Below are 70822 nucleotides of genomic sequence, written 5' to 3' on the forward strand. Positions count from 1 at the left end.
GAACTGAGTTTGAAAACATTGATTTCAAAATGTTTTGCAAAAATAATGGAACCTTTAACAATTTCTCATCATCAAGAACATCTCAACAAAATGGGGTAGTTGAAATAAAGAGTTGCACCTTATAATAAATAGTTAGAACTCTACTTTGCAAAAAATTCTTTACCAAAACACTTATAGGAAGAAGTAGTAATATTGCTTGTTATATTCAAAACAAAATATTGTTAAGACCAACATTGAATAAGACTCTTTATGAATTATTGAGAGGAAGAAGACCCAACATTTCATATTCCAAAGTGAATGTTATGTCTTAAACATTAAGGATCAACTTGAAAAGTTCAACTCCAAAGTGGATAAAGGCATCCTCCTTGGATATTCAAATATTTCACGGGCCTATAGAGTTTATAACTCTAGAACCTTTGTGGTTGAAGAATCAATCCATGTAAAATTTAACGATGTTTTAACGATTGATAGGAAACTATTAGATCTAAAAGAGGAATTTGCAAATTTGGAGTTTAGCCCTGGGTAGATGAAGGAGACAAACACAAATGAACAAACAGTAGCCAAATTCAAATAATAGATGAATCAGCCAGATGAATCCTTCAAATCTCATAGAGATTGAAAATTCGTAAACTATCATCATCAAGATCAAATCCTTAGATATGAGGTTGAAGGCATCAGAACAAGGTCTGCATTAAGAGATAATGTGTCTTATGTATTAGTCTCAAGCATTGATCGAAAACGATAAAAGGAACACTAACAAACAATGATTGGATTCTAACTATGGAAGAATAACTCCATCAATTTGAAAGAAATGATGTTTGGATGCGTGTTCCAAAGCCTAGACATTAGAGTATTATAGGAACTAGATGGCTCTTTAGAAATAAATTGGATGAGTAAGGTAAAGTGGTAAGAAATAAAGCTAAATTAGTAGCTCAAGGCTACAATTAGCAAAAAAAAATATGGATTTCACTAAAACTTTTTCACCTACTACTAAACTTAAAGCTATAAGAATTGTGTTAGCTTTTGTTGCTCATAAAGATATTAAAATTTTTAAAATGGATGTAAAGAGCAATTTTTTGAATGAAATCATTGAAAGGGAAGTTTATGTGAGACAACCTTATGGCTGTGAAAATCCAAATTTTAAAAAATGCTTTTTAAATTGAAAAGGGATCTTTATAGTCTCAAACAAGCTCCTAGAGCTTGGTTTGAAAGTTTGAGTAATTTTCTTTTGAACAATGGCTATATGAGAGGTAAAGTTGACACAACACTTTTTAGAAGAAAGTCTAGCTCATATTTCATTGTGGTACAAATTTATATTGATGATATTATATTTTATGCTACTAATAAATATCTGTGTGAATTTTTCTAAGCTTATGTAGAAAGAGTTTGAAATAAGTATGATAGGTAAGTTAAAATTCTTTTTAGGACTACAACTCCAACAAACAAACGAAGGAATAATCATTCATCAATAAAAATATACAAAAGAACTTCTCTTGAAGTTCAATATGAATAACTATAAACCATTGTCTACACCCATGCTTTCAAATGTAGGTCTATCAAAAGACGAATGATGTACACTAGTAGATTAGATGATCTATAGAGGTATGATTGGCTCACTCTTACACCTATCTATTAATAGACCTAACATCATGTATAATGTTTGCCTTTGTGCTCATTTTCAATTTGATCATAGAGAGTCTTATCTTAAGATTGTAAAATGAATATTTAGATATCTTGTAAGTACTACTAACCTAAGTTTGTTTTATGACAAAAACAATAGTTTTAGGTTAGTAGGATTCTATGATGCAAACTATGCTAGTGATATGATTGAAAGAAAAAACACAAGTGAAAGATGTCATTTCTTTGGATCTTGTCTCATTTCATGCGCAAGCAAAAAATAAAACCCCATAGCTCTCTCTGCTACAAAAGCAAAATACATCTATGCTTCTAACTATTATTCACAATTATTATGGGTGAAGTATCAATTAGAAAATTATTCTAGTCTTGAGCATAATATAAATGTATGCTATGACAAGACTAGTGCTATTAATTTGTCTAAAGATCCCGTGCAACACTTTAGACTAAGCATATAGAGATAAAATATCATTTCATTTATGATTATATACAAAAAGAAATTTTTGATATAAAATTTATTGATAGTCATCATCAATGAGTTGATATCTTTTCCAAAGCTCTAGTTGAAGAATGCTACAAATTCATTAGAGAGCATCTTAACATGAAATGTATATAAACTAAGCATCGTCTTACTTATATTTTTCTTCATCTAACATGTATCACCTTATGCTTATATGGACATACTTGTTTTGTCTGACTCATTCGTTTGATGTATATTATTTTATTAATATATGTTCCTTAATGTATTGTCTTTCTATGAAAAGTTAAATTTGGAATTTAATGATCATAAATGCTTTTAAATAATTATGAAATGAGGATCAAGAAAAGAAATGCGTGGAATAATGGGACAGTCATAGGCCCATCACATTAGCCTACCTAATTTTTGAAGAAGCAAAACTACCTAAAGATAGCTTTCCTTTTGGGTAAGAGCATTGTGTTGTCTCATTATACATATGTTTAGATAGGAATTATTGAACAATTCCACTCACCCCATGCACTCTTGCAACATAATTGTTCTCTTTTTGATTCATTTTTTGTGCAGATATAGCTAATCCAGAATTTAGCTAACAATATCCTAATTCACCTCATTTTTTGTGCAGGTATTGAGCTAGAGAATTGAGGATAGAAGACCTATAGGATTTGGAATTCAAGGAGCTAAGGAGCAGGGAAGAGTAACTGCGCCGGGCGCAAGACTACCTGCACCGGGCGCAAGACTACCTGCACCGGGCTTGAGAAGAACAAAGAGCCACACTCTTTGATATTCAGAAATGCGTCGGGCACAAGAAGACGCCCCGGGCGTGCTCGAGACAGAGAGTAACCAAACTCTCTAGAAGGCCCTGCACCGGGCGTGGTAACCCTAATCTGACTCCCCTAGCTTGTATTTGAGCAAGTCTTCGAGGCAGGGGTGAATGGCGCTAGGCGTGAAACACGTATGCTGGGCGCAGGGAGAGTAGATAACTCTCAGGAGTCACTCGCGCCGGGTGCAAAATAGAATTGCGCCGGGCTTACGACACATAAAAAGCTCTCTGGAGCTTGTTGTGCTGGGCATAAAACAGAATTGCACCGGGTGCAAGGAAACCTTTTTTAAAAATTGGCCCAAAACGGGCTGTTCCAAGATCAGAGCGGGCCGTTCTTAAGTTCGAAATGGGCCGTTTTGGAGTTGGAACAGTCCGTTCCAAAAGTCCAAAACGGCCGTTCTGGTATTGGAACGAGCCGTTTCGAGGCTTTCACAGTAGGCACGCCGGGCGTAGTTCATCGCGCCCGGCTTAAGTTCAACCAGAAAATTTCAAATGACATTTGTGCCAGGCGTGATTCTTCGCGCCTGGCATGACTGCACCCAAGGGTGGCCTTTTTGTTAAGGTATTTTAGCCCTAAACCCCAATGTGGGTCAGTTCAAACCCCAAAATCACAGAACAAAAAGAAAAGGGGCGAAAAGACAAGACCGAAAAACAAAAAGGAAACCGAAAAGGGAAAAAAAATGAAACGAACTTACTTGAGTGGAATAGAGATTGAGGAGGAAAAAGAGAATGAAGCCTAGGCGTGCCCTTGAGATGGAAAACCGTGGACGGAGGGTGGGGTTAGGAGAAGAGCAGAGAGTGAATGGAAATGTGAGGGGTTAGGAGCTGTGGGATTGAGAGAGAGGAAAAGAGGTGGGTAGAATGAATGGGAAGATGAAGAGTGTGTGAGAAGGAGTTAGAGAGTTCCGGAAGTGGTAGTTGAAAGAGTGAAAGGGAAGAGGAGGTTGAGAAGTTGAGAGAGAGTGGGCAGTTGCGAAAGTAGGAAGTTGAAGTGAGAATGTGGGAGAGGAAGTTGAGAGGTTAAGGCATCTGAAGGGACGCGCCGGGCGTGAAATTACCCACGCCGGGCGCCATATCAGTAGAAGCCCAAAGGTTACCCTAATCTGGTGTGGCGCCGGGCACTGCCGTTCTGCACCGTGCGCAATTAGGGTTACAACATTCAAACATTCAATGCGCCAGGCTTGGGCAGATACGCGCCCAGCGTTTTTAAGGCTCAGACCTTCCAGTAGTTAATGCGCCCGGTGCCCCAATAAATGCGCCGGGCTTGGTCGTTCCAGGGGCTCTAATGAAGGCTGGGCCGGGCGCAACAGAAATTGCGCCCGGTGTGGGTCTTGGCAGAGGCCAATTAGCTCTAGGTGCGCTGGGCGTGGTTATGTCGCGCCTGGCGTGGTTAACTCTGTGAATCTTTCACCTAGATTTTCCACTCCTCACACTCTTAACATATTCTAATCTATATTAACCCACTCAAGCAAGATTCACACAATTAATACCTAACACAAAACACATATAAAATGATACAACATAAATATCACATAACATAAACAATCACAAAACAAGTCCCATAAACAAGTATAGCATACAATTATAACACAATCATAATAAAAGCTAAACACAAGTAAATGAAAAGCACATAAAAACACAGTTCAGATTTGTGGGTTGCCTCCCAGGAAGCGCTTGTTTACTGTCCCGAACCTGACGGTGACCAACTTGAAGTGCTCTGATTCTCCTTCTCCTCCTGTTGCTCATGTTCCCCTTTGCCCCGTGTGCAACCTCATGATTGCTCAACAACGGCTCAGAAGGATTGGTCAATCTAATTTGAACAGTACCTTGCATACAAGAGAAAGCTGAAGACTAGAGTACACAGGTTAGCTCCAACAATTCATTGCTAACATAAAAATAACAAAAACAATAAAGGATTAAATCACAAATAGCTATAAATACTAAATTGCCTTGCTAATCCCTGGCAACAGCGCCAAAAACTTGTTGAGATTTCCGTTGAAATACTTTTGTTATAAATGTAAATCAGGTTAATTCTATCAACGGTCTCAAACACGACAAGTATACCGGCAGTTCAAGTAGTAAAAATATCGTATCCACAGGGATTAAAAGATAAAATAAACATTTATTGACTATTCATGACTAAAGAATAATTCCAAATTGTAGTTTGTCATGTATGTGAATTGAAGAGCATGACTACTGGAATGAAAGCTATAAAAACTATTTGTTTGTGAGTGGAAAAGGTGAGAAATGGTATTGTGGTATTGTGAGGTTGTGGGGTCAGATTTCACCAAATGTCAGACTAATGAATCCTTAATCTCTTGTTACATACATAGCTTAGTCAACCCATAAGTTTACTCAAACCTAATCCCTTAGAGAAAGAGCCTAGGTGCGGATAATGAATATCAATCCCTTGAGTATTCAATACCTACACCTGCATTACAGATTATGGTTAAGACTACTAATAGGTCAAGCTCTATCCCTAGATACAATCTCCACAAGGCATATGTTTCGGACTAGTTTCAATGGTATTTCCCAATACTCAATGGAACCTTAAATCATGAAAAAGGGTGATCAATCCAAAGCAAGCATTAAGCATAGAAACATACACAACAAAGAATGAAACAACATGTATATATATCATTAAAATGTAAGGATTACATTAGAATTCGTTGGTTACATCTAACCCCACAAAAATGGGTAGAACCACTCAACAATGAGGGTAAAGCAAAAATAGAGATGGAAGAGAGAAATGAAGAAATCGAAGGAAAGATCCACACACGAACGTTCCAAAGCTCTGAGAATCCCTTCTACAGCTCCAAGGAGGCACCCCTGGGTGAATGAGGGAGAAACCCTCGAAAATGGCTTCAAATACGAGCTTGGGGAGATCAGATTAGGGTTTCGCGCCCGACGCGAAAATCTTAGCGCCCGGCGCAGGGCCTTCCAGAGAAGTTGAACACTATCTGCCTCAGGACACGCCCGACGCAATTTCCTTTTGTGCCCGGCGCAATGTCTTCCAGAGAGTTTGAGCAACTCTCGGCCTCGATCACGCCCGGCGCGTGTAGTCTCGCGCCCGGCGCAAGTGTCACTTGTAGAGGTAAGATACTATGTTTTGCTCAAGCCCGGTGCGGGTCATCTTGCGCCCAGCGCAGCCACTCTGCTCTGTTTCTTAGCTCCTTAGATTTCCAATCCTAAGGGTCTTCAATCCTCAATTATCTAGCTCAATACCTACACAAAAATGAGGTGTATTAAGGTATTGTTAGCTAAATTTGGGTTAGTTATATCTGCACACAAAATGAACAAAAAAGAGAACAATTATATTATAATGGTTCAGAGGCTGAGTGAAATTGTTCAATAAGTCTCATCTAAAAAGAAGTAAAATTGAGACTGAACATTAGGTTTGGGTAAACTTATGGGTTGACTAAGCAATGAATGTAACGAGAGATTAAAGATTTATCAGTGTGTAGTTCGGTGATATCTGACCCCACAATGTTACAAAACCATAATACCATTTCTACCCTTTCCACACACAAAACAAATAGTTTATAGTTTAACATTCCAATAGTCATAACCCTTAATTCAAATTTGCATGACAAACTATGAAAATGGAATTATTCTTTAGTCGCGACTAGTCAATAAATGCTTATTTTACCTACTAGTCCCTGTGGATTGTTGAGATTTCCGTTGAAATACTATTGTTATAATTGTAAATCAGTTTAATTCTATCAACGGTCTCAAAAACGGCAAGTATACCGGCCGTTCAAGTAGTAAAATTATCGTATCCATAGGGATTAGAAGGAAACATAAGCATTTATTGACTATTCGTGACTAAAGAATAATTCCAATTTGTAGTTTGTTATAAGAATGTGAATTGAGGAGCATAACTACTAGAATGTTAAAACTATAAAAATAATTGATTTAGAATGGAAAAGGTAAGAAATGGTATAATGGTATTGTGTGAGATTGTGGGGGTTAGATTTCACCAAACGTTAGACAATGAATCCTTAATCTTTTGTTACAAACATTGCTTAGTCAACCCATAAGTTTACTCAAACCTAATCCCTTAGAGCAAGAGCCTAGGTGCGAATATTGAATATCAATCCCTTGAGTACCTAATACCTACACCCGCATTACGGGCTAGGGTTTAAGACTACTAATGGGTCAAGCTCTATCCCTAGATACAATCCCCACTAGGCATATGTTTCAGAACTAGTTTCAATGGTATTTCCCAATACTCAATGGAACCTTAAAGCATGCAAAAGGGTGATCAATCCAAAGCAAGCATTAAGCATAGAAATGTACACAACAAAGAATGAAACAACATGTATATATATCATTAAAATGTAAGGATTACATTAGAATTCATTGGTTACATCTAACCCCACAAAAATGGGTAGAACCACTCAACAATGAGGGTAAAGCAAAAATAGAGATGGAAGAGAGAAATGAAGAAATTGAAGGAAAGATCCACACACGAACGTTCCAAAGCTCTGAGAATCCCTTCTACAGCTCCAAGGAGGCGCCCCTACGTGAATGAGGGAGAAACTCTCGAAAATGGCTTCAAATACGAGCTTGGGGAGATTAGATTAGGGTTTCGCGCCCGGCCCGTAAGTCTTAGCGCCCGGCACAGGGCCTTCCAGAGAAGTTGAGCACTATCTGCCTCAGGACACGCCCGACGCAATTTCCTTTTGTGCTCGGCGCAATGTCTTCTAGATAGTTTGAGCTACTCTCTGCCTCGATCACGCCCAGCGCGTGTAGTCTTGCGCTCGGTGCAAGTGTCACTTGCAGAGGTAAGACACTTTGTTCTGCTCAAGCCCGGTGATATCAGTGTGTAGTTCGGTGATATCTGACCCCACAATGTTACAAAACCATAATACCATTTCTACCCTTTCCACACACAAAACAAATAGTTTATAGTTTAACATTCCAATAGTCATAACCCTTAATTCAAATTTGCATGACAAACTATGAAAATGGAATTATTCTTTAGTCGCGACTAGTCAATAAATGCTTATTTTACCTACTAGTCCCTGTGGATTGTTGAGATTTCCGTTGAAATAATTTTGTTATAATTGTAAACTAGTTTAATTCTATCAACGGTCTCAAACACGGCAATATACCGGTCGTTCAAGTAGTAAAATTATCGTATCCACAAGGATTAGAAGGTAATATAAGCATTTATTGACTATTCATGACTAAAGAATAATTCCAATTTGTAGTTTGTTATAAGAATGTGAATTGAGGAGCATATCTACTAGAATGTTAAAACTATAAAAATAATTGATTTAGAATGGAAAAGGCAAGAAATGGTATAATGGTATTGTGTGAGATTGTGGGGGTTAGATTTCACCAAACGTTAGACAATGAATCCTTAATCTCTTGTTACAAACATTGCTTAGTCAACCCATAAGTTTACTCAAACCTAATCCCTTAGAGCAAGAGCCTAGGTGCGGATATTGAATATCAATCCCTTGAGTACCCAATACCTACACCCGCATTACGGGCTAGGGTTTAAGACTACTAATGGGTCAAGCTCTATCCCTAGATACAATCCCCACTAGGCATATGTTTCAGAACTAGTTTCAATGGTATTTCCCAATACTCAATGGAACCTTAAATCATGCAAAAGGGTGATCAATCCAAAGCAAGCATTAAGCATAGAAATGTACACAACAAAGAATGAAACAACATGTATATATATCATTAAAATGTAAGGATTACATTAGAATTCATTGGTTACGTCTAACCCCACAAAAATGGGTAGAACCACTCAACAATGAGGGTAAAGCAAAAATAGAGATGGAAGAGAGAAATGAAGAAATTGAAGGAAAGATCCACACACGAACGTTCCAAAGCTCTGAGAATCCCTTCTACAGCTCCAAGGAGGCGCCCCTACGTGAATGAGGGAGAAACTCTCGAAAATGGCTTCAAATACGAGCTTGGGGAGATTAGATTAGGGTTTCGCGCCCGGCGCGTAAGTCTTAGCGCCCGGCACAGGGCCTTCCAGAGAAGTTGAGCACTATCTGCCTCAGGACACGCCCGACGCAATTTCCTTTTGTGCTCGGCGCAATGTCTTCTAGATAGTTTGAGCTACTCTCTGCCTCGATCACGCCCAGCGCGTGTAGTCTTGCGCTCGGTGCAAGTGTCACTTGCAGAGGTAAGACACTTTGTTCTGCTCAAGCCTGGTGCAGGTCATCTTGCGCCCGGCGCAGCCACTCTGCTATGTTCCTTAGCTCCTTAGATTTCCAATCCTAAGGGTCTTCAATCCTTAATTCTCTAGCTAAATACCTACACAAAAATGAGGTGTATTTAGGTATTGTTAGCTAAATTTGGGTTAGTTATATCTGCACACAAAATGAACCAAAAAGAGAACAATTATATTACAATGGTTCAGAGGCTGAGTGGAATTGTTCAATAAGTCTCATCCAAAAAGAAGTAAAATTGATACTTAACATTAGGTTTGGGTAAACTTATGGGTTGACTAAGCAATGAATGTAACGAGAGATTAAAGATTCATCAGTGTGTAGTTCGGTGATATCTGACCCCACTAAATAAATGCTTATTTTACCTACTAGTCCCTGTGGATTGTTGAGATTTCCGTTGAAATAATTTTGTTATAATTGTAAACTAGTTTAATTCTATCAACGGTCTCAAACACGGCAATATACCGGTCGTTCAAGTAGTAAAATTATCGTATCCACAAGGATTAGAAGGTAATATAAGCATTTATTGACTATTCATGACTAAAGAATAATTCCAATTTGTAGTTTGTTATAAGAATGTGAATTGAGGAGCATATCTACTAGAATGTTAAAACTATAAAAATAATTGATTTAGAATGGAAAAGGCAAGAAATGGTATAATGGTATTGTGTGAGATTGTGGGGGTTAGATTTCACCAAACGTTAGACAATGAATCCTTAATCTCTTGTTACAAACATTGCGTAGTCAACCCATAAGTTTACTCAAACCTAATCCCTTAGAGCAAGAGCCTAGGTGCGGATATTGAATATCAATCCCTTGAGTACCCAATACCTACACCCGCATTACGGGCTAGGGTTTAAGACTACTAATGGGTCAAGCTCTATCCCTAGATACAATCCCCACTAGGCATATGTTTCAGAACTAGTTTCAATGGTATTTCCCAATACTCAATGGAACCTTAAATCATGCCAAGGGTGATCAATCCAAAGCAAGCATTAAGCATAGAAACGTATACAACAAAGAATGAAACAACATATATATATATATATATATATATATATATCATTCAAAAACATAAGGATTACAATAGAGTATGTTGGTTACATCTAACCCCTCAAAAATGGGTAGAACCACTCAAAACAATGAGGGCCAAACAAAAATAAAGATAGAAGAGGAAATGAAGAACCGAAGGAAAGATCCACACACGAACAGTCCCAAGCCCTGGGAATCCCTTCCGTAGCTCCTGGAGGTGCCCCTGCGTGAATGAGGGGAAAAGCCCCCGAAAATGCCTTCAAGTATGAGCTTGGGGAGTCAGATTAGGGTTTACGCGCCCGGGGCATAAATCTTTGCGCCCGGCGCAGGGCCTTCCAGGGAAGTTCAGCACTTCCTGCCTCAGTACACGCCCGACGCAATTCCTTTTGCGCCCGGTGCAATGTCTTCCAGAGAAACTCTCTGTCTCGATCACGGCAGGGTGGATAATGTTGCGCCCGGTGCAGCCACTCTGCTCTGCTCCTTAAATCCTTAGATTTCCAACCCTAAGAGTCTTCAATCCTCGATTCTCTAGCTCAATACCTGCACAAAAATGAGGTGTATTAAGGTATTGTTACCTAAATTTGGGTTAATTATATCTGCACACAAAATGAACCAAAAAGAGAACAATTATATTGCAATGGTTCAGAGGATGAATGGAATTGTTCAATAAGTCTCATCCAAAAAGAAGTATAATTGAGACTTAACAACTCCCCCAAACTTAGAACCTTGCTTGTCCTCAAGCAACAGGTAATTAATCTAGCAGATAACAAGCAATGCATGTGTGTCAAGTTCTACATCCTAGTTCACTTGTATTTTCTTTTTGCAAGCATGAACCTAAGATGGATCTTTAGTCACAATTATTGCAATAGAACATGACAAGGTGCAAACAAAGGTTTCAAAAGAGATCAAAGAGCTGAGAAAAGTTAATGACTATCTGTGTATGCATCCTCACTAGGAAAGTGTTTCTCTCTATACACATTAGTGTATCAAGGTGAGTGTTTCTCTCAAATCTACTACGCACGCCACATAATTCAACTTTGCTCTTCATTTCCAAATAAAACCAATGGTAAAACCAATGCAGGCACTCATCACAAGGTCTTTATTGGGGAAATCTGGGTCAAGCAATAGCGAATCTTATGGTTTTTCAAGGATTGAAGGTGCTATAGCTTAAGAGAGCAATTGAGATTTTACAATGATGTCCCTCTCCAAACCCTAATACAACATTTTGGCACATGCCCTTAACTAGATCCAAGCCATTAGCCTTTATGTGATGCATATTTACACTTTTGCATCTTAATGTTTTTGTTTTTGTTTTGTTTTTGCTTTTGTTTTTTCTTTTTTATTTATTTATATATTTTGTAATGGCTGGCCACATACTTTCTTCTTCCCAAAATTCCTCATTCTTCAACTCCCCCAAACTTATTTGATGTCATCAATTTGCTCTCTTAACCAAAGTAAAGGTTATGGCTAATTTTTCTTGGTTTGGGACAAGTGGAAGGTGTGGTGTTTAGGCTTAGGAAGGTATGGGTCAAGTGAAAAGTGGAGATGGCTTTTTGGCTTAGATGGTTAACAAAACAAAGGAAATATGAATGCCTTGATAATATAAGTGCACAACATAAGCAAACCACCAGGGAAACTCAAGCAAAGTCTATCATGCAACTTAAGCGTAGTTCACTCATCAGTATTTAGGCTCAAACCTCACCCGGCTATGCATCCACAAATTATCAAACTCAACTCAGTTCTATGATCAACAATGAAACCGTATGCAACTAGTCATGAACTAAAGATCTAACGTGACTTGAAAATGTCTAAGGTACACGCACCACAAACATCAAGCAAACCACAATCCAGAATCGACCACAAGCAAAGCAAGTATCAACAAGATTAAAACCGTGCTAAAGAAGACTATTCACAAAAAGAATCAACAGAGTAATCACCAAAAAGACTATATATAAAAACAGTTAAAATACTGAAAATAAAAGACAGAAAAAATAAATTGCAATAGACAAAGGTAAACTAAGGTAGGCTCCATCTGCTTCCATCGATGGATTCTGGTCATCATCATCTCCAGGGGCTGCTCCATCATCATCAGCTCCGTCAGCATCAGCAGCTCCACTCCCCCAAACTTAAGAGCCTGGTCCCCAGGCCAACCAGTATATGCTTGAAAGTCCTGGTAGCCAGGAGTGGTCGCGGAGTGTAATCATGAAAGAACATGGTGAGCACACAAGGTATACACAGTGATGACCAAGAAATTATAGCAAAATGGAGAATATCCTTATACCCAAAATTAAGCACAACATGCATGCACACGGAAATGGACTATGATGATGCAACATAAAACACACAAACAAAACATAAAGAAACATGATTGAAAATAGGTAAATATTAGCTGTTAGGAGTGTTGTGCGCTGGGCGCAGAACAGATGCGTCGGGCTTCATATCAGTAAAATCAACGAGGTCCAAAATCTGATATCGTGCCGGGCGTGAGTTAAGCGCGCCCGGCGTGGTGGTTCCAGAGACCAAAAATTGAATACTAGGCCGGGAGTGAAAGAGTTACGCCCGGTGTGTAGCCACTTACCTGGTCAATTTGCCTAAGTTTTCTTTTAAGATAAGGCCTTATTTCAACCTAGACACAGAATTGCCTCTTTCCTCACATTCCAAACAAAATGTACCCTATATTTACCCACTCAAGCATGATTCTAACAATCAACATATAACACAAAATAACCTATACCACAAAACAACATATAACACAAAACAATATATAACACAAAACAATATATAACAGAAAACAATTATGCATAACAAACATTAACACTGAAAGCTACAACAGAATGAGATGACAAACACATAAACGAAGTTCAGATCTCTGGGTTGCCTCCCAGGAAGCGCTTGTTTACTATCCCGAGCCTGACTGTGACCAACTTGAATTGCTCTAGTTCTCCTTCTCCTCCTGTTGCTATTATTCCTCCTTGCCATGTGCTCAACCTCATGATTGCTCAACAATGGCTCAGAAGAATGAGTCACTCGAGTTCGAATAATACCTTGCATACAAGAGAGAGCGGAAGACTAGAGTACACAGGTTAGTGCCAAGAATTCATTGCTAACATAAAAATAAAAATAAAAGTAAAAAACAAGTCACAAATAGCTATAAATACTAAATTGCCTTTCTAATCCCCAGCAACGGCACCAAAGACTTGTTGAGATTTCCGTTGAAATACTTTTGTTATAATTGTAAATCAGTTTAATTATATCAACAGTCTCAAACACGGTAAGTATACCGGCCGTTCAAGTAGTAAAATTATCGTATCCACAGGGATTAGAAGGTAACATAAGCATTTATTGACTATTCATGACTAAAGAATAATTCCAATTTTTAGTTTGTTATAAGAATGTGAATTGAGGAGCATAACTACTGGAATGTTAAAACTATAAAAATAATTGATTTAGAATGGAAAAGGTAAAAAATGGTATAATTGTATTGTGTGAGATTGTGGGGGTTAGATTTCACCAAACGTTAGACAATGAATCCTTAATCTCTTGTTACAAACATTGCTTAGTCAACCCATAAGTTTACTCAAACCTAATCCCTTAGAGCAAGAGCCTAGGTGCGGATATTGAATATCAATTCCTTGAGTACCCAATACCTACACCCGCATTACGGGCTAGGGTTTAAGACTACTAATGGGTTAAGCTCTATCCCTAGATACAATCCCCACTAGGCATATGTTTCAGAACTAGTTTCAATGGTATTTCCCAATATTCAATGGAACCTTAAATCATGCCAAGGGTGATCAATCCAAAGCAAGCATTAAGCTTAGAAACGTACACAACAAAAAATGAAACAACATATATATATATATATATATATATATCATTGAAAAACATAAGGATTACAATAGAGTACGTTGGTTACATCTAACCCCACAAAAATGGGTAGAACCACTCAAAAAAATGAGGGCTAAACAAAAATAGAGATAGAAGAGAAAATGAAGAACCAAAGGAAAGATCCACACACGAACGGCCCCAAGCCCTGGGAATCCCTTCCGCAGCTCCTGGAGGTGCCCTTTCTTGAATGGGGGGAAAAGCCCCCGAAAATGCCTTCAAATACGAGCTTGGGGAGTCAGATTAGGGTTTACGCGCCTGGCGCATAAATATTTGCACCCGGTACAGGGCCTTCCAGGGAAGTTCAGCACTTCCTGCCTCAGTACACACCCGACGCAATTCCTTTTGCGCCCGGCGCAATGTCTTCTAAAGAAACTCTCTGTCTCGATCACGGCCGGGTGGATAATGTTGCGCCCGGCGCAGCCACTCTGCTCTGCTCCTTAAATCCTTAGATTTCCAACCCTAAGAGTCTTCAATCCTCAATTCTCTAGCTCAATACCTGCACAAAAATGAGGTGTATTAAGGTATTGTTAGCTAAATTTGAGCTAGTTATATCTGCACAAAAAATGAACCAAAAAGAGAACAATTATATTGCAGTGATTCAGAGGATGAATGGAATTGTTCAATAAGTCTGATCCAAAAAGAAGTATAATTGAAACTTGTTCTTACCGGAAATCTGCCGTAGAGGTGATTCGTCAGGTAAGATCGGCGAGCCTCCTTCACTGGTACGTTGATGCTCCGAGATGGGGGTGGTACCTGCAAAAGAGACTCCGATGCTAAAGTTAGTATTTGTATGAGTATTAGTCTCGTATAAGTAATGCACGTACCTTGGTGTGAATTAGGGTTGTTTTGGGCCTTGGGCCTGAGATGAGGTGTAATATGATTAGATAATGGACCTCGTCTAGGGAGAGATCTTCGGGGATTAGTTATGATTCATGTAAATACCGAGCTGATGTCACGTGCTGCGCGTCCGAGGTCGGTTTGCGTTGTGGTGCCGAGCTCAAAGCTCGGTTACGCAGTACGGATAGTACACTAGCCCCCCGAGCTCCGAAGACCGTAGGTCGAGGAGTTAAGGCCGAGCTCGCTGGGGGGAGGTGACCTCTTGCGTACGTTTGCTCGTTGTGGTGACATGTGTCGCAACTGTTCATTTCCTGGAAACGTGCAAGTGGCGTGTCATGGGAAATGACGGTTATACAATGATGAATTTGCAATTAATTATGTTGTCAGGCGTGCCCTTAGGTTGACACGTGGCATGGCCATTTTGAATTTTGGGGGAAAACTTTCTTTTCCTCTCATATGCGCCTCTTCGCTTCTCACTTTGCTCACTTTTCGCTTTTCAACTTCTTGCATACGCTGTTCCTCTCGTTTTTCTGCTCGTCTTCTATCTCCATTTTCTCCATTTCTGTCGTCGTTTCCGGTAACCCAGTCACTGTTAGGGTTAATTTCTGAGGGAGAGTACCAGGTACTTCCTTTCTACAGTCTTCTTTTTTCTTTCTTCCCCAACCTTCTTCGAGTCTTCTTGTCTTTTCTATGGCTGGGGGAAGTAGTGCCGGTTCTTCTGCGCCTTCTCGGGGGAAGGCGCGTGGTAAGGCGGTGGCTACCGGGAAAGCCGCCGCCGAAAAGAGGGATCCGCCCCGGGGCCCGGAGCCAGGCATTCCTGGCTATGATTGGGTCAAGTGCGAGGTGGGGGGCGTCCAAAGTGTCTTTCAGACCTTTCTTGAGGTCAATAGGATCGCCAGGTCGTGTAGGGTTTGCGACCCTTCTATCTCCCGAATGATCTGGCTTGAACCCTGTGAGGCTGGTGAGGGTGTGTACATGGGGAAGTCTACCGACTCTCCCCATTTCTATATGTACTATTGTTTCTTTAGGGATTTAGGTGTCTGTCTTCCTTTCACTCAGTTCAAGTGTGATTTTTTGAATCATGTCAACGCGGATCCTTGCCAGTTGCACTCCAATAGTTGGGGTTTTTTGAGGGCTTTTCAAGTCTTGTGTACAGTTTTAGGGATAGAGGTGTCCCTTCCCGTCTTTCTTCATTTTTATCAGTTGAAGTTAGGCGTTCCGCCATATGGCATTCTGTCCTTGAGTGGGAGTAGGGATGGGGGTTTGTTTACCCTCTACTCCCAGTCATATAAAAATTTCAAGCAAGAGTTTTTCCGGGTTGCTCTTGTGAATGTTGACCCCTTGGAGGATGGGGCATTTTATTTCGGCAGGCTGCCAAAATTCCCTTTCTACTGGTGCCCCAAACCGTCTAGGTTACATGGGGTAGGCTAGGTGAAACTGACGGCCTCGGAGGTGGCCGCGATCGACAACCTCGCTGCACTTCCTCGCCCGTTGGATTGCAAGCTCGTTCTGTCGCTTGTGAACTCGGCATACAGGGAGAGGGGTTTGGAGAGTGAGTATTTTGCTTTTTGGTGGCTTGGGGTTTGTGTAGCTTTCTTTTGCTGATGTGCTTTGCTTCTTGTCTGTAGGTATCATGGGGAAGAATTTGTGGCGTGAGCTCAAACATCACTACAATGTCACAGAACTCGAGGTCCCCGAGCCTCAAGAGGAGGATGCTCCCCCTCTAAAGGTCAGCCGAAAGAGGAAAAGGGGAGCGAAGGAGGTCGGGACATCGAGTTCTGCCCTTGTGAACGCCGAGGAGGTGACCTCCACAGCCGTTGATGCGAGTACGGTGGACCTTACTGAGAGTCCACCGCCCAAGGAGGCCCCTTAGGTGGCCTTTGAAGAGGTCACCCAGGCTGCCGAGGTGGCGATCCTGGCCATTGAGCAGGTCGCCCAAGCTGCCGAGGTGGTGAGAAACCTGTTACTGTTGCCTTTTTTAATGTCATTTATTGTGTTTTTCTGTGTTCTGACTTGGGGCCGTCTTTCGCAGGCGGGAGATACCACCGAGGCGGCGACGCAGGCTGCTGGGCGAGTTGCCCAGGCTGCCGAGGTGGCAGTTCTGGCCACTGAGCAGGCTGCTCCTGCTGCTGAGGTAAGTAGGATTCCTTGACTTTCGTGATTTCCTGTTTGTCATCTTATTTCTCTTTTGACATGGGGCTAGTTTTCGCAGGCGAGGTTGGAGGTTCCCTCGTCCACCGCTGCCCCTTCGGCACCGCCGTCTGGCTCGTCATAGGGGGCTTCCCGGAGCCGATATTTTGCCCATTGCTTCGGGAAGGGCCTTCCAAAGGTGCGGCTAGACCATGTGAGCGCTTCGGCCGACATGAACTCACTATGGAGCTCGGGGTGACCGTTGAGAAGTTCTTCCCTCAGGGTTCGTTGAGCTCCGAGGACCAGGGGCTGATAGAGGAGGTCGGCCCCGAGGATAGTTTTGATGTTGCTCAGGTCCTGCTATAGAGGGCTGTGGGCATCCTAGGCCACTGGAAGCCGAGGTGGGCCAAGCAGCAGGAGGACCTGGCCAAGAAGCAAGAGGAGCTGGCCAAGATGAGGGGCCGACTTCAACCTTGGAAGGATGCAAATAAGATCCTGAGGGAGGAGAACAAGGCTCTCAGTGCTGTTGTTGGTGAGGCGAAGCGGCAGGAGGCGGAGCTTTGGTCTGCGCGGGGCGATCTTGCAAGGGTGCAGAAGTCTCTTGAGATCGCTTTACGATCCAAGGAGGCTTATGCTTCCCAGGTGGGGGAGTTGCAAGAGCTCGTCGCCTTCTCTCGGGGTCGCGCTCGCTCTTTGGAGGATGAGGTGACGTCTTCTTGTAGCCAAGTGCAGGCTCTGGAGGACGTTATGACCTCTCTTAAGGGAGATTTGGCGGCGGCAGCTGAGGAGCGTCTCCGTAGCGAGGTTATTCTTGGTGGCCGTGAGGACGAGATTGCCACCTTGAAGGTGGAGCTCGCGGCGGGGAAAGCTGCCGCAGAGAAGAGGCTCGCGGAGGTCAAACGCTCCATTGTGGTGGAGCACAAGAGGGGGTTTCAAAAGGCTGCTCGTCAGGCACGTCTCCTGGCTCCCGGTTTCGACTTCTCCTTTATGCATGTGGAAAAGGTCGTCCGCTTTGGGAGGTTGGTCAGGGAGGATGATGTCGATGACAGTTCGAGCGGGAATGCCTCAACTTAGGCTATTTTTGTTCTCTTTTTTTTCTTTTGCTTTATGCTTTCCTTTTCCCGACTTTATGTATTGAACCTTGGAAGTTTTTACTTCTATGTATATATGTGTTTCTCTTTATTTGCGGTTTCGTCTGATTTTCGACACTTGCGTGTTCTAAGATACATGTTTGATGTCCATGGTATGCTTTGGGTTCGGCCTAAGTTTGAGTGACCCATTGAGAGTTCGAACTCGTCGTTAGATTAATATGTTAGGTTTTGTATCTGATTTTAGGTGGGGGTGTCGGGGTTCGAACTCGACCTCAACTTTGAGGGAAATGATTGAGTTGCGCTTGTGCTCGATTCCCGTTGTGTATGCATTCTGATGTCTGTTGTATGTTTTCTCTGAGACTTTCATGAGGATGCAGATTTGACCTTGATAGCACGAGGTTCGGACTCGACCTTGGGTTTTCGTGGAGGTTCAAGTTTGACCTCCAATTTGGAACGATTGAACAGGGATTCGTACTCGACCTAAATTTTGAGTGAAACGATTTGATTAAGGTTCGAATTCGACCTTAGATTTTCGTGAGGGTTCAAACTTGACCTTAATAAACTGAGGTTTGAATTCGACCTTAGATTTTCATGAAGGTTCAAATTTGACCTTAATAAACCGAGGTTCGAATTCGACCATAGATTTTCGTGAAGGTTCAAATTTTGACCTTAATAAACCGAGGTTCAAATTCGACCTTAGACTTTCGTGAAGGTTCAGACTTGACCTTAATAAACCGAGGTTCGAATTCAACCTTAGATTTTCGTGAGGGTTCAGACTTGACCTTAATAAACCGAGGTTCGAATTCGACCTTAGATTTTCATGAAGGTTCAAATTTGACCTTAATAAACCGAGGTTCGAATTCGATCTTAGATTTTCGTGAAGGTTCAGACTTGACCTTAATAAACCGAGGTTCGAATTCGACCTTAGATTTTCGTGAAGGTTCAAATTTTGACCTTAATAAACCGAGGTTCAAATTCGACCTTAGATTTTCGTGAAGGTTCAGACTTGACCTTAATAAACCGAGGTCCGACCTTGACCTTAGATTTTCACGAAGGTTCAAATTTGACCTTAATAAACCGAGGTTCGAATTCGACCTTAGATTTTCGTGAAGGTTCAAATTTTGACCTTAATAAACCGAGGTTCGAATTCGACCTTAGATTTTCGTGAAGGTTCAGACTTGACCTTAATAAACCGAGGTTCGAATTCGACCTTAGATTTTTGTTAGGGTTCAGACTTGACCTTAGTAAATCGAGGTTCGAATTCGACCTTAGATTTTCATGAAGGTTCAAATTTGACCTTAATAAACCGAGGTTCGAATTCGACCTTAGATTTTCGTGAAGGTTCAAATTTTGACCTTAATAAACCGAGGTTCGAATTCGACCTTAGATTTTCGTGAAGGTTCAGACTTGACCTTAATAAACCGAGGTTCGGATTCGACCTTAGATTTTCGTGAGGGTTCAGACTTGACCTTAATAAACCGAGGTTCGAATTCGACCTTAGATTTTCATGAAGGTTCAAATTTGACCTTAATAAACCGAGGTTCGAATTCGACCTTAGATGTTAAATTGACTTTTTAATTAAGGTTCGAACTCGAACTTTAGCGAGAGTATTCGACCTCGTAACATGCATTTGTGCGTTTAAGGTTTATTTTCGTCCTTTATATAAGCAGAAAGATAAGAGTATGGGTTGAGCAAAATGAGCAATTTTATTTATTATGCTTGTGTGCCTCGTTAAAAACCCTCTCAGTCAAAGACTGGGGCGGGAAAATAGTGCACAACTTTGTTCATATTGAAAAAAGAAATGAAACTTAAGAAGCTGCGGCGGGGGGATCCCCCTTGCTTGGCTTGCTGGATGAGGAGACCTTCAGGCTCTCGGCGTAGCATTGCCGAGCCATTTTCTGGTTAGCCTTGACGGAGATGATTGTACCGTCCTTGCCCGGGAACTTCATGGTGAGGTGCGGGGTTGACACTACCGCTCCGAGTTGATTCAAGGTGGGCCTTCCGATGATGATGTTGTAGGAAGTGTTGGCTTCCACGAGGAGGTATCGGACCATGACCTGACTTGTATCCGGTGGTGTTCCGAAAGTTGTCAGTAAGTCTACGTACCCTCGAGTGTGAACTCGCTCTCCTGCGAAGCCGACTAGGGGCTCAGTGTGAGGTTGGATGAGAGAGTGGGGGACGTCTAGTTTGAGGAACGTCGGCCAGTACAGGACATCGGCCGAGCTCCCCTGGTCGACGAGTGCTTTCTTTACCTCCCAGTTGGCTATTTCTACGACGATGACCATGGGGTCATCTTGATTAGGGCTGACGCCAGCGTAGTCCTCGTCAGAAAAAAAGATCGGCGGTGAGCTTTGATGCGGGGCCGAGGTGTGGACGTAGTTGATGCTTCGCAGGTGTCTTCTTCGAGCCGAGCTGCTGGCGCCTCCCCCCGCAAAGCTACCCGCAATTGTGTTGATTACTCCTCGTAAGGGAGCCGAATCTGTCTCTTGGCTTATCTCGGCTTGTACTGCGCCGCTAGTATTTTGTTGGGAACCCGAGTGTGGGTCAGTGTGAGCTCCCGAACAACGGCCTCTACATCGTCCCTGACCGCCGTAGCTGCCTCGGTTACCCTGCTATCTCTGGACGTACTGGACGAGGTGGCCTGCCTAAATGAGTTCTTCGATACGATCCCTGAGTGTGCGACACTCCTCCATGGTGTGACCGTGGTTCCTGTGGTACCGGCAATGCTTGGACTTGTCGGCGCTTTTGGGAGTGTGGCCTGGTGGTGGAAGGGCGAGCAGGTTGCTATTGCTGGCTTCCTCCAGGATGTGGACTCTAGGTGCATTTAGGGGAGTGTAGAAGTCATATCTCCCTCCTCTGTTTGCCCTAGTTGACTTCTTGAACTAGCTGTCGTTGTTGACTTTTATTTTGTCCTTATGCCCTTGTTCTGACTTTGCTGGACCTTTTCCGCGAACCTGGTCACGGAAAGCAGAGTGTTCCTCCATCTGGATGTACCTGGTCGCGCGAGCGCGGAGCTCCTCCATATTGCGAGGGGTGGGTTCTTGGCATAGACTGTCGACGAAGGGGCCGACTTTTAAGGCCATGAGCATGGAGTGCAGGGCGACCTCAAGGTTTAAGTTCCGGATCCGCACCGAGATCCTGGAGAAGCGTTCCATGAAGGTTCGTACAGGTTCATCGTCATTCTGCCTGAGGTTGGCCAAAGCGGTCGAGGTTGTGTGGTGAGGTCGGCTTGTGGCGTATTGCGCCATGAATCGCCGGACCAGGGTGCTGAAATTGTTGATGGGCCCGGTGGGTAGCTAGGCGTACCAGTGGAGTGCGGCTCCTTTGAGCGAGGTCGGAAAAACCCTACACAGGATAGTGTCACTATTAGTGTAGAGGTTTACCTGGGTGGTGTACAAGTCAACGTGCTCATCGGGGTCCGTCGTGCTGTCATAGCGGTCGAGATGGAGAGGTTTCCATCCACGAGGGAGCGGGGTCTCCATGATGCCGTCCACAAAAGGATGTCGACGGAAGGTTTCTTGGCCTTCTGTGGCATGAGTGGGTGTTCTACTGGCGTCTGGGCCCGACTTGTGCGTCGATGCATGAGATCGGTGCGTGGCGGGTCGTGAAGTTGGTGCCTTAGTCGCAGTCCGGGATTGAGAGGCCGAGTGTGCCTCGTCTTCACGGATGTTGTTCTCGTGAGGAGAGTGATCAGAAGGGCGTTGAGGGAGTTGGGCGCGAATGCGCTCATTTTCGGCGTGTAACGCCGCTAGGTCCGCTTCATTGGCGGTTCTCATTGCCGCTAGGTTGGTTTCATGCTGGGCACGCATGTTGCGCAGGTCAGCATCGTGTTGTTGCCGCATCTGTTCGACCTGGTCGATCAGCCTCCTCAAGGTCGCAGCGTCGCTATCCATGGTAATTGAGTGATCTGCGTTGTCTGTCGCGCGTCTACTAAGGCTTCTGGTGAAAACCATACAGGTGGCTGATAAGAGCTGTCTTGATCGGCCCCACGATGGGCGCCAAATGTTCTTACCGGAAATCTACCGTAGAGGTGATTCGCCAGGTAAGATCGGCGAGCCTCCTTCACTGGTACGTTAATGCTCCGAGATGGGGGTGGTACCTGCAAAAGAGACTCCGATGCTTGTCGCCACCGGCCCAAACGGGCTTTCGGCATTCGCGAAGGATGGTTGGACTCGTTTGTTTGTTTAAAAATAGTGGATTGCTAGAATGACTTATTCTCAAACTGAGACCTCGTCAAACGAGCAATTTTATTAAAAGGCTCACTAATCCATATTAATCCCAAGCGGGACCCTCCATGGATTAGTGGTTTTCATAAAAGGAGGGTTCGTGGAGTCGCCACCAATGTTTTACTCAAAACATTGGAAAAAGGGATAAGGCAATTGATTTAAAAATCAACTTTGGCCACTACAACCAGAGTTGGGTAAGGGAGTCGGTTACGCGTGGGGAAGGTGTTAGCACCCCACGGCGCCCCTTTCGGGTTCCCTATGACAGATTATTTTCTAAAATAACAGCGTAAAATTACTAAATTACCCCTATTTATTCTAAACAATTATGAATTGACTATCTACATGATGACAGTTTAAATATGCACACAGAAAGCAGTAAAAGGAAGGATTGAAGGGAAACCTCTTGAAGCGTGCTTTTTATAAAAAATGAACTGGGAAGCGTTTTGGCGTTCCCTCGCTCTACAAGCCCGCTCCTCGCTCTCCTAGAACAAAATTTTAACTAAGGGAATCAAAGAGATTTCCCCTCGACTAGGTTCGAATCTCCAAGCTAGGTGCTCGGAATTCCAGAACTTCGTCGGATCGACTCCCAGAGAGATTTCTAGGGCAGAACACTGCTCAAAAACCCCAGAATCCTCAAGGAGGGAGTCAAAACTGAGTGAAAAAGTGTGGAATGACGTCCAATTGACGTCATATTTATAGGGAATAGGCGCAATACGGCCTACAGAAGCAATACGGCCGTATTGAAATTTTTGAACTTCAATACGGCCGTATTGAGTTCAATACGGCCGTATTGAAATTCAGAAATTTCAATACGGCCGTATTGAGTTCAATACGGCTGTATTGAAGCTTCAATACGGCCGTATTGATTTCAGTACGGCCGTATTGAAGTTTCTGAAACTTCAATACGCCGTATTGAGTTCACTGCGGCCGTATTGAAGCTTCAATACGGCCGTATTAAGTTCAGTACGGCCGTATTGGGCTTCATTCCCTCCACTTCCTTATTTTGAGCTATTCTAAGACCTCTAGACTTACAGAGAACCCTCCTAGGGCCTTCCAGGAGTCCTTCTGGCTGATCTTCCTTCAGTCTTCGAGAGTCTTCAAGCTTTATTTCCGACCCGGACAATTTTAGGGGTCTACAGCTGCCCCCCCTTTACTTAGTCGGACGGCCTTTTGGTGTATCGGCTGACAAGTAAAGGAGTTGACCCAATTGTCCGGGTGATGCGCCGACCTTCTGACTTGTAGCGTCTTCCGGTGGAAAATTGTCGAGTAGCCTCTCCAGGTTGGTGCATACCTCGGCGCTTCTGACATCCTCGGTAGCTGAGTTTAACACCAACGTGCCTCTGATGACGCTGATGGCTGAGTATTGTCTCTCCAGACTTTGAGTATTGTCTCTCCAGACCTTGAGTACTGTCTCTCCAGACCTTGAGTACTGTCTCTCCAGACCTTGAGTACCGTCTCTCCAGACTTTGTTTGAGTACCGTCTCTCCAGACTTTGTTCGAGTACCGTCTCTCCAGACTTTGTTTGAGTATCGTCTCTCCAGACTTTGAGTACCGTCTCTCCAGACTTTGTTTGAGTACCGTCTCTCCAGACTTTGTTCGAGTACCGTCTCTCCAGACTTTGTTTGAGTATCGTCTCTCCAGACTTTGTTTGAGTACCGTCTCTCCAGACTTTGAGTACTGTCTCTCCAGACCTTGAGTACCGTCTCTCCAGACCTTGTTTGAGTACCGTCTCTCCAGACTTTGTTTGAGTATTGTCTCTCCAGACCTTGTTTGAGTATTGTCTCTCCAGACTTTGTTTGAGTATTGTCTCTCCAGACCTTGTTTGAGTATTGTCTCTCCAGACCTTGTTTGAGTATTGTCTCTCCAGACCTTGTTTGAGTACCGTCTCTCCAGACTTCGTTTGAGTATCGTCTCTCCAGACTTTGCCTCTCAAAGATGAGGTAGTTGAGTATAGTTTGTCTCCACAGTCCACAATGCTGCTTCGACGGTTTGTTTTTCTGATTTTGTGCCGCTGAGGGCTGGATAACGCAGGGATCCGTCTAGGGGATGTGCAGTCATTCATAGGTTCTTGTGTCCCAACTTGCATTGCTTAGTTGGTACCCATGGGAATTTTTGACTCCTTGGGGTGTAGACACAGATGCTCTCTGAGTTGAGCGATGCCTTATGTTTGGCTGACGTCCTTTTGACGTGAGTGGAGTATCCCGGTTATCCTTATTCGGGTGTCTCTCTTTGATTTTCTGATTGTGTTGCCTCTGTGTAGGCTGTTATCCACTGGGGGATTTTGTCGTTGATTTTGATTAGCCTCTTCTGTTAGGCGTATCGGCTTGACGTTCGATGTTTGGCTAAGAGCCGGATTCCACTTGGGGAATACTTATTGATATTTTTGATTTTCTTCTCCTTTTTGCAGGGATGCCTCTTGAGTAGGCGATTGGGGATTTGGGGATCTTATTGTGTCCCAGAGTATTATTTAGGAAGCCTCTACAGGCTTAGCCTCGCTCAGTGCTTTGAGTCGGAGAGCTATCTTCCACCGAGGAAGTGTTAAGTCCTTTGACTTGTATATACTGTTTGGATGATCGCACTTCCATTGGGGATTGCGTCGATTTTGCTTTGATAGCTCTCGCTGGGGATTTTTCCGTGAGCTTGAGCTGAGGTTCCCTCTGGGGAGTATTATTTCTGCGAGCCTCTCCAGGCTCAGTTATTCTGCATACTGTGGAGGATATGGAGTATTATTTTGGTAAGCCTCTCCAGGCTTAGTTATTTGGTACAGATTGTTTGTTGGATTTTCTATATCCTTGCCTTTTTTATTTTCGGCTTTTTCTGTATTTTGCCTTTTCTTCTGATTTTGGCTTTTTCTGTATTTTGCCTTTTTTATGTTTTTGGCTTTTGCTGTACAGAAATTAAAAGTGTTAAAGAAATTAGATTTATGAGAGAGTATTATTTCGGCAAGCCTCTCCAGGCTCAGTTATTTTGTAGGAGTATTATTTCGGCAAGCCTCTCCAGGCTCAATTATTCTGTGGGAGTATTGTTTCGGCAAGCCTCTCCAGGCTCAATTATTCTGTACGAGTATTATTTCGGCAAGCCTCTCCAGGCTCAATTATTCTGAGAGTATTATTTCGGCGAGCCTCTCCAGGCTCAGTTATTTTGAGAGAGTATTATTTCGGCGAGCCTCTCCAGGCTCAGTTATTTTGAGAGTATTCTTTCGGCAAGCCTCTCCAGGCTCAGTTATTCTGTATGATGCTGTTGATTTTCTGAATCTTTGTATTTTGCTTGCTGCTGTCATACACAAGCAATTTTCTATTTTTCTATTTTATGCGGTTGCCTCATGATAAGGTCTTTGAATGTGCAACTAATGTGTGTGTGATGCACAAATGCAATACAATTTTTTACTTTTGTTCATTTATTTAGAAAAGTGAGTGGCTCTCCCTATCCTCTTCTTCTTGGAGGACTTTCTGTCATTGACGCGAGGGAGTATTTTTGTGAGCCTTTATGCAGGAGATTATGGATTTTACAGGAACCCCTCCAATTTTCTTTTATTGACCGATTATTAATGGAATTTCGTACAATTTTATGAAAAACCAATTCAGAGGCATAATCACATGGTCAAGAAAGAAAAGAATCAAATGGATATTTTATTGATATTCACAAATGTTTATACAGAAAGATTTACAAAGGGAATTTCTGAAGAATGGCTGGCCGAGGTGGGCTATACATTTTTGGCTTAAACAATTATATCTGTAATTGCTGCTCTTCCCGTTTCCCTAGTTGTTTCGGGTGAGATGCCTGAGCCAGGAGTGTAGATACTGCAAGACGCTTGCTTCTAGAAGATTATCACTTGAACCGCCTTTCGGTTTTCGGTTCAAGTGATCGTTGCTTGCTTTGCTTTTACATCTTATTCTTTTGCCCCCTAACTTTTGCCTAGGACGTATCCTAGCGGGGATAATTTGCCTTTGTCTTGCCTAGTACCCTTGTACTGGCGGGCTTTTTGTTTTGCCCTAACTTTTGCCTAGGATGCCCTTTTTGGGTTTTCATCCTAGCGGGCTGATGCAAGCAACGTCTTCAAGCATAATACTTCTTTACCACGTCAGCGTTGACTGGGTATCGAAGTTCTTCTCCATCCATGTTTGTGAGGATCAATGCTCCTCCTGAGAAGGCTCGTTTTCCCACGTATGGTCCTCCGTGATTTGGGGCATACTTTCCGATTTTGTCCTTTTGAGTTGGTAGTAATTTCTTCATTACCAACTCTCCCTCATGGTAGACTCGAGGGTGGACTTTCTTGTCAAAAGCCTTTTTGATCTTCCTCTGATAGGCTTGACCATGGCATATGGCGTTCAGCCGTTTCTTTTTGATAGGGTTCAACTGGTCATGTCGGCTTTGAACCCTTTCTGCCTCGGAAAGTTTTGTTTTCACGATTACCCTTAGAGAAGGTATCTCGACTTCGACGAGTAAAACTGCCTCCATCTCATAGATGAGGGAGAATGGAGTAGCTCCTGCAGATGTGCGTACTGAAGTCCTGTAGCCATGAAGAGCGAAGGGTAACATCTCATGCCAGTCTTTAAATGAGACAACCATCTTTTGCACTATTTTCTTGATGCTCTTATTGGTTGCCTCGACTGTCCCATTCATCTTTGGCCGATATGGGGAAGAGTTGTGTTGGATCTTTGAATTCTTGGCACAGTTCTTCCACCATTTGGTTGTTCAGATCAGTGATGATTTATTTCTCCATGCTTCCACTAGATTATTCTAAAATCTTTTGGGACAAGAGAGAAAAGAAGGGAAAGATATTTTTTATTCTGAAGTTTGTGTTTTAGAGGGGATTATTTTATTTTTTGAAAAATGGTTTTTGTAAGAATGGTTAGCCGAGGTAGGCTTATGTGTTTAGGCTTGTTCGATTAAACACTTTATGAAGTTAAGCACATCTTTGTTATTAATGATTGTGCTTTGACAACTTGGATAGCTTTTCTTGAGCCCTTTGTTGAATTCAATTGATGGTACCATCATGGATTTATTTTTGTTTTTCTTTTGCCCTAACTTTTGCCTAAAACATCCATTTGTGGAGTTTTAGCGGGCTTTTGTTTTTGTTCATTATTGTAACCCTAACTTTTGCCTAGGTCACCCTTTTGTGGGATTCCTAGCGGGTCTTTTTATCTTTAGGATTTCTTTATCCATGATGGCACTTATTGAGGCCAAGAAAAGGTGCTCCAAGTTGACACACACACTTCCACATAAAAATGATGTGGGTTTATTATTATTAAGATGATTTTAACCTCATTCATGTTTATTCAAACAGGGTTAAAAAATGTGGTTTAGAATTTTATTATAAGCAAGAAAAGAAGCAATGAGAAAGAATGATTTTATTATAATCATAGTGGAAGCATGTGTCCTTATTTCATCACTGATATGGGTCCCAATGTTGACCTCTTTTATCTCTCGGTCATGCCCCAAATTCACGGTTTCGAATTTCTCTTGACGAGCTTCTTGATCTAGCAATCTTTGCAGATCCGGAGAAATGGTCTCCTCATCACTGTCCAACTCAACCCTTTCACCTTCGGATCCCGGTTAGAGCGAACAATTACAGACACAATTATTTTATTGGTTCTGTTTAGGTTTAGAATTTATTAATATTGATGAGGAAAGAGAGAAAAGAACAAAAGAGAGTGATGTGTGAAATGCCTCTTTATTGATATATGTAAAATGTACAAAAACCCTTATTTACATGAAAAGGTTCTCATGATCTCGGGTACTGATCATGAGTCCCTAAAAGAGAAGAAAAATATGAAGGGGCCCTATCGTGGCTTGTTCTTCTCTCTATTCCTGCTTTGGCCGAAGATTCTTGCTCACGTCGGGCGCTGTTGAATCAAAAGTGATCCACCCGGCATCAATAAGGCTTTGGACCTTATATTTGAGAGCTCTACAGTTCTCCGTTGAATGCCCCGATGCCCCCGAGTGGTATAGGCATTTATCTTGTGGTTTGTACCACTCGGGATAAGGTGGATCAATCTTCTTTAGTGGAACGTAAGCTAGAAGACGTGCTTCCAATAGCTTCGGCAGGAGGTCGCTATATGTGGTCGGAAGTTTATCAAACTTCTTCACAGGGTTGAATTGCGACTTTCCTGACTTCGAAGTGGAAGAAGATGAGGAAATGGTTATAGCATTGACTCCTCCTTCCCTCTTCTTCCCAAAGGTCTTCTTAGCTTTAAATGATTGGGAAGGTTTAACTAGCTTCCCACTTTTCAGCTCTTGTTCCACTTTTCCTTCAACATGATGGGACTCATGGTCACTGTGCTCAGCCCCTTGTATGTTGTGGTGACTCATGAGTTCCATCATTTGCGCCATTTGCTCTTTGAGCTGTGAGAGCTCGGCTGTAAGCTCCTTATTTCGTTCCTCCAACGCGTCCATTTTCTTGTTGAGCTGAGAGAGCTCGGTTGTGAGCTTCTTATTTTGTTCCTCTAGCACTTCCATTTTCTTGATTTTCCGTGCGCGCGTAAGGATAGAGAGATGACCAGCCACTTTCTAAAATGAATGTTTAGTTAGTTTATTTTATGGAATGAATACACTCTTTAACACGAGCTTGATAAACCTCCATCTTTAAGGCGCTGCCTTTTTAAGACGGAAGTTTACCACCCTTCTTTATCTATGATTTCTCCCCAACGGAGAATCTCTATAGTCATGGGTCTCTTTCACTCATGTCAAGAGGTATTGGTGATCCTAAAATGTATGTTTTCATGAGGATGCATGATGTCTTATTGGTAATGATGTACATGCTCCTCACTTTTATTATATTTTCACACATGGTCTTTCCTCTCATGTCATGGTTTTTTATGCATGGGGATTATTTTTAGACCTTATCACGAGGTTATTTATTAATGCACAAACAATGTCACATAACGAATGTACAAACAATTCACTCATCCACGAACAGTCACGAGCGAATTACGAGGTAGGGGTCTCCTGCAGAAAAGTGCATATTCAAGGAGGATCTAACTGTTCTCACTTGGTCAAAGGCCCCCAAGGTGCCCCCATTATAGGGACCCAATTCCTCTTGTCGTAGGTCGATGGAAAGCTCCAACGCACCGTCGGACTCAAGTTCATGGTTATCACCTTGAGTGATGCTTTTCGACAACGGTCTCATAGGCTCCTATAAACCCATCAACCGGCCGTACTAACATCCACTCCCTATGGATTACCACTCATGCCCCCGGGTATAGAGGGAACTGTTGTGTGCAAAGGTTTGTGTGCAATTTATTTCAAACAATTGCGGAAATTTAAACAAACAACAGTTATTTAAAGCCAAATATATAAAACATATTATCATACAAGTGAGGGGTAATAAAGTAATTTTAACTATTATTTGTTAAAAATAATCTGTCACTAAATGGGACTGACTCTCAAGGCTTCCCCAGTGAAGTCGCCATCTGTCGCCACCGGCCCGAAGCGGGCTTTCGGCATTCGCGAAGGATGGTTGGACTCGTTTGTTTGTTTAAAAATAGTGGATTGCTAGAATGACTTATTCTCAAACTGAGACCTCGTCAAACGAGCAATTTTATTAAAAGGCTCACTAATCCATATTAATCCCAAGCGGGACCCTCCATGGATTAGTGGTTTTCATAAAAGGAGGGTTCGTGGAGTCGCCACCAATGTTTTACTCAAAACATTGGAAAAAGGGATAAGGCAATTGATTTAAAAATCAACTTTGGCCACTACAACCAGAGTTGGGTAAGGGAGTCGGTTACGCGTGGGGAAGGTGTTAGCACCCCACGGCGCCCCTTTCGGGTTCCCTATGACAGATTATTTTCTAAAATAACAGCGTAAAATTACTAAATTACCCCTATTTATTCTAAACAATTATGAATTGACTATCTACATGATGACAGTTTAAATATGCACACAGAAAGCAGTAAAAGGAAGGATTGAAGGGAAACCTCTTGAAGCGTGCTTTTTATAAAAAATGAACTGGGAAGCGTTTTGGCGTTCCCTCGCTCTACAAGCCCGCTCCTCGCTCTCCTAGAACAAAATTTTAACTAAGGGAATCAAAGAGATTTCCCCTCGACTAGGTTCGAATCTCCAAGCTAGGTGCTCGGAATTCCAGAACTTCGTCGGATCGACTCCCAGAGAGATTTCTAGGGCAGAACACTGCTCAAAAACCCCAGAATCCTCAAGGAGGGAGTCAAAACTGAGTGAAAAAGTGTGGAATGACGTCCAATTGACGTCATATTTATAGGGAATAGGCGCAATACGGCCTACAGAAGCAATACGGCCGTATTGAAATTTTTGAACTTCAATACGGCCGTATTGAGTTCAATACGGCCGTATTGAAATTCAGAAATTTCAATACGGCCGTATTGAGTTCAATACGGCTGTATTGAAGCTTCAATACGGCCGTATTGATTTCAGTACGGCCGTATTGAAGTTTCTGAAACTTCAATACGCCGTATTGAGTTCACTGCGGCCGTATTGAAGCTTCAATACGGCCGTATTAAGTTCAGTACGGCCGTATTGGGCTTCATTCCCTCCACTTCCTTATTTTGAGCTATTCTAAGACCTCTAGACTTACAGAGAACCCTCCTAGGGCCTTCCAGGAGTCCTTCTGGCTGATCTTCCTTCAGTCTTCGAGAGTCTTCAAGCTTTATTTCCGACCCGGACAATTTTAGGGGTCTACAATGCTAAAGTTAGTGTTTGTATGAGTATTAGTCTTGTATAAGTAATGCACGTACCTTGGTGTGAATTAGGGTTGTTTTGGGCCTTGGGCCTAAGATGAGGTGTAATATGATTAGATAATGGACCTCGTCTGGGGCGAGATCTTCGGGGATCAGTTATGATTCATGTAAATACCGAGCTGATGTCACGTGGTGCGCGTCTGAGGTCGGTTTGCGTTGCGGTGCCGAGCTCAGAGCTTGGTTATGCAGTACGGATAGTACAAGACTTAACATGGATACGATATAATTTACTACTTGAACGGCCGATATACTTGCTGTGTTTGAGTCCTTTGATAGAATTAAAATAATTTACAATGATAACAAAAGTAGTTTCAACAGAAATCTCAACACATTGCCCTGACACAACTAAAGACAAAGTCTACCACTACTACAAAATCATTATTTTACATCGTCAATTTTACATTGGTTTAGGTAGAACCGATGTAAAAATTAGATACGGTGGCATATTCGTAAATATGAATTGAATATAAAGCAAATCTACATCGGTTATATATAAAACCGATGTAATTAGTGAGCATTTTACATCATTTTTAACTAGACCGATGTAAATTTAAATGTGCGGTGGCAGGGTTGTAAATATTTACAAGTATATCTACATCGGTTTTCAAAATAACCGATGTAGTGCCTCAAAGCCATATGCCAAAGCCAGGTCTCCTTCTTCCCAATCGTCTAGGTCAAGACTCGCCTCCGCGTCACCAGTCTCCTCCTCCACCATTCTCACAACGTCAACAACCCTAACCCTAGTTTATTGTGTCACAGCCCGCATCACTCTTGTGGGCCTTTGGGCCTATGGATGAAATCTTAGATTGGGCGTTTCCTGCGGAGCATTGCGGAGACTGAGTCGCAGCTGTGGGCGGCGTCGGAGTGCGGCGTGCGGTTCTGGAACTTCAAGGATCTTTACTCGTCGTGGTGCGGCGTTGGAGAAGGAGGCATTGTGCGGAGCGGCGACGAGGAGAGCGCGCCGTTTTGGGAGTGGGTGTGGAGTTCGCCGACGCTGTGCTTGGTTGCGGGCGAGGGGAACAGGTTGGGTTGCAGTGGACACAGGGATGGGAAGATTAGGTGCTAGAAGATGGATGATGAGGGTTTGGATGATGGTAACAACTACGATTGGAGCAATCGGTTTAAGGAAAGCTTGTCTTGGCAGGCTCACTGTGGCCCTGTTCTTTCCCTAACGTTCACCTCTTATGGTCAGTCTTCGCTCTTCCCTGTTAACTTTACTGCTCTGCACCAATTATACTTGGGCTTGTTTAGATTAGGATCATTGTTAGCCGTGTTATCTCGTGCTATAGGTGTTTGTTTATCATTTTTTCTTCTTCTTCCAATTGCAAGTTTTAAAGTCGAGTGGGACAAGAAAGGAACAGCTCACTCTTCCCATCAGAAGATGGCTCGTGCCTTGGCCGGGTCGCCTCAGTCTATACTGAGTGGAATCGGAAGCTGGTCGGGTCGGAGCGGTTGGATGGATGAAGGTGTGTTTTTGAACACCGTGTGTAAGGTGTTTGTGAAAATGCGTAGCTGAACTTGCATGTTTAAATGCGGTGTTTTGTTTTTGTTTTTTGTTTATTAGGCTCGTTATCAGGTGAGACCGGAGCAGGTGCAGTGAGTTTGCTGGTGAAGATGGTCTTGCTGTTCTTCTTGTGCATGGTTTTGGTGCCTTCTGGGAGCATTACCGTGACAACATACGTGGTTTAGCTGAATCTGGAAATAGTACTCTTGTGGGCTGAACTATTGAGAGATTTTATTGTTAAATGTTGTGGATGAACCAGTCCACCTTGTTGGCAACTCAATTGGCGGTATGATTTAAACATAATTTGGGTACCTTGCCTAAAAAATCTGTCCGTTTCACACATTACTGCAGTAACTTCCTGTATATAATTCTTTTTGCCTGTTTATTCTTGCTCATGTTGATGAGTCGATCATTTAATTATTACTTTTCTGTACTCAGGTTATCTTGTTGCTATTGTTGCTAGTATTTGGAGTGTTTTGACCAAATCCATTGTTGCTATTGTTGCTATGAGATTGATTATATTGCTAGGTATTGTTTCTATTTAGCAAGAGTTGCTATTTTTTTATGTTGTTGTGGTTATTTTTGTTAACTTGTTATTATTATTTTGATCTAACTTAATTATTTTTATGTTGTTGTGGTTATTTTTGTTAACTTGTTATTATTATTTTGATCTAACTTTTTTATGTTTGCAATAATTTTGAAAATGAAATCAAAATGATTTAACATTGATTAGTCAGCGTGATCAATCTCGTTACCTCGAGTACTATGATTATTATATATATGTCACTTATTGCTTATATTATTTTTCCATGGTGTATAACCAGGTTTCTATTTACCCATTGCAAAATGCAAGCCAACATATACAAAATTCTTCTGATTCTTTATTATTATTATTATTATTTTAATTTAATTAGAGTACACGACAACTAAATTTAAACTATATATTTAATGCAGGCATGTTCTATCACTTATCTAGTATGTGTTAGTTGATAGGCTTATTGAACTAATGCTTATTAGTGTTGATTTGTTTTTTTAATGTGTTGATTGCTATTAATTGAAATAGATATATTGCAGAGGGTGGCCTAACTGGGGAGCGCAAGCGGTGGGTGCCTCGAAGAGGTAAAACACCTCTAGATGCCAGGAGGAGTTGAAGTTGTACAATAAAAAGCTTATAAAGATGTTGCAGAATGAAGGACTTGCAGCTTTAGGGGATGGTGTATCTGAATCTGATTATATTAGAGTGCTGGAGAGGCTAAAGAAACTCATAAAGGGGCTCTGTTGTGGCTCTATTGGTGCAAAAATAAGCTTAATTTTTTTTTTTAAAAAAAATGAAATCTACATCGGTTCTCCAGAGAACCGATGTAGATTTGAGAACAAATCTACATCGGTTTTTCAGAACCGATGTAAAAATGTATATATTTTCTACGTCACTTTATTCTACATCGGTTTTAGAACCGATGTAAATACCTTTAAAGAACCGATGTAAAATATGCGTATTGTAGTAGTGTACCTAGTGAAGCATTACTTGGAAAGCATTGAATGGTTTAGTTTCACTGAGTTGAGGTGTGACTGGTATCACGCACCTTATGTCTACTTCTAAGCATCAACAATGGTGGATGAAAATGCCATTGTTAGAATGGTGTAGCAAAGGGAGATTAGGATCACTCCTATCTTCATAGTAACACGATCTAGTTGTAAAGAGGAGAGGATAACCTACTTTGATGATTAGGAGTCAATCATTTCTAAGGAAATGGAGGACTGCAAGCTCCACCCCTTAGAGCGCCTAACAGAGATGATGGAGTTGAAGAAGTTTCTCCACATGGTCAACATAAAGCCTCTTAGCAAATTGCTCCACAACTTATTCTTTAACACATTCATCCCTCGGTCTAGTTCCAAGGATAACATTTTTGATGTGGGCCACTTTTGCTTGTACCATCTTTTCCTTGGGGTAAATATCCAATCTGGTGTTCAACCATTGGAAGTATTGTCTCAACTAGAGAGACCAAGAACGAAGCAAAAAGATATTTATTCTATATGAGATACTCTTCACAAAGTTTATTAAAGAATTTGACATCAACACTACCAACTAAGAAAAGGGAAAGGGGGTAGGAGACATCAACTCCACCACCTTGAAAAGAATATAGATCACTCACCTCATTCATGGCACCAAGAGGCTTTTTAGTGTTGTCAAAGTTAAACCTGAGAAAGTGGCCCCCTCTCAAGAATCCCACAACTAGACAATAGAGCCTTTGAAGCCACCCATAAGTCCAAAAACCACTCAAACACACAAGCCCAAACACAATAACCTCCACCACAACCAAAAACAACACTTCACATCGCCATCCATGAGTCTTTATTTGATTTTGATGATAAGTCTCTATGATTTCTTCTTTCTCGCCCTTAACCTATTCCATCTTAGCCACTACAACCACAAACACAAACCCAAGTTCTCGAACCTCAACAGTTTAAGAAGAAAAGCCTAGTGTGTGGACTCATTAAGCCTAAGAAGAAGCAAGAAGAATAGAAGTTATTCAAGCGTGCCAAGGTTATGTCTCGTGACACAATTTCTATGTCGAATTTTATCCACACAACATAGAAAGTGGCATGGTGGCATACATGTAGATATGTCAAAATATTTTATTACAAATTTTGACTTACTTGATGGCAAGTGAAGAGTTGTCTCACCTTCATTTCTTAATCTAGATACAACATTTTTCCCATGAAAATAAAGGAGATCCACCCTATACTCCCTCACCTTATGTTCTATTTTAGACTTTATATTTTTTAATTGTTATTGGTAGTACTCACTCATATGTAAGCTATCACATTGATAACTTTGGCTCTTAGTGGAACCACTTGAAGTTCCACTACCATGTTTCATTTTAGGTTTTTCTTTTAGCAACCTTTATTTTTCCTTCACTGTTCTCATTTCTTCTTCTAATTGAGCTATGATAGCCTCCTTGTCAATTCTTTCTTTTTCTTTGGCTATCATTTTCTCTTTTCTCCATGATTTAAGTGATTTAAGTTCAAGTATGATTTTTGAAAGACTTTTTGGTGTACTTGAATCACTTCCACTATTTGAAGAAATGGGAATACTCATGATGGAAAAAATTTAAAGTTGTTCAAACACTAATCTAAAAAAAATGTTACACTAACAACTAGTGTTAAGAAAGCCTTTGGAACCTGTCTTAACACTCCTAGCATATTGCAAGAAAAATTAAAGGTAAGAATTTAAAAGAACAATTACAAACAAAAGATGGGACGCTAAAGTAGACACTTGAAATCTTAGTTTTACTCCCATCTAATTCTTATATGCATTGTTTTTAGATTTTAGTAAAAATTACATTATTATTTTTGTCTTCTGTTTTGTTTTTTTTTGTATTATTTTTTTTGTTTTTTTTATTATGTTTTTGTATTTATTTTGTTTTTGTTTTTGTGTTTGTTTTTGTGTTTGTTTTTGTTTCTATTTACTGTTTTTATGTCAATTTTTGTATTTTATTGTTGTTTACTTTTTTTTTAATTTATGTATTTGTTTTTTGTTCAATTTTCTATACTATGTTTTTGTTATATTTTTTGTACTTTTTTGTCTCTGTATTTTTTATGTTTTGTTATTTGTAAAAAACTGTAAATCTATAAATTTCTGTACTTTCTTTTGAAATGTATGAATTGTGAAAGTTGTATCATTTTGTGATGAGAGGTTGCATAACTTGATATGATTCATTTTTTGATGAAAGGTTGCATAACTTGATATGACCTAACCATAGGGAATAAAAGAGCTTTAGAATTGTTTTGGGAATAGGTTCTAAATAAGTGTGGGGATGTAACCCCAAAGGAATTGTTTTGTATTGATGTTGTTGAGTTGTTTGGCATTAGCTTGGAAAGAAAACAAAGAAACAAAGAAAAAGATAGGAAAATAATATAAAAATTTATATAATAAAAAAAAACAAAGAAAGAAAGAAAATAAAAAAAATGTGGTTGAAATAAAGAATTCCTTACCACTTGAGACACCTACTCAAGATTTCCCTTACACTTTACACAAAGAATTAAAGGAATGAATTCACCTGGAAGTTGAACAAATCAGACTGTGAATTCCAAACAAATCTTAATCTTTCTCCCTAAGAATGTAGTGATGATGATGATCTCTTTTAAAGCATTTCACAAAATATTTTTCTTCTTGGTTTCACAAAGAAAACACTCCAAGAAGGTTACAAAGACTTCACAATATAGTTTTTCTCTCTTTGATTCTCAGTTCATCTCACTTCTTTAAAGTTTCAAAGTGTGAAAGCTATTTATAAAGTTTTCAGATCCAGATAATCGATTATTTTAAAGGATAATCGTTTATTTTGTTCTTCATGATTTCTGGAAACCACTCAAGAACAGAATAATCGATTATTTTGCAGGATAATCGATTATTCCAGAGATTACTTCCTAGAATAATCGATTATTTCACAGATAATCGATTATTACAACAAGGCTCTTTCCACCTGTTGCTGGAATAATCGATTACACTTAATGATAATTGATTATTTTGAGTTAGCTTTCAAAAACTCAATTTTATACTTCAAAAATCTTTCCAAGTATTTTAAATAATCATCATACTCACTCGTAGTCAATTTAGATTAAGATTAACTCATGCACAAAGCATACACATGCAAAATAAACTAATCAAAACAATACAACACATAAGAACTTATAAGCTACTCCTATTACACTTCATGATATTCATATCTTCCTTTCTTGACTGATTTGTATCCTTAGTCAACTTCAACTCTCAAAATCCATCCTTTGTTATCATCAAAACTCTCATACTCCAGGGCTGAGTTGATTCACTACTCCATGAATCTCAACATGAAATCCATTAAAGGGATTTCTATAGTCTTAATCATGCAATGTACAATTATGTCAAATTCACTCTCCTCAAGATTTTAGATACATCCTCAAAGTTCCCTCAAGAGCCCACAAACACTCATAGCTTCATGATCACATACAAGTATTATAGTAAACACATCAATAATCGCTTATAACATATTAAGAACATCTAATTCCATAACATCTTATACTAGGTTTGGGTTTAATCCCTCACCCACATACATATGCGCATAACCTACGGATTGAGGACCAATCTTACTACCCAACAATTACCCTACACCCTAGAACGATGTTCTCACTCCCCCCCCCTTTACCTTGATTGGTGCTAACTTCAAGATTCTGATCTTTACTTCTTTTCCTACAGCCTCTGGTTCACCTCCTTTTTTAGATCACAAAGTACGATTAGATTGCATATGATTAGATTGTACTACTAATGTATTTAAACAAAAACCTAACTTCCACCCACACACATAGCCCATCAGTAAAAAATCCAACTAATTAACCTAACATATTTGAATTTAAAAAGATAACTATAGATGTCATCTTATCAAATCACTCAGAATATTTTATTCCCTAATTAATTAACTAGAAAGTCTTTTATTAATCTATTTAAAAAAGGTGAGATGTTACATAGATTTTTATTTGTAAGGATGTAATTACCTAGAGAATCAAGTTGTCATTGCTAAGTACCCCAAAGATTAAGGGGATGTGTAGTGAGATTTTTTAGACTATTTTCATGCTTCTGAATATGTGTCTAGTAACTAGTTTACTGTGCTTACCTATATTAAGTATATCTCACCCTTTTTCAAAAGGAGTTTGGTCATGTCAACCTCTCAAGTTGGCCAAGGAATTTACTCCTTGTACTATCCGTACCGCGAAGCCGAGCTCTAGCTCGACATCACAATGCAGGACGACCTCGGACAAGACAAGGTCTGCTATCTAATTAAGTCATAACTGATCTCAGGCCCAAGGCCCAATAAAACTCTAATCCACCCAAAGGTACGTGCATTACTTATACAAGACTAATACTCCCACAAACACTAACTTTAGCATCGGAGTCTCTTTTGCAGGTACCACCCCCATCTTGGAGCATCAAGCGTACCAGTGAAGGAGGCTCGCCGATCTTACCCAGCAGATCGTCCCTTACGACTGATCTCCGGTAAGAACATTTGGCACCCACCGTGGGGCCGATCAAGACAACTCTTATCGGCCACGCTTATGGTTTTCACCAGAAGCCATAGCAGACGCGCAACAGATGACCTAGATCACACAACTAGCATGGACAACGAAGCAGCATTAAGGAGACTAATTGACCAGGTCGAACAGATGCGGCATCAACACACCACCGATCTGTAAAACATGCGTGCCAAGCACGAAACTGACCTAGCAACGATGCAGACTGCTAATGAGGCTGACCTAGCGGTGCTGTGCGCTAAGAACGAGCGTATTCGTGCCCAGCTCCCTCGACGCCCTTCTGATCATCCTCCTTAAGCGAGCAACCATCACGAGGAAGAGGGGCACTCGGTCTCTCAACCCCAAACTGCACTTAGGGCACCGACTCCACGACCTGCCACACATCGGTCTCACGCACCAACAAACAGGTCGGCCCATGAAGTCAGTAATGCTCCTACCCATGTCGCGGGGAATCAAGCGACCTTCTGCCGTCACCCTTTTGGGGATGGCATCATGGAGACGCCACTCCCTCTCGGATGGAAGCCTCTCCACCTTGACCGTTACGACGACACGACGGAAACGGACGAGCATATCGACTTGTATACCACACAGGTAAACCTCTACACTAATAACGATGCTATTCTGTGTAGGGTTTCTCTGACCTCGCTTAAAGGGGCTGCACTCAACTGGTACACCCAATTGTCGGCTGAGTCCATCGATAACTTCCATACTCTGGTGAAGCAATTCATGGCCCAGTATGCCACCAGTCGACCCCACCATGTCACATCGGCCGCCTTGGCTGGCCTCCTCCAGGGCGACGATGAGTCACTGAGAGCATTCATGGAGAGTTTCACCAACATCTCGGTCAAGATCCGAAACCTCAACCCTAAAGTCTCCCTGCACGCCATGCTCATCGCACTCAAGCCCAGACCGTTTGTCGGCAGCCTATGTCGTGAAGCTCCTCGCGACATGGACGAGCTCCACGCCCGTGCTGCTGGATACATTCAGATGGAAGAACACTCCGCCTTCCGCAACCAGGTTCGCGGAAAATCACAAGCGAAACCCGACAGTGGTCATAAGGATAAGGTGAAGGTCACCAATGACAGCCAGTTCAAGAGAACCGCCAGGGCAAGTAAAGGGGGGAGATACGACTTCTACACTCCCATGAATACGCCCCGAGTACACATTCTGGAGGAGGCCAGTAATAGCAACCTGCTCACCCTTCCACCACCAGGTCACACTCCAAATAGCGCAGATAAGTCCAAGCACTGTCGATACCACAGAAACCACGGCCACACCACTGAAGAGTGTCGTACACTCCGAGATCGTATCGAGGAACTCATCCAGGCAGGCCACCTCGGTCAATACGTCCAACGGCAGCAAGGTCATAGGGGAGGCTATGGTGGACGAGGACGAGGCAGAGGTCATGGTTCAGGAGCTCGCACGGACCAACCCTCTGGCTCTCAGCAAAATGACGGTGGAGCAGTGCAAGCCGAGGTAAGCCAAGAGACAGGGTCAGCTCCCTTACGGGGAGTAATCAACATAATTGCAGGTGGTTTTACAGGAGGAGGCTCCAGTAGCTCGGCCCAGAAAAGACACCAGCGCAGTATCAACAACGTCCACTCCGCTACCTCGACCTCACACCAAAGCTCTCCGCCAATCACCTTTACTGACGAAGATTACGTTGGCGTTAGCCCTAACCAGGATGACCCAATGGTCATCGCCGTGGAATTAGCCAATTGGGAAGTTCACAAGACGTTAATCGACCAAGGGAGCTCGGCTGACGTCCTGTATTGGTCGACGTTCCTCAGGTTAGATATCCCTCACTCGCTGATCCAACCTCACACAGAGCCCTTAGTCGGTTTTACAGGAGAGCGAGTACACACTCGAGGATATATTGACCTGCTGACGACCTTCGGAACTTCTCCCTTCACAAGGAGAATCATGGTCCGATACCTCCTCGTGGAAGCCAACACCTCCTATAATATAACCATTGGGAGGCTGACGTTAAACCAACTCAGAGCAGTGGTGTCCACCCCGCACCTCACCATGAAGTTCCCAGGGAGTGACGACAAGATCATCTCTGTCAAGGCAAATCAGAAGATAGCTCGGCAGTGCTACGTCGAAAGTCTGAAAGTCTCCTCACCCGACAAGCGCTGTCGAAGTGATTCCCCCACAATGGCTCACATCACCCACGTGGAAATCACTGACCTCGACCCAAGGTCCGACTCCCATGGTGAACGACCGAGTCCCATCGACGAGCTCGACGACCTCCAGATCGGGAAATTCTCGGGGCAATGCATGAAAATCAGCAGGCAGTTGAGCCTGGAGTTGCGGCAACAGCTTGAAGCTGAAATCCTCAAGAACGCCGACCTCTTTGCATGGTCCAGTGTCGACATGCCAGGTATAGACGCTAACTTCATCTGTCACATGTTAGCGATTCATAAGGAGCGAAGCCAGTGGCTCAGAGGAAGCGGAAGGTTGGTGGTGAAAGGCGGGAATCCATCATCACCGAGACACAAAAGCTACTAAATACAGGTTTCATCCGTGATGTCACATACACCACGTGGCTGGCTAACGTGGTTCTGGTGAAGAAGAGCTCGGGGAAGTGGCGCATGTGCGTCGACTACACCGATCTGAACAAAGCATGCCCCAAGGACTCGTACCCCTTACCAAGCATCGATAGACTGGTCGATGGAGCATCCGGGAACGCCTTCCTCAGCTTCCTTGACGCCTACTCCGGGTACAATAAGATCATGATGTATCTGCCAGACGAGGCGCATACGTCGTTCATCACCGACCATGCCAACTTCTGCTACCGAGTGAAGCCATTCGGTCTCAAAAATACAGGGGCCACTTACCAACGGTTGATGGACAAAGTCTTCCACCAACAGATCGGGAGCAATATGGAGGTTCACGTCGACCACATGGTGGTCAAAACCACTTCGGCCGAGGGTCATGCTGCCGACCTAGCCGAGGTATTCAGTCAGATCAAAAAGCACAACATGCGTCTCAACTCAGGGAAGTGCATCTTCGGCGTCCAGGGGGGTAAGTTCCTTGGCTTCATGATCACCAACAGGGGGATTGAAGCCAACCCAAAGAAATGCAAAGCCATCATTCAGATGCAAAGCCCTCAAACTATGAAATACGTCTAGCGTCTCGTAGGAAGGTTGGTCTTCCTCTCCCGATTGATCCCCAGATTGGCAGACAAGGCAGGTCCCATCTTCACCTTGTTGTAAAAACTAAAGAACTTTGTGTGGACGGACCAATGTGAGGAAGCTTTCGAGAACTTCACAACCTTACTCACGACTCCGCCAAACCTCTAGAGGCCGGATCACCAAGCCGACCTCCTCCTCTATCTGGCGGTGGCTGAGAGCGCGATCAGCGCGATTATAGTGCAGGAACACCAGAAAGTGCAGGAACACCAGAAAGTGCAGACGCTAGTCTATTTGATCAGCCGAGTCCTCCAAGACACGAAAAAACGGTACCAAATGATTGAGAAGCTCGCACTAGCACTTGTCACGGCAACCCGGCGTCTCCGACCTTACTTCCAAAGCCACCAAGTAGTCGTCAAAACCGAATATCCAATAAAGCAAATCATGAGAAAGCCAGAGCTCGCCGGACGGATGATAGCATGGTCAGTCGAGTTGTCCGAGTCCGACGTCCAGTATGCAAGTCATGGCGCTCTGAAGGCTCAATGCTTAGCCGACTTTGTGGCCGAACTGACGTCGACCTCGGTCGAGGGGCCACAAGTATGGACCTTGTATGTTGATGGGTCCTCCAACTCTAAAGGTGGTGGTGGAGGTATCATTTTGGAAGGACCAAATCAAATCACTTTGGAGCAATCCCTCAAGTTCAGCTTCAAGGTGACCAACAACTAGGCGAAATACGAGATGCTTCTTGCAGGACTGAGACTGGCTCGCGACCTCGGGGCACGTAGAGTGAGTTGCAACAATGACTCAAAACTCATGGTAGAGCAACTCAGCGGGACATACCAAGCCAAAGACGTCCTTCTACAGCGATATTTCCACATGGCATCACACCAGATCTCGACGTTCGACGAGTTCACTATACGACATATACCGCACGAGCAAAATACCAGAGCCGACCTCTTATCAAAGCTCGCAATACCAAATTCCCTGGACAACATCGAACCATTATCCAAGAAACCTTACATTCACCCAGCCTGGACGACAAGGTCGTCAACACCAGCGACAACGAAGAGCAAGGGTGGATGGCAGGTATTTGGAATTACTTGAAAGAAGGAATCTTTCCCGAGGACAAAGATAAAGCTCGGAAGATGAGAGGCAGGTCAGCCAAGTTCGTCATTGTCGGAGATGAACTGTTCAAACGTGGCATCTCCACCCCTTTGCTCAAATGCTTGACTGCACTGCAAGCAGCTTATGTCATCGAGGAGATCCACTGAGGTATATGTGGAATGCACTCTGGATCACACTCGATGGCAGCCAGGGTACTCTAAGCTGGGTACTACTAGCCCACCTTGAAGTTAGATTGCCAAATCTACGTGCAAAAATGTAAAGAGTGCTAGCGGTTCGGAAATGCACATCGACAACGACCCGAAGCTCTCCACCAAATGACGTCCCCGTGGCCCTTTGCCCAATGGGGAATGGACATCCTATGGCCGTTTCCCCCGCAAAAGGTCAGCTCAAATTTCTCCTAGTGGCAGTCGACTACTTCACCAAGTGGATCAAAGCATACCTACTCCCCAAGATCACCATGGAGAATATACGAAAGTTCACCTGGAAGAGCATCATATGTTCGGAATCCCACATTCCCTTGTTACTAATAACGGGCAGCAATTCATTGCGCAGAGCTTTGAGGACTTCCTTCGAGAACTCAGAATCAAACACCTCCCGACCTCGGTGGAACATCCACAGACCAATGGCCAAGCTGAAGCCGCCAACAAGGTGATACTCCAAGAGCTCAAGAAAAGGATAGGAAACGCCAAAGGACAATGGGCCGACGAGCTTCCCAGCATCCTCTGGGCGTTCCACTGCACCCCCCAGTCAACAACGCAAGAAACACCTTACAGGCTGACTTACGGAGTTGACGCAATGTTTCTAGTGGAAGTCGGAGAGACATCTCACCGACGCCAAGTCTTCAATAGCGACCAGAACATCCAAGAGATAGCAACCGATCTTGACCTGATTGACGATCTCAGAGACGAAGCCCGGATTCATGAAGAAGCCTGTAAAATCTAAGCTTCTAGAAGATACAATACGCGAGTGCGACCTCGCTCTTTCTGAGTTGGAGACCTGGTATGGCAACTGTTAGGCGAAGCACGGAAAGACACATCAGACGAAAAGCTTGCACCCACTTGGGGTGGCCCATTCTGAGTTTAGAAGACTTGGAAAACGGAGCATACCGACTAGAAGAACTCAACGAAAAACCCATACCGCAAACTTGGAATGCTATGTATCTCAAGTTTTACTTCAGTTAACTTTGTATGAATGAGTTGTGCACTTTTTTCCTGCCTCAGTCTTTTGTCCCAAAAAATAGAAAAATGGGTTTTGGCTGAGAGGGTTTTTAACGAGGCACATATATACAATCAATAAAATGACTCATTCTTTTCCATTCATATTCTCTTAATCTTGCATCACTTTACCATAAGATGCTTTATACTAAACCGAGGTCGAGTCCGAACCTTAGCACGATTTATTTAACCTTACGCCGAGGTCGAGTTCAAACCTTGGTACAACCCATTCAAGGTCGAGTTCGAACCTTCATATGGTTCATCCTACTCTAACCCGGGGTCGAGTTCGAACCTTGGTACGATCCATTCAAGGTCAAGTTCGAACCTTCATATGGTTCATCCTACTCTAACCCGAGGTCGAGTTCGAACCTCGGTACGATCCATTCAAGGTTGAATTCGAACCTTCATATGGTTCATTCTACTCTAACCCGAGGTCGAATTCGAACCTTGGTACGATTCATTCAAGGTCAAATTCTAACCTCCGTACGATTCATCTTACTATAAATTGAGGTCGAGTCCGAACTTCAGCATGATTACTCTAATATGAGGTCGAGTTCGAACCTCCGTATGATTCATTTTACTATAAATCGGGGTCGAGTCCGAATTCCAGCATGATCACTCTAAATTAAGGTCGAGTTCGAACCTTGTCGCAAATTATCTAAGGTCGCGTACGAACCTTGGATCGCATGGACCTATCTTACCCGAGGTCAAGTCCGAACCCTGGTACAATTAATTTCACTCTAAACCGAGGTCGAGTACGAATCTCGGCCTGAATTGGTCTATCTCACCAACGGTCGAGGTCAAACCTTAATACAAATTACTTACACCAGGCCAAGTCTGAGCCCCAGGAAAGCACAAAGAACACAAGTGCATAAGAAGAAGGTAAAAAAGAACCACTGAAAGTGCGAAAATAAATCTCGAAAGAAAAGAATATTATATACACAACAATGTGTGTAGAGTTCAACACATGAATCCAAGCAGAAATAAGCAAAGAAAAATGAACTAAATTATTACAAAGGTGGCCTAGGCGGAGGCATTTTCGCTCGAGCTATCCTGAAGGTCGTCCTCCTTCACCAGCTTTCCGAAGCGCACCTCTTTCTCTACATGCATGGCCGAGAGGTCAACCCCGGGCGCGAGCAACCTCGCCTAGTGAGCTGCCTTCATGATAGACTATGGCCAAGGCCAAGGAATTCAAGAGGTGATATACTAAAAGAACCAAGAGGAATGGGATGATCTTAAAGACCTTTTTCTTATGTTTGTACATATAGTAGTTCTTTTGTATAGGTTATTTTTGCCTTTGTATTTGTGAGGCACTTTACTTGCTTTTTCTAGTGTTTGTATATTGATTTCAAGGTAGGTTACTTGGAGAGTTTAACTCCATTTAACCTCCCTAGTTGATACATTCATTTTGTATTTTTTCAGTAGAGAAAAGGGGGTGACAATTAGCAAAGCTAGGGAGTGTGACTAGTAATTGGGCCAGAACCGGGCCTAGGCAAAATTTTGCATATTGGACTCATTTTGCTCCTAAATTTTCATAGATTTGATTTAGCTAGGTTTCATCATCATATGATGAACCTAACTAAACCAAATCAAATATTTTTGAATTAATTCATGGAGCAATTTTGAGCCAAGGCCGCCTAGCCTTTCTTCCTTGTTCATGGCCGAAATTCACTTAGTCTTCCTTCTAGTTTTGAAGCTTCTCCTCCAAGTTTCTAAACCTTGGTAGGTTAGGTTGACCTTACCATGGTTCTTAAGTGAACCATGGTCAAGGTTAGCTTCTCCTACAAGTTTTAGAAACCATGGATGGTTAGCTACACCTTACCATGGTTCCTAGTGAACCATGGTTAAGGTTAGCTTCTCCTAGAAGCTACCTTTCCCTATATATTTGTTTTCTCTACACTTGTACTCACTTTTCGACATTTATGAGAATTAGAAATCAGATTTCTCTCTCATTTTTCAAGAGTCAAATTCATGAGAACCTTCTCCTAGGTTTTCTCTCATGGTTCTTTCTCCTAGAAACTTGGTTCCTTAAGCTTCTCCACTTCTTCAAGAGGTAACCGAACCTCTCTTAGGTGCTTCTCCACCATTGGAGAATCCTCCAAGGTGATTTCGCCACCTTCAAGGAGTTCAACTTCATGGAGCATTTCGGTCCTTGCATGGAAAGCTTGGAAGAATATCAATCCTCTCCAAGTACTTCCATCAGTTATGGTATCTAGAGCCTAGTGCTCTTGAGGTTTTGTGTTCTAACTCTTTTTGAGTGAATCCGTGTTGTATCTTCCTTCTATTACAAGTCTTCTTATGTTTGCTAAATGGATCTATATTTAATACACATTTTGATGGATCCAAAATGTCACATAATAATAGTTTGATTCATATTTGCTTGTTCTTCTAATTCTTGAATCAAACCGGTTTTGTTGTGCTTTAGGTTCCTATACTTGTGCTTTTTGTTTTTGCTTGAGTCTTCTCCATTCATTCACATGTGTCCGTGATTGGACAACATTCATTGAGCATAGATTTTGTTTTTGAATCACTTATTTTGTCATACAAGTCATGTGTAGTCCTTTTGCTTGTTAAAATTTCCTAGACTAGCTTGTTGACCTAATTTTTTGCTTTGTGTTGTTGTGTCCGAAATTTTTGTGTCTTTTGCTTATTGAATCTGTACCTTACCATATGTGCTTTTGCTTTACATGTTTGAGTTCTTAATTTTCTATTAGTTCTAGCAAATTTCCTAGAGTTAGGTTTCTATTATGTCTTGTTAAAAGTTTTGACAAAAAAATTCATAAACACTAATTCCTATTAGGTTTTTCCTTGAGTCTTGTTGTGGCTGAAACCTATTACAATTTTATAAACATTAAAAACAGAGACAAAAAAGAGGTGTAAGTTTTATAAATGCATGAGAAAAACAAAAGAATGAGTGCTTAAAAATCTGACCTAAAAATACTACAAAATTGTGAAGCACTAGTTACAAAATGCATGTGAACACCTCTTGTTTTGTGTGAGATTTTTGCTGCAGTTTTTAATGACTTAAATCCAAGACTTATATGTGTTAAAAGGCATTTGAACTCCTGAACATTAAAAGAAAAAGAAGTGAAAAATATTTTGCCAAAAAGAAAAGAAAGAAAAAGCAAAAGAAAAAGCCAAAAAGGAGTGAAAATTTGGTATGTGTAGCTCTCGGTTTTGGTAATATTTTTGCATATAAATTTCTTTTCCAGCCACATCATTTGTGTCTTATTTTTGTTTCTAATCTTAGCTTTTGTTTTGTAATCCATTCTAGTGCCTTTGATAGGATATCTCTTGTGTGCTAGCTTTCCAAAATTAGCCTTAATTGTTGCTTGTCTGTTTTTTTGTGAAACTCCTTCTAGTTTGTCACATTTTACTCTACCATTTGGTGTAGCCATTTTAAATTGTTCCTTTTCAGATTTTGAACTAATATTCCAGCATCTTAAGGTGTGTTGAGTGCCTCTTGGAAGGTGTTAAAGGCCAAGGTCAAGGTTAGCCAAATTGAAGGACTTTGGTGGTGACTTAGGAGCTTGTTTCTCATTGGTTGGGACTCTTGGAAATTCAAACACCTAGAAGTAACCATCATTAAGGTTGCTTCTAAAAGAGGAGTGAAACACATTGTGAGGCTGCAATCTTGGTGGCTGACTTGGAATAAGAAGGAGCCAAAATTGTTTGTGAAAATTTTGTGAAGGATTTAGTAACAAATTTAGTGACGGAAATTTGTCTTCAAAAATTTTCAATTCCAAATCCGTCACTAAAATTGACACTAAATTAGTGGCTGAATTTTGTTTCTAAAACTCTTAGTGAAGCCACTAATTTCATTTGAATGTGAATTTACATTTTATTTGGAGTGTGAATTTACATTTCATTTGAAGAAAATTTGAATTTCATTTTCCTTGTAATTTTTTATTTGTCTTTTTTGTACAAGGCCTTTATTAAGGAGTGTCTTGGAGTGCCTTTGGTGTATCTCCATCTCTTCTTAAGTGTTCTTATAGTAAAATTTCGTTTAGTACTTGTGAGAGGGTCCTTGAAGGTCTTTGGTGCCTTTCAAGCTCTCACCTAGGTTTAATTGCTTTCAACGCCTAGTTTATGTTTTCTTGTCTTTAAGTTTTCAAGCCATTTATGTTTTAAGAAATTTATGTTTTCAGTCATTTAAGTTTTCAAGCAATTTATGTTTTCTTGCCTTTATGTTTTCAAGCATCGTATAATTGTACACTTAGGCACTTGTTTGTTATTTTTCTTTGAGAAAAGATCTTTGTGAAATTGCTTTGTGCAAGACAAAAGTACAAGGGGGTTTAGAGATTTTTACTTGAAGAGGCTTGGTTTTTAAGTGGCTCTTTAGTAGCTCACCTCCCTCCAAAGTTCAATTTGTACTCTTAGACCTCCAAGTGCCAAGTCTAAAGCACTTCCCAAAAATCTTATTTTCATAAAAACTATTTTTGTGTGGAAAAATCTTCTTGAATTAAAATGTCTCAAAATTCCTCCAATAGTGAAAGTGATGGCTCTCCCAAAAGTCTTTCATATATCAGTAAAGAGCTCAAATCACTTAAGCTATGGAAAAAGCAAGAGTCCATTCAAAGAGAAAAAGAAAAGATTGAAAGAGAAAGACAACTTTCTTACCTTGAGGAAGAATTGAGAATTTTAAAACAAGAAGAAGAAAAATTGAAAGAAAATATGAGAAAACATAGAAAAAAAAGTAGGAGTTCACACTCCCAATACACATCTCCTAATGAAAGCCTTAATGTGGGCAACCATTATCAACCTTCCCCTAGAAAAACTATTAAACCTAGGGAATCCAAGGTGGATCTCCCTCAATTTTTTGGGAAGGATGATGTGGAGGCCTACCTTGATTGGGAGATGAAGGTAGAACAACTCTTTGCTTGTCGTAGGGTAAGTGAAGAAAGAAAAGTTCCACTTGCAACCCTTAGCTTTCAAGGGCATGCAATGTATTGGTGGACCTCTTTGGAAAGAGAAAGACGTCTCCACAATGATCCTCCTATCTAATATTGGAATGATCTTAGGAGTGCATTGAGGAGGAGACACATTCCCTCTTACTGTGGCAGGGAGCTTATGAATAAGCTCCAAAGGCTCCAACAAAAAGATATGACTTTTGAACAATATAGGCAACAAATGGAGCTATACATGATGAGGGCATGTATTAGAGAAGAGGAAGCCACTACAGTAGCCAGATTCATGAGTGATCTTAACTTAGAGATTAGAGACCAAGTGGAGCTACTACCCTACAGGGACCTAAATGACTTGGTCCAACTTTGTGTAAGGGTAGAACAACAAATGTTGAGAAAATCTTCTAAAAGAGAAAGCTCCCACTCTAGATCTCTTAAGAAAGACTACTTAGAGGAGGAAAAACATTTTGAAAAGAAAATTATTTCAGAACCCTCCAAAGAATTGGCTAAGAAGAAGGAGAAAAACAAAGATAAGGATAAAGATCTCATCACTCCACACACTAGCACAAAGACTAGTGATATTAAATGTTTCAACTGTCTAGGGAGAGGCCACATTGCTTCTCAATGCCCTACAAAGAAAGTCATGATCTTAAGGGGGCATGACACTTATAGTAGTCAAGAGGAGACTACTACCTCCTCTTCTAGTGAGAGTGAGGTTGAAACAAAGCTTCAAAGGTCCAAAGTGGAGCCAATTTATCCTTATGAAGGAGAGCTCCTAATGCTTAGGAGAATCCTTCATAATCAACCTAGTGGTACCCTATCACAAAGAGAGAACATCTTTCATACAAGATGTAATGTTTTAAATAATACTTGTTCTCTCATTGTTGATAGTGGTTCATGGTTGTAGACCCCTAAAATTGTCCGGGTCGGAAATAAAGCTTGAAGACTCTCGAAGACTGAAGGAAGATCAGCCAGAAGGACTCCTGGAAGGCCCTAGGAGGGTTCTCTGTAGGTCTAGAGGTCTTAGAATAGCTTAAAAATAAGGAAGTGGAGGGAATGAAGCCCAATACGGCCGTACTAAACTTAATACGGCCGTATTGAAGCTTCAATATGGCCGCAGTGAACTCAATACGGCGTATTGAAGTTTCTGAAACTTCAATACGGCCGTACTGAAATCAATACGGCCGTATTGAAGCTTCAATACAGCCGCAGTGAACTCAATACGGCCGTATTGAAATTTCTGAGCTTCAATACGGCCGTATTGAACTCAATACGGCCGTATTGAAGTTCAAAAATTTCAATACGGCCGTATTGATTCTGTAGCCCGTATTGGGCCTGTTCCCTATAAATATGACGTCAATTGGACGTCATTGCACACTTTTCAACATAGTTTTAACCCTCTCCTCGAGTATTCTGGGGTTTTTGAGCAGTGTTCTGCCCTAGAAATCACTCGGAGAGTTGATCCGACGAAGTTCTTGAGCCTCGAGCCATTTTGCTTGAGGATCAAACCTAGTCGAAGGGAAATCCTCCGGATTTCCATAGTTAAAAGTTTTTAGGAAGGAGCGAGCGAGCTTGTAGAGCGAGGGAACGCCAAAAAGCTTCCCAGTTTTACGAAATATATAAAAGCACGCTTCAAAGGTTTCTTCTTAAAGTCCTTCCTTTTACTGCTTTCTGTGTGCATATTTAAACTGTCATCATGTAGATAGTTAATTTATAATTGCTTAGAATAAAATAGGGGTAATTTAGTAATTTTATACTGTTATTTTTAGAAATAATCTGTCATAGGGAACCCGAAAGGGGCGTTGTGGGGTGCTAACACCTTCCCCACACGTAACCGACTCCCTTACCCAACTCTGGTTGTAATGGCCGAAGTTGATTTATAAAATCAATTGCCTTATCCCTTTTTCCAATGTTTTGAGTAAAACATTGGTGGCGACTCCATGAACCCTTTTACTACGAAAACCACTAATCCATGGAGGGTCCCGCTTGGGATTAACATGGATTGGTGAGACATTTAATAAATAAATTGGATAAGATCGACAAGGTCTCAGTTTGAGAACAAGTCGTTCTAATAATCCAATACATTTTCAAAACTAAAATAAAAGCGAGCTCGACCGTCGTCGCGACCGCCGAGGCCCGTTTGGGCCGGTGGCGACAGATGGCGACTCCACTGGGGAAGCCTCGAGAGTCAGTCCCATTTAGTGACAGATTATTTTTAACAAATAATAGTTAAAATTACTTTATTACCCCTCACTTGTATGATAACATGTTTATCTATTTGGCTTTAATAACTGTTGTATTTTTAAATTTACGCAATTGTTTGAAATAAAAACTGCACACAAACCTTTGCACACAACAGTTCCCTCTATACCCGGGGGCATGAGTGATTAACCATAGGGAGTGGATGTTAGTACGGCCGGTTGTCGAATGGGTCTATAGGTGCCCGTAGACTGTTGTCGGAAAACATCACTCAAGGTGATAACCATGAACTCGAGTCCGACAGTGCGTTGGAGCTTTCCATCGACTTACGACGAGAGGAATTGGGTCCCTATAATGGGGGCACCTTGGGGGCCTCAGACCGGTGAGAACAGTTAGATCCACCTTGAATATGCACTTTTCTGCAGGATACCCCTACCTCGTGATTCGCTCGTGACTGTTCGTGGATGAGTGAATTGTTTGTGCATTGTTTATGTGAAATTGTTTGAGCATACATTGCATTTCTTTAAACATACAACATTCCTATTCTTTTAAAATAAAAATAAATAGGAATAAGGATCTTCCATTGCATGGTGTTAACATCTACCTTCATCACATTCATGTAGGTAGTTTCCCTTTTCACCCAAAAAAATACAAAAAAACAAAATACCCAAAAAAAAAAAAAAAAAAAAAAAAAAAAAAGGAAAAAAGGGTTATTTATCCAAACCAAGCAATATCATGCATCATCTTAGGGATATCCTAAAAACATGATAATGCTTAGTTGAATAAACACAATGCATGCATATTCATCGCCATCATCTCATATCATGCATTCTTATCAAAGATCATGGAGGGATCTAGGTTTGCATTTCATACATCCCTCCTAGTAATTCATTAATAAACGTTAATAAAAAGAAAGAAATAATCGATGCGTATATTCAAAGAATGGATCACACGCCGTTCGTTATCAAGTGTAAGCCAACAACCGCGCCAAGCGAACACACGTCAACTCCGTTGTTGGTAATTAAGACGAATAAAGGGGAAGGTCCGACACCGTTAAGGATCACTACTCCAAGGCCTTTTCCCTACGAATCGAATAAGGCTGTGCCGTGGATATACGACATCCATTTTTCTGCCGACAGCGATATCTCTAACATCGCTGGACTTGGGGGCATGACTAGGAGTGGCAGGATCTACACTCCCGAAGATCTTCATGATAAAGCCCCCAAGAATAAAGAAAAAGAAGAAAAGAAAACCGAGGAAAAAGAATCCGAGGAGGAGACTGACAAGCTGTTAAAATTTATCCGATAGAGCGAGTACTCCATCGTGGATCAACTTCATAGGACGCCAGCAAAGATTACGCTGTTGTCGTTGATCCTATGCTCCGAACCGCATCGGCAAGCTCTGTTGAAAGTCTTGAACGAGGCATACGTGTCGCACACTATCTCCCAAGACGATTTTGAGGGGATTTTTAGTCACATCAAGGCTAATGATCACCTCACCTTCATCGATGAAGAAATCCCCGCCGAGGGATCAAACCACAACAAGCCCTTGCACATCTCTATAAAGTGCAAGGAGTATCACATCGCTAAAGTCTTGGTAGATAATGGATCTTCCTTGAACGTAATGCCAAAAAAAGCGCTCGAGCAAGTGGCAATCAAGGGAATCCAAATGCGCCCGAGCAACATGATCGTTTGAGCTTTCGACGGTTCTAAAAAAGAAGTGGTGGGAGAAGTCAATCTTCCAATCCAAATCGGACCCACTATCTTCAATGTCGAATTCCAAGTGATGGACATTACTCCCGCATACAGCTGTCTCCTCGGCCGACCTTGGATTCATGATGCGAAAGCTGTTCCTTCTACGCTCCACCAGAAAGTCAAGTTCATAATGGGTGACAAGCTGGTGACCGTACAAGCTGAATATGACATACTCATCAGCAAGCCATCCACCATACCTTATGTGGATGCAGCGGAGGAAGCTTTAGAAACCGCCTTCCAAGCATTGGAAATCGCCAATGTCGAAATGTTTCCCCGAGAAATGAAGAAGGTAGCTCATATGCTCACAAAGAACGGATACTTGCCAGGACAAGGATTAGGCAAGGACTCCCAAGGAATCCCGGAGCTACCCATTATCAAGGACAATCCGGGGAAACAAGGGTTAGGATACAACCCTGTTAATGATCAAAGAACGAAGAGGAATCAAGATCCTTCTCGACGTTCTTTAAGCCAGATCTTTAGGAAGGCTGGTTCACAAACGTCAAGGCCAGCTGTCGTCATCAAGTGTCCTTTTCCTTCTAATAGGGATGTGTAAATTCAGTGACTATTAGAGATCACTCCTCGGGGACAGCCCGACCCCCGAGCCTCGATAGGGCACATGTTTCCACTATGATTGTAATAAAATCATTCATCATTATTTCTTATTGCTTCTTTTCTTGCTTGCAATAAAAATTCTAAACCACATTATTTAACCCTGTTTGAATGAACATAAGTGAGGTTAAAATCGTCTTAATAATCAATAAACCCACATCATTTTATGTGGAAATGTGCATGACAGCTTGGAGCACCTTTTCTTGGCATCAATAAGTGCCATCATGGATAAAAGAAATCCTAAAGATAATAAGCTCGGCAGGAAACCCAAAAAGGGGACTGCGCAAAAATAAGAGCAAAAGACCCGCTAGGAATCCCACAAAAGGGTGACCTAGGCAAAAGTTAGGGTTACAAAATGAAGACAAAAACCCGCTAGGAATCCCACGAAAAGGGTGACCTAGGCAAAAGTTAGGGTTACAAAATGAATACAAAAGCCCGCTAAGACATCACAAAAGGGTGTTTTAGGCAAAAGTTAGGGCCGTCAAAAAAAGAAAAAAACAAAATAAATCCATGATGGTACCATCAATTGAATTCAACAAGGGGCTCAAGAAAAGCTATCCAAGTTGTCAAAGCACAATCATTAATAACAAAGATGTGCTTAACCTCATAAGTGTTTAATCGAACAAACCTAAACATTTAAGCCTACCATTGGCCAGCCATTCTTACAAAAACCATTTTTCAAAAAATAAAATAATCCCCTCTAAAACACAAACTTTTGAAAAATATACCCTTTCCTTCTTTTCTCTCTTGTCCCAACGATTTTTGAATAATCTAGTGGAAACATGGAGATATAGTGGTCAATAGGAGGGTTGACACATCTTCTAAAGAAAGGGAAGGATCATTTGGTTGATGACACCAAATCTCAAAAATAATACGCATCATTCCTCGGTTACAGAAGTCGGCAGCGCACAGCCCGTCTAAGAGGAATGGCAAAATCCAAACACAAAAACGCATCGGTTAATTCTTTTGAAAAAAGAATCAAATAGAATTAGGTGCATCATACTGCATACATGCATACAGATGATAGGTGTACTGGAAGATCACTTATTCTCTGTTTATTGAAAAAACAAAAAAAACAACAAAAAATATAAACTTCAGAAAAATAATACGCCCGTATCATGTTCAGTACGCCCGTACCAAAATTAGGGTTATGAACAAATTTTCAATTCAATACGGGCATACTGAAATGGATGCGGCCGTATTGGCCATAAAGAAATTTTCAAAAGACCTCGTCATGAGGCAACCACATAAAATAGAAAAATAGAAAAAATTGCTTGTGTATGACAGCAGCAAACAAAATGCAAAGATTCAGAAAATCAACAGCGTCATACAGAATAACTGAGCCTGGAGAGGCTTGCCGAAAGAATACTCTCAGAATAACTGAGCCTGGAGAGGCTTGCCGAAAGAATACTCTCAGAATAACTGAGCCTGGAGAGGCTTGCCGAAAGAATACTCTCAGAATAACTGAGCCTGGAGAGGCTTGCCGAAAGAATACTCTCAGAATAACTGAGCCTGGAGAGGCTTGCCGAAAGAATACTCTCAGAATAACTGAGCCTGGAGAGGCTTGCCGAAATAATACTCTCTCAAAATAACTGAGCCTGGAGAGGCTCGCCGAAATAATACTCTCTCAAAATAATTGAGCTTGGAGAGGCTCGCCGAAATAATACTCTCTCAGAATAACTGAGACATTTCTGTACAGAAAAAGCCAAAACCAACAAAAAAGGCAAAATCAACAAAAATACAGAAAAAGCCAAAATCAACAAAAAAGGCAAAAACACAGAAAAAGCCAAAATCGAAAAAAGGGCAAAATACAGAAAATCCAACAAATCATACAGAATAACTGAGCCTGGAGAGGCTCGCCGAAATAATACTCTCTCAAAATAACTGAGCCTGGAGAGGCTTGCCGAAATAATACTCTCTCAAAATAATTGAGCCTGGAGAGGCTTGCCGAAATAATACTCCCGCAAAATAATTGAGCCTGGAGAGGCTCGCCTAAATAATACTCCCGCAGAATAATTGAGCCTGGAGAGGCTTGCCGAAATAATACTCCTTCAGAATAATTGAGCCTGGAGAGGCTCGCCGAAATAATACTCTTTCATCATAACTAAAGCCTGGAGAGGCTTGCAGAAATAATACTCTCAGAATAATTGAGCCTGGAGAGGCTTGCTGAAATAATACTCTTTCAGAATAATTGAGCCTGGAGAGGCTTGCAGAAATAATACTTCCTCAGAATAACTAAAGCCTGGAGAGGCTTGCAGAAATAATACTCCCCCAACTGTACAGAATAATTGAGCCTGGAGAGGCTTGCTGAAATAATACTCTCATCAGAATAACTGAGCCTGGAGAGGCTTACTAAAATAATACTCTCTCAGAAATAACTGAGCCTGGAGAGGCTTGCCGAAACAATACTCATTCAGAATAATTGAGCCTGGAGAGGCTCGCCAAAATAATACTCCACATCAAAGAATAATTGAGCCTGGAGAGGCTCGCAGAAATAATACTCCCCAGAGAAACCTCAACTCAAGCTCACGGAACGAATCCCCAGCGAGAGCTATCAAAGCAAGATCGACGACATTCCCAATGGAAGCACGATCACCCAAGCAGTATATCTAGTCAAAGGACTTAAAACTTCCTCAGTGGAAGATAGCTCTCTGACTCAAGCGCTGAGTGAGGCTAAGCCTGCAGAGGCTTCCTAAATAATACTCTGGGATACATAAGATCCCACATTCCCCAGTCGCCTACTCAGAGGCATCCCTGCAAAAGGAGAAAAATAAAAAAAAACATCAATAACCATTCCCCAAGCGGAATTTGGCACTCAGCCGAACACTGAACTTCAAATCCCCAGTCGCCTACTCAAGAGGCACCCCTTCAAAAAGAGAAAAATCAAAAAGATCAATAACCATTCCCCAAGAGGAATTCGGCATTCAGCCAATCATCAAACATCAAGATAATTCGCCTATTCAGAGGTACTCTTTCAAAAAAGAGAAAAAATTGAAAAGATCAATAATCATTCCCCAAGCGGAATCCGGCTCCAAGCCTATCATTGAACATCAAGATGATCTGCCTAACAGAAGAGGCCAATCACAACCAATGACAAAATCCCCTGGCGGATAACAGCCTACACAGAGGCAACAAAATCCAAAATTAAAAAGAGTTACCCGAATAAGGATAACCGGGATACTCCACCAACGTCCAAAGGACGTCAGCCAATCATAAGGCACTGCTCATCTCAGAAAGAGCATCTTCGTGTCTACACCCCAAGGAAACAGAAATTCCTCAATGGGCGCCAACTACTCAATGGAAAGTTGGGACACAAGAACCTATGAGTAACTGCACATCCCCTAGACGGATCCCTGCGTTATCCAGCCCTCAGTGGCACAAAAATCAAAAACAATCGTCGAAGCAGCATCGTGGACTGTGGAGACAAAATCAACATCCAGAATCCCCAGCGGATAACAGCCTACACAGAGGCAGCAAAAATCAGAAAATCAAAAAGAGATACCCGAATAAGGATAAACCGGGATACTCCACCAACGTCAAAGGACGTCAGCCAAACATAAGGCATCGCTCAACTCAGAGAGAAAGAGCATCTGTGTCTACACCCCAAGGAGTCAGAAATTCCCCATGGGTACCAACAATGCAATGCAAGTTGGGGCACAGGAACCTGTGAATGACTGCACATCCCCTAGACGGATCCCTGCGTTATCCAGCCCTCAGCGGCACAAAATCAGAAAAAAACTGTCGAAGCAGCATAGTGGACTGTGAAGACAAAAATCATCTCAAGTCCCTGGAGAGGGTAAACTCGCATTGCCGAAGTGATCAGAAGACACGGACGCAGTCCCTGGAGAGGGTAAACTCGCATTGCCGAAGTGATCAGAAGACACGGACGCAGTCCCTGGAGAGGGTAAACTCACCTGCCGATGTTAAGACGCAGACCCTGGAAAGGGCAAACTCAACTGCCAAATGTTAAGTGGCAGAGCCTGGAGAGGCGGGTACTCAATCATCAGGGTGATGTTAACACACTGGTGTCTAGCTTCCGGCTCGGGCGTCGAGTGAGGCTAGGTCTGGAGAGACGGTACTCAACCATCAGCGTCATCAGAGGTGCGTTGGTGTCCAACTTCCGGCTCGGGCGGCGAGTGAGGTTGGGCCTGGAGAGGCAATACTTAATCATCAGTGTGATGTTAACACATTGGTGTCTAGCTTCTGGGTCGGGCGTCGAGTGAGGCTAGGTCTGGAGAGACGGTACTCAACCATCAGCGTCATCAGAGGTGCGTTGGTGTCCAACTTCCGGCTCGGGCGGCGAGTGAGGTTGGGCCTGGAGAGGCAATACTTAATCATCAGTGTGATGTTAACACATTGGTGTCTAGCTTCCGGCTCGGGCGTCGAGTGAGGCTAGGTCTGGAGAGACAGTACTCAATCACCAACGTCGCCAGAGGCACGTCGGTGTTCAACTTCCGGCTCGGGCGTCGAGTGAAGTTGACCCTGGAGAGGGTAAACTCAGCTACCGAGGATGTCAGAAGCGCCGAGGTATGCACCCACCTGGAGAGGCTACTCAGCAATTTTCCACCGGAAGACGCTACAAGTCAGAAGGTTGGCATATTACCCGGACAATTGGGTCAACTCCTTTACTTGTCAATCGGTACACCAAAAGGCCGTTTGACTAAGTAAAGGGGGGGGGCAGCTGTAGACCCCTAAAATTGTCCGGGTCGGAAATAAAGCTTGAAGACTCTCGAAGACTGAAGGAAGATCAGCCAGAAGGACTCCTGGAAGGCCCTAGGAGGGTTCTCTGTAGGTCTAGAGGTCTTAGAATAGCTTAAAAATAAGGAAGTGGAGGGAATGAAGCCCAATACGGCCGTACTAAACTTAATACGGCCGTATTGAAGCTTCAATATGGCCACAGTGAACTCAATACGGCGTATTGAAGTTTCTGAAACTTCAATACGGCCGTACTGAAATCAATACGGCCGTATTAAAGCTTCAATACAGCCGCAGTGAACTCAATACAGCCGTATTGAAATTTCTGAGCTTCAATACGGCCGTATTGAACTCAATACGGCCGTATTGAAGTTCAAAAATTTCAATACGGCCGTATTGATTCTGTAGCCCGTATTGGGCTTGTTCCCTATAAATATGACGTCAATTGGACGTCATTCCACACTTTTCAACATAGTTTTAACCCTCTCCTCGAGTATTCTGGGGTTTTTGAGCAGTGTTCTGCCCTAGAAATCACTCGGAGAGTTGATCCGACGAAGTTCTTGAGCCTCGAGCCATTTTGCTTGAGGATCAAACCTAGTCGAAGGGAAATCCTCCGGATTTCCATAGTTAAAAGTTTTTAGGAAGGAGCGAGCGAGCTTGTAGAGCGAGGGAACGCCAAAAAGCTTCCCAGTTTTACGAAATATATAAAAGCACGCTTCAAAGGTTTCTTCTTAAAGTCCTTCCTTTTACTGCTTTCTGTGTGCATATTTAAACTGTCATCATGTAGATAGTTAATTTATAATTGCTTAGAATAAAATAGGGGTAATTTAGTAATTTTATACTGTTATTTTTAGAAATAATCTGTCATAGGGAACCCGAAAGGGGCGTTGTGGGGTGCTAACACCTTCCTCACACGTAACCGACTCCCTTACCCAACTCTGGTTGTAATGGCCGAAGTTGATTTATAAAATCAATTGCCTTATCCCTTTTTCCAATGTTTTGAGTAAAACATTGGTGGTGACTCCATGAACCCTTTTACTACGAAAACCACTAATCCATGGAGGGTCCCGCTTGGGATTAACATGGATTGGTGAGACATTTAATAAATAAATTGGATAAGATCGACAAGGTCTCAGTTTGAGAACAAGTCGTTCTAATAATCCAATATATTTTCAAAACTAAAATAAAAGCGAGCTCGACCGTCTTCGCGACCGCCGAGGCCCGTTTGGGCCGGTGGCGACAATGGTGCAACTGTTGTAGCACTAGGTTGGTTAAAAAGTTGAGTCTAATTACTATGCCACATCCTCAACCTTATCATTTGCAATGGCTTAATAAGGATGGTGACATAGTAGTTGACCAACAAGTGAAGGTCAAGTTTTCCATTGGGAAGTATGAGGACCAAGCTTTATGTGATATAGTACCAATGGAAGCTTGTCATATTTTGTTAGGAAGACCATGACAATTTGAAAAGAAAACTGTACATGATGGTCTTACTAATGAAATTACCTTCACTCACAAGGAAAAGAAATTTGTACTTTATCCTCTCTCACCTCAACAAGTGGCTGAGGATCAAGCACAAATGAAAAACAAAAGAAAAAGAGAAAAGGTAGGGAAGAGTAAAGACGAAGAAATATCCTCTAAGGTAATTATGCCTAAAGAGAATTGCTTTATCACTAAAGAACCTATGAAAACTATTCTCTTTATTCATAAAGACCTTAACTCTTACCCTTACGCTGCCACTAGTCTTGAAGAAGAGATTCACAAATCCATTATTTTTAAAGAAAAAGAATCTCAATTTCAAGATTTTGTGAAGGAGAAGTGGACTTCATTTAGTTCTACTTCTCATACTACTTCCTTGGTGGTGCCCAAGGTAGATAGTCTTCCTACCTTAGTTGTGTCAATAATGCACCCAATTTATGGAATATATTATTTGTTGGATATAACATCTGAACCTTCAAGGTTCCTTGTGACAAATTCTTTTCATAACTATCCAACAAATAATATAATCCAAAATTGTTTAGGGAATTTCTTGGTAGTATTTTCATTATTTTCTAGGAAATGCCTAGCTTACCACATAGGGTACTTTAGGCAAGATATTTTAGTTTTTAGGATTAAGTCTTTAGTGTGCTATAGTTTTAGCTTTAGCACATTTTTAGGATTTAGAAATATATCTAGTCTATGTTTAGGAGAGGATCCTATTCATTATATTAGTAGGTCTAGTGTCATAGATTTCTTTAGGTTCCATGAAAGGATTCCTTCTAGGATCTTCCTTTCACATTTATTTGTTGAAAATATCACTTCTGATGAATTTTATTATATATTTGTAGGTATGGCCAATAATCACGAAGACCCTCGAGATTTGAGGTCAAATCCTTTTCAAGAGGGAGGGGATGATAGACTATGGCCAAGGCCAAGGAATCCAAGAGGTGATATACTAAAAGAACCAAGAGGAATGGGATGATCTTAAAGACCTTTTTCTTATGTTTGTACATATAGTAGTTCTTTTGTATAGGTTATTTTTTCCTTTGTATTTGTGAGGCACTTTACTTGCTTTTTCTAGTGTTTGTATATTGATTTCAAGGTAGGTTACTTGGAGAGTTTAACTCCATTTAACCTCCCTAGTTGATACATTCATTTTTTTAGTAGAGAAAAGGGGGTGACAATTAGCAAAGCTAGGGAGTGTGACTAGTAATTGGGCCAGAACTGGGCCTAGGCAAAATTTTGCATATTGGACTCATTTTGCTCCTAATTTTTCATAGATTTGATTTAGCTAGGTCTCATCATCATATGATGAACCTAACTAAACCAAATCAAATATTTTTGAATTAATTCATGGAGCAATTTTAAGCCAAGGCCGCCTAGCCTTTCTTCCTTGTTCATGGCCGAAATTCACTTAGTCTTCCTTCTAGTTTTGAAGCTTCTCCTCCAAGTTTCTAAACCTTGGTAGGTAAGGTTGACCTTACCATGGTTCTTAAATGAACCATGGTCAAGGTTAGCTTCTCCTACAAGTTTTAGAAACCATGTTAGCTACACCTTACCATGGTTCCTAATGAACCATGGTTAAGGTTAGCTTCTCCTAGAAGCTACCTCTCCCTATATATTTGTTTTCCCTACACTTGTACTCACTTTTGGTCATTTATGAGAATTAGAAATCAGATTTCTCTCTCATTTTTCAAGAGTCAAATTCGTGAGAACCTTTTCCTAGGTTTTCTCTCACGGTTCCTTCTCCTAGAAGCTTGGTTCCTCAAGCTTCTCCACTTCTTCAAGAGGTAACCGAACCTCTCTTAGGTGCTTCTCCACCATTGGAGAATCCTCCAAGGTGATTCCGCCACCTTCAAGGAGTTCAACCTCATGGAGCATTTCGGTCCTTGCATGGAAAACTTGGAAGAATATCAATCCTCTCCAAGTACTTCCATCACTTCAGGAAACCCCTCTTGTGCTCAAATAAGATGGCTCGCTCAGTATTAGAAAGCTTCTTCTCCAGCTCGGCCCTCTCCGCCGCCATCTTCGCCAGGTCCACCCTCAAGGCAGCAACCTCCTCTTCTTTTCCGCCAAGAAGCACCTCATCACAAAGACACTTCTCGACCGTCACCACCAAATCAGCCTTGAGAGACGTCACCTCATCCTCCAAGGAACGTACCCGACCCCGGGATGAAGTGGCAAGCTCCTGAAGCTCACCCACTTGGGAAGCATAAGCCTCATTAAACCGCAAGGCGATCTCCAGAGACTTCTGAACCCTTGTGAGATCACTCCTTACAGCTCGAAGCCCGGCCTCATTCTGTCTTTTGGCCTCGCCAAGGGCGGCCCCCAAAGCCCGGTTCTCCTCCTCCAGCGACTGAACCCGACCCTTCATCTCCTCAAGGTCCTTCTGTTGCTTGGCCCACTTGTGCTTCCAGTGGTCCACAATGGCCATCGCCGTCTGCAGAAAGACCTCAGTAGAATCAAGGCCCTCCACCGGCCCGATCGTCTCGATCATAGCTCAGTCAGCCGAGCCCAGCGAATTTCTGGGGAAGAATTTTTATGAAGTCACTCCCACGCTCCATAATGAGTCGATGTCCGTTGACGCACTCACATGGTCCAACCGCGTTAGAGCACGATCTTTCCCGAAATGGCTGGCGAGGTACTGACTCCTAGAGGCCCCCTTTGATGAGCCAATCGGCAGCATCGAAGCCGCAGGAGTGGGTCTCGGAACCTCGGCGCTTGGCCCCTTGCCGCGACCCTCAGCAGCAGCAGAAGTGGCGGCAGGCGTCCCCTGCTCAGCAACGGCAGCGCCCACCCCTGGCACCTCCAAGCTTGGAGCCTCCTAGACATAGGAAGAGTTCCCCGCCTACAAAAAATAAACACCAAAAATTGCTTCACAAGACAAAAACCAAGAAAAAACAACATAGAAGAAAAATCACAGAAAGCAAGGCACTAACCTTGGCGGCTTGGGCAGCCTACTCAGCAACCCGAGCCCCTTCCTCAACCACCATTTGGGAAGCCCCTTCAGGTGGAGAACTCCCATTACGGTCGACTGCGTCGGCATCAGCAGCCTTCGAGGTCACCTCCTCGGCACTACGAGGGGCAGAGGTCCCCCTGACCTCCTTCTCTCCCCTCTTTCTTTTCTGGCGGGTCTCCAAGGGGGCTATCTCCTCTTCTTGAGGCTCTGGGACCTCAATCTCGGCCACGTTGTAGCGAGACTTCAACTCGCGCCACTTGTTTTTTCCCATTATGCCTGCAAACACAAAAATCAGATACGTCAGCAAGAGAAACTTTTACAAAACCCTAACAATCAAACAAGACGGGATACTCACTCTCTAGACCTCTCTCCTTATATGCCGAGTTTGCAAGCGACAAGACGAGCTTGCAATCCAGCGGACGAGGAAGCACTTCTAGGTCTACAATGGCAGCGGTGTCCGAGGCCGTCAACTGCAGGTTGGCCGACCTGTTAAACCTAGCCGGGGCTGGCTGCCAGTAAAAAGAAACTTCGGTAGCCCACCGAAGTAGAACACCTCGTCTTTCAACGGGTCGACATCCTGGAGTGCAACCCGGAAGAATTCTTACTTGAAATTTTTGTAAGACTAGGAGTAAAGGGAAAATAACCCCCCAGCCTTACTATCGTTCAGAGACGCCCAACCATAAGGAGGGAGGCCCAGTTTCAAATGATAAAAATGAAGAAAAACGGGAAGACATAACCCTATCCCTAGGGTCGAACACAGGACTTGAAAAGCCCTCAAAAAACCCCAGCTATTGGGATGCAACTGGCAAGGAGCCGAGTTGACAAAATTTAAAAAATCACATTCAAATTGGGAAAAAGGAAGAAACACACCTAAATCCCTAAAAAAACATTGGTACATGTAGAAGAAAGGAGGGTCAGAGGGACCCCCATATAGACACGCTCACTAGGCTGACACGGTTCCAGTCGGATAAACTTGGAAACAGAAGGGTCGCAAATCCTATGCGATTTTTGAATCGCATTTATCTCCATGAACGACCTGAGGACACTTTGGAATTCCCCTACCTCACTCCTGACCCATTCATATCCAGGAATGCCGGAAGGGGGTTCCTTTCCGCCCCTCTTCTTTTCGACGGCAGCCTCTTGGCAGCCACCGCCTTGCCGCGCACCCTACCTTTACCTTTGGCCGGCGCAGAAGATGCGACACCGTTTTCACCAACCATCAAGAAATGGAAAAGATTTCAGAAGAGGGAGAAGACGAAGTACCTGGTACTCCTTTGACAAACAAAAAGACAGAAACGAAAGGAGGAAAACTCAGTTGTCGAAGAAGGCGACGGAGGAGAACGGAGATGACAGAAGCAAGAAGGTAATGAAAATCGGCATGCTCAAGAAGCCAGAGAAGAAAGAGAATGCAAAGAGTAAAGTGAAAGGGGAAGAGGCGCGAGAGAGAGAAAAAGGGTTCCCCAAAATTCAAACGGCCACAACACGTGTCAACTGGGGGACATACCTGATGACACATTTAATGAAGCCCATTATGAAGAGCATAAGTCATCATTGCATAACCGTCACTCCCATTAAACACGCCACCTGCACGTTTTCGAGAACGACGCGACGGTTATGACACATGACGTTATGATAAGGAAGCGTACGCGAAGAGTCACGGCTCCCCGTCAAGCCCGACATTAACTCTTCAACCCACGGTCTTCAGAGCTCGGGAGACTAGTGTACTATCCATACCGCGAAGCCGAGCTCTAGCTCGGAATCACAATGCAGGATGACCTCGGACAAGACGAGGACCGCTATCTAATTAGGTCATAACAGATCTCAGGCCCAAGGCCCAATAAAACCCTAATCCACCCAAAGGTACGTGCATTACTTATAAGAGACTAATACTCCCACAAACACTAACTTTAGCATCGGAGTCTCTTTTGCAGGTACCACCCCCATCTTGGAGCATCAAGCGTACCAGTGAAGGAGGCTCGCTGATCTTACCTAGCAGATCGTCCCCTACGACCGATCTCCGATAAGAACACTCCTTATTATGAACAAATACACCAAGAGAAAATGGAATATGAAGAAAGTCACACTCACATGTCAAGTGCACAACTTGGCGTATAAATTGGGTAGTACAAACATTATTCAAGAATCATCTATTATACGAAGTTGAAACCAAAATTCATAATTTTAACAATAGATACTTAATGCAAGAAGCAATAAACAAGTACATTAAGCAAATTATATGGGTACAATAATAGACTATGAGTACTAATAAATCTTGCAACTTGAATAAAGAATGCACAAATTACATTCAAAAGAAACCTAATTAGACAAAATTTAGATATATTACAACCAATACGATTAGTGTTATTCTTCAATAAAAATTATAATTTTACTTTAGTAATACACATTAACATTGTCTAACAAAATATTACATTAAATGTGTTGTTTACCACAATCTTTTATTATGCAACATCAACTGTGTATTACCTAAATAAAATCTCAATTATAATTTATGAACAACACCAACAACACATATATCCTAGCTAAAATTGACCGATATTATCTACTCTTCTTCTATTTCATGAATAACTTCCAACTCAAAATTTTGACGTCTTGCTGGAACAAAGGAATTTGTTGTAGAAGAACCGGCGATGTTAAACGGAGCAGGGGGTACAATTAACTTGTCATATCCATCTCCTATAAGCATCTGTACCACAGTTTTCATGGATGGACGATCCACCGGATTCCACTGAATGCACCAAAGACCTACAATGGCCAGTTTCTTTGCAATTTTAACATCTCCCTCATCCTCAATACTAACTTGAACGTCTCTGCCTTCAAGCAAATTATGGATCCATTCAGGGTACAAAACTTGGAAGCTTTCATCTGTTGACTTATTGGCATTCTTTCTTCCTCCAACCATCTCCAACAACAACATTCCGAAGCTGTAAATGTCAGACTTGTAAGACACATTGCCGAAGTTCCTTGAGAAAACTTCAGGAGCAATGTAGCCTAAGGTTCCCCTGGCTGCAGTCATAGACACCGTGCTTTGATTTTTGGAACACAACTTGGCAAGTCCAAAGTCTGTAATTTTTGGGACCAAGTTGTCGTCTAGTAAGACATTGTGAGGGTTGATGTCGAAGTGGAGTATTCTGTGGTCACAACCAAGATGAAGATACTCAAGTCCCTTGTCAACACCAAGAGCAATTTGTTGCAACATGTCCCAACCGAGGAAAACATCCTTGTTGTCCGGTGGGGCTAAGAATTTCTCAAGAGAACCATTTGGGAAGAAATCGTATACCAGAGCACGGTGGAACCCATCCGCGCAGAATCCGAGCAAGCGAACAACATTAACGTGATGAATCTTTCCAATGGTTCCCACTTCGTTTATGAAGTCCTTCCCATCTCCCATTTTGTCATTCAATATCTTCACTGCAACCATAATTTCTCGGGAGAGCATGCCTTTGAACACTGCTCCATGAGCCCCTTCTCCTAAACTTTCACAAAACCCATTGGTGATTCTCTTAATGTCAGCGTAAGTGAATCTCGTGGGTTTCATTGCCCTGTAATCCTCCAAGAATTTCTCTATCCGAGCTTGGTCTTCTCCTTGCATCTTATAGTGTCCATAGACGTGAAAGACAGCCATTAGCAGTAGCAGCAAAAGAATAAAACCAAATATTCCCCCTGTTGGAGAGAAATTATAAATTATAAGTAACAATATGCAGAGAAAGGGAAGAGATAGACAATAGGTTGCAAAAAGCATACCTGCAGAAATATACATAATAGTTGATGTTGGAAGGGTGTTTGTTGGGCAAATGAAACATTCAGTTTCAGCTTTGGTACCATTCTTCCATTTACATTTCTGGCCTTGTGCTTCACAGTCACTACAGTTGTGTTCGGATTTCGACCATTTCATTATAATGTTTTTCCGGTTAACTTTCCATTCACAATACGAATAATAGTAATACCATTCGACGGACAAAAAATCTGTCAACTTGGTGCATGACATCATTTCAGGATCAATCAAGATATTTTCCGATGAGTGCATCATGGGGCACGACATTGAATTACAAACGAAGAAGGAAACACTATCTGGCCTCTGCCGATCATAAAATGGTTGGAATTGGAATGGATGAATAGAGGAATTGCCGAGTTTTAAGAACACATTGGGAAGACAGTTTTGAGGGTCGTAGATATGGATTTGCTGTTTCTTGTAATCAATTCTTTTGACAAATAGTTTAGAAGGAACAGCAGGCAACTGCAGCAGAGTCTCATGTTTATCGTTACAAAACAGCTCGAACCCAGGGGGATAGCTGACGGTGTGACTCAAATTCTTATTTCTGATGTAAAATGGAAATTGAATGCGAACGCGTCCACACTTGTCGGTGCAACCATGCTTGCACATAACAGGAACAAACAACAGTGACAATAGAAGACAAATTTTCTGAAAATTAAACATTGCAAACTGTATCTTGCAAGCAGACTACAAATGTTTTGCAACTCCAGGTTTAAGGTATAGAGAGGCTAGGCTTCACTATTCAGAAAAAGTTTTCATTGAAAAATCCATTATAACACGGCATTATTGAGTCCAAAGTGAAGGTTTGAGTGATCTTATGATCAGGCCGGATAACATACTTTTAGAGACACATAAATAAACTTTACAAAAAGTTAGTGTGGTGTTGTTTCATACACGAACACCACATTCATTGACTTTGACTCATAAATTTAAAGTGGTCCAGCCTGAAGAATTATTTAGCTATATTTTCTTCCTTCACTGAGGCGAAGAACAGAGTAAAGAATGTTTCTCATACCTTTCTTCTCCAGCTATGCGCAATCAACTACGGTTACTATTGTGGCCGTTATCATGTGTGCTCTATTCCAACAAACTTGCTCTGCTAAGGATCACACATCGTGTCCTCCTTCTTCATGCGGCAAAATCAGCAAAATAAGTTATCCATTTCGATTGAAGGGCGATCCTGGCGGTTGTGGACTTCAAAGGTACGAATTGGATTGCGTGAACAACGTGACTATGTTGAGTCTGTTTACAGGGGAATACCATGTGCTGGAGATCGATTACAGAAGATACCAGATTCGACTGACTGATGCAGGTGTTCTCGAGGATACTGCCTGCTCCTTTCCTCGCTATTTCTTATACACAGGAAATTTTACTTACTATCCCTCAACAGATGCGCTAACTCTTAATGATTCATGGGGGACACCTTCTGATATGTATCCAAGCATAGTGTTGTTAAACTGTAGTAATCCAGTGACTGATGACCCACGTTATGTGCAAATGGACACGGGTACTTGTCACTCCGGAACCGGTGGTCATATTTATGCCCTTCTGACTCATAATTCCTATGATCTTAGTCTGATGGACATGAAGGTTGGGTGTAGTCTTAAGGTTGCCACTTTTGCAAACTTGATCAAAAAGTGGAACGATACTGGCTATGTAGAATATGTGGATGATGACAGGAACGCTTCCTATGCTGATATCCGCAAGTGGCTGAAGGATGGAATTTGGTTGACTTGGCTGAATCAAGATAATTGTAGGGAGCAATGCGATGGAAATGATGTCCAATGCTTTTTCAACCAAACCACACAAGAAGTTCAATGTTTATCAGGTCATTACTGCGTCTTGGTTAAATTCATTTTTCTTTTCAAACTTTTTATCGCATCAAATACTATATCTATTATTTAGTCCTTTTGAATAGAAAACACTTTTAATCTTTTAAATTTAAAATGGTTAAAAAGGTATTTTCTTAGACCGTTAAAAATCTTTTTAAAAAATATTTGTTAAAATCATTTCACGGTAAAAACTGGGGAAAAAAAAAAGAAATTGAAGTTTATTAAAAATTAAACAAAACTATCAAGCCAACTACAATTTTTTTTAATGTGTTTGGGCCTATTTCCTTCTTTGATATCATCACTTTGAATGGGCTTATTAGAGAATTACAATATTTTCTTCGTGGTGGTTTAGGATATCCGCCACGGATGGGATACATACGAAGAAAGATTCGTGAATTTATAGGAAGTAAGTTTGCTTGCCCATCTTTATTATTTCTCTACGGCTATATTTACCCTTTAATATTGAATTTGGAGCTTGAAGTTAATTTTTATTTCTATTCTGTACTGAATTAGGTAATACTAGTTAAATTACAGATAACTCTAGCATTAGTATTTTTGTAAAGATTACCAATTGGTCAATGCTTTCACACTTATCGATTATTGGGTACAACTTAATGGTCTCCAAATTATAACAAAACATTGATGGAAAAAATTAATAAATACTTGATAACTTATAAATCATTAAATAATATACTAATTTTGTGAATAATGATTATACACCACATTTACTAAGGTGTTGTTTATCATCATTTATTTTGTCTTTTGCAGCTATGGCATCATTTATTATCGATATTACATCTGGTAATATGTCTTATCTATTACCTCGTTATTAATTTAGTCATAACAATTTTAAGTTTATTTCATATTTTGAGAAAAATTATTGATTAGATATACGTTCTTTATTATAGCAATGTTTTTAACAAATTTTTTGACACAGGATTATGGAGTAGAATAACATTTCACGCGATAGACAATGATATGTTTGTAACAATATATATAGGAAGAAATGTTCTCCCAATATTCTTGTTAGTCAGATTTGTCTTTGGGGTTACACTTTTGCTTGGACTATTGATTTATAAGTGGCGACGAAGACATTTATCAATGTATGAAAGCATTGAAAGCTTTTTGCTTGACAATGATCTAAATCCCATAAGGTATGAATACAAAGAAATCAAGAAAATGACTGGAGGTTTCAAAGTTAAATTGGGTCAAGGAGGTTTTGGTTTTGCTTATAAAGGAAAGCTTCGAAGTGGTCCAGATGTAGCAATAAAGATGTTGAGCAAATCTAAATCTGATGGACAATATTTTATTAATGAGGTGGCTACCATCGGAAGAATACACCATGTGAATGTAGTACGACTTATTGGATATTGTTTTGAAGGAGAAAAATGTGCTCTGGTTTATGAATACATGCCTAATGGATCATTAGATAAATACATTTTCTCTAAAGAAGGAAGTGTCCCTTTGACCTATGAGAAAACATATGAAATATCTCTTGGAGTAGCTCATGGAATTGCATATTTGCATCAAGGTTGTGATGTGCAAATTCTACATTTTGATATCAAGCCTCATAATATTCTTCTAGATGAAAACTTCATTCCAAAAGTTTCAGATTTTGGACTTGTAAAGCTATACCCCGTAGATAATAGCATTGTCACTTTGACTGCAGCAAGAGGAACTTTGGGTTACATGGCTCCGGAGTTGTTCTACAAAAATGTTGGAGGTGTATCTTATAAGGCCGATGTATATAGCTTTGGCATGCTTTTGATGGAAATGACGAGTAGGAGAAAGAACTCAAACCCTTGTGTAGAGTATTCTAGCCAACATTACTTCCCATTATGGATCTATGATCAATTTAAAGAAGAGAAAGATGTTGACATTGAAGATGCTTCTGAAGAGGATATGACTTTGACAAAAAGAATGTTTATAGTTGCACTTTGGTGCATTCAAATAAAACCTGGGGATCGTCCTTCAATGAATAAGGTAGTAGAAATGCTTGAAGGGAAAATTGAAAATCTTGAAATGCCTCCAAGGCCCTCTTTTTACCCATATGAAATGTCTGGACGTAATGTCATAAGCAGTTTTGACCAAACAACAACATGGAGTTATTCCACTAGCTCGGATACCAATCTTGGTGAACCTATAAAAAATCCTAGACATGCATAATCTATGCATCTTAATTAATATTTATGGTGGCAAGAAGTATATCCAAGTTAGACTTAAATGCAAACTTAATGGTGGCTGAACTTCTAGATTAGTACCAAATTATTTGAATAATGTATTAATACTTGATAGTGTTGAAAGTGTTTGAAATTATACTAGTTAAATTACATGGTATTTACTTAATGGTATTTTGTACGCAACTTTATTCTTTGGTGAAGTGTGTCTTGTTGTGATTTATGGTCATTGTCATCATCATTAATGATATTTTTAATTCTTCCCTATGGTGAAGAAATGTTTTTTGTTGTGAATCATAATCATTGTTGTCGTCATCATAATTATCATCA

At 41.7% G+C, this 70822-nt stretch overlaps 5 protein-coding genes across 8 annotated transcripts in view; 4 read left to right on the top strand and 1 right to left on the bottom strand.

Moving 5' to 3' along the window:
* The first annotated feature begins 31641 nt into the window (after positions 1 to 31641).
* On the top strand, positions 31642 to 33897 carry LOC145949734 (uncharacterized). 4 transcript variants are annotated; one of them, XM_083060577.1, is made up of 5 exons: positions 31642 to 32238; positions 32389 to 32517; positions 32616 to 32841; positions 32994 to 33083; positions 33619 to 33897. In XM_083060577.1, the coding sequence occupies exons 1-3, from the start codon at positions 32121 to 32123 to the stop codon at positions 32738 to 32740; spliced, it is 372 nt and encodes a 123-aa protein (XP_082916703.1). In that variant the 5' UTR covers positions 31642 to 32120; the 3' UTR covers positions 32741 to 32841; positions 32994 to 33083; positions 33619 to 33897. The 4 variants fall into 4 exon arrangements, 3 of the variants coding, with proteins under 3 accessions (XP_082916703.1, XP_082916702.1, XP_082916704.1); XM_083060576.1 differs by having other exon boundaries at positions 33630 to 33893; XR_014428162.1 differs by having other exon boundaries at positions 31649 to 32238; positions 32381 to 32517; positions 33630 to 33889.
* A 4886-nt stretch (positions 33898 to 38783) lies between these two features.
* On the top strand, positions 38784 to 40332 carry LOC145949802 (uncharacterized). The gene is made up of 3 exons (XM_083060690.1): positions 38784 to 38851; positions 39248 to 39944; positions 40162 to 40332. Exons 1-3 carry the CDS (start codon positions 38784 to 38786, stop codon positions 40330 to 40332), a joined length of 936 nt encoding a protein of 311 aa, XP_082916816.1.
* Positions 40333 to 42088: 1756 nt separating this feature from the next.
* On the top strand, positions 42089 to 43023 carry LOC145949803 (uncharacterized). Its single transcript, XM_083060691.1, has 2 exons — positions 42089 to 42463; positions 42583 to 43023. Exons 1-2 carry the CDS (start codon positions 42089 to 42091, stop codon positions 43021 to 43023), a joined length of 816 nt encoding a protein of 271 aa, XP_082916817.1.
* A 22022-nt stretch (positions 43024 to 65045) lies between these two features.
* LOC109792864 (rust resistance kinase Lr10) lies at positions 65046 to 67146 on the bottom strand. Its single transcript, XM_083060581.1, has 2 exons — positions 66453 to 67146; positions 65046 to 66371 (listed from the first exon to the last, which is right to left on the bottom strand). Exons 1-2 carry the CDS (start codon positions 67144 to 67146, stop codon positions 65251 to 65253), a joined length of 1815 nt encoding a protein of 604 aa, XP_082916707.1. The 3' UTR covers positions 65046 to 65250.
* A 339-nt stretch (positions 67147 to 67485) lies between these two features.
* The window catches only part of LOC145949736 (rust resistance kinase Lr10-like), a 3539-nt gene continuing 202 nt past the window's right edge, over positions 67486 to 70822 (top strand). The window contains exons 1-4 of the mRNA XM_083060580.1: positions 67486 to 68311; positions 68668 to 68721; positions 69084 to 69116; positions 69253 to 70822. The exon at positions 69253 to 70822 is cut by the window's right edge and continues 202 nt beyond it. Coding sequence (XP_082916706.1) covers positions 67486 to 68311; positions 68668 to 68721; positions 69084 to 69116; positions 69253 to 70481 — 2142 coding nt within the window. The 3' untranslated portion in view covers positions 70482 to 70822. The remainder of the gene's footprint in view (positions 68312 to 68667; positions 68722 to 69083; positions 69117 to 69252) is intronic.

Source organism: Cajanus cajan, chromosome 7 (genome assembly GCF_000230855.2).
Source record: "Cajanus cajan strain Asha chromosome 7, NIPB_CcT2T_4, whole genome shotgun sequence".
NCBI lineage: Eukaryota > Viridiplantae > Streptophyta > Magnoliopsida > Fabales > Fabaceae > Cajanus > Cajanus cajan.

Excerpts from the sequence above, each read along its gene's own strand:
- LOC145949734 (XM_083060577.1), top strand. The coding sequence starts at position 32,121 with ATGGATGATGAGGGTTTGGATGATGGTAACAACTACGATTGGAGCAAT. Across the intron at positions 32,239-32,388 it reads CCTAACGTTCACCTCTTATG|TCGAGTGGGACAAGAAAGGA; the intron begins GTCAGTCTTCGC and ends CAAGTTTTAAAG. Across the intron at positions 32,518-32,615 it reads GAGCGGTTGGATGGATGAAG|GCTCGTTATCAGGTGAGACC; the intron begins GTGTGTTTTTGA and ends TTTGTTTATTAG.
- LOC145949802 (XM_083060690.1), top strand. The coding sequence starts at position 38,784 with ATGCGTGCCAAGCACGAAACTGACCTAGCAACGATGCAGACTGCTAAT. Across the intron at positions 38,852-39,247 it reads GAGGCTGACCTAGCGGTGCT|GGTTTCTCTGACCTCGCTTA; the intron begins GTGCGCTAAGAA and ends TATTCTGTGTAG. Across the intron at positions 39,945-40,161 it reads GTATCGAGGAACTCATCCAG|GAGGAGGCTCCAGTAGCTCG; the intron begins GCAGGCCACCTC and ends GTGGTTTTACAG.
- LOC145949803 (XM_083060691.1), top strand. The coding sequence starts at position 42,089 with ATGATTGAGAAGCTCGCACTAGCACTTGTCACGGCAACCCGGCGTCTC. Across the intron at positions 42,464-42,582 it reads CCCTCAAGTTCAGCTTCAAG|CGGGACATACCAAGCCAAAG; the intron begins GTGACCAACAAC and ends AGAGCAACTCAG.
- LOC109792864 (XM_083060581.1), bottom strand. The coding sequence starts at position 67,146 with ATGTTTAATTTTCAGAAAATTTGTCTTCTATTGTCACTGTTGTTTGTT. Across the intron at positions 66,372-66,452 it reads TATTATGTATATTTCTGCAG|GGGGAATATTTGGTTTTATT; the intron begins GTATGCTTTTTG and ends TCTCTCCAACAG.